Below are 58,972 nucleotides of genomic sequence, written 5' to 3' on the forward strand. Positions count from 1 at the left end.
ATCCCCTCATCTAAATCATCAATAAAGATGTTAAACAGGACTGGACCCAACACTGACCCCTGGGGGACACCACTAGTGACTGGCCGCCAGCTAGATGCAGCCCCATTCACCAGCACTCTCTGGGCCCGGCCCTCCAGCCAGTTCTTAACCCAGCAGAGAGTGCACTTGTCCAAGCCACGGGCTATCAGCTTTTGAAGGAGTATATTATGACCTAGCAGGTCCTGATTTTATCAGCTAATAGGACCTGGATGTAAAGTTCCCATAAATTTTTTCCAGACACCTTTTACAGAATCACAGAATGGTTGGGGTTGGAAGGGACCGCTGGAGATCACCTAGTCCAACCTGCCTGCTAAAGCAGGTTTACCCAGAGCAGATCACACAGGAATGTGTCCAGGCGGGTTTTAATGTCTCCAGAGAAGGAGACTCCACAACCTCTCTGGGCAGCCTGTTCCTGTGCTCTGGCACCCTCAGAGTAAAGAATTTTCTCCTCGTATTCTGATAGAACTTTCTATGTTAAAGGCTGTGATTGTTGCCCCTCATCCTATCCTTGGGCACCACTTTTACAACAAATTGGACTAGAGTTTGATCATACACTGAATGCCAAATGCTTTAAGGGTAACTAAAGACCCTCAACATCTCAAGCAGTCATACATACCTGTACAGTCCTTCTGTATTTCGCAAGTCTTGCCCATCATAATCCAGCTCTCTCATCAGTTTTCAGAGCACATGACAGCTTGGCAGGTGGCCAGCAGAACTAAGATGCCTCATCAAGAAGCCTGTTTGACAAAGGAAGATGCTGGCAAACAATTCAAAAATATCACTTACACAGATTTGCTTTATTATTCTGATTTTCATTACCACTTTGGGATTTATAATTAGATTTCGTATGTTCTGAAACAGAATGTAGTAAGACTTAACCCTTATCTCTTTAGAAGGGTTAAAAGCAAGTGCAGCTGACAACTTATTGTGGTTGTATAACATAAAATTAAACCTCAGAAAATGGACATTCGTACCTTAAAATTCTGGATTATTTTTTAATTGAGTAAAAATCTGAGTTTTTTTCCCTGCAATATTTCTGGGGAGATTCATCTGTACACATAAATAAAAAAAGATAATAAACAGTGAGGCTTTCCAGTGAGATCAAGAAGAAACCTACATCCCATAGAGATCAAAGGAACACCTTTAAAAGTTAGGTAACTGAAGACAGGAGACACGACAATGAAGTTTGAAAAGGGAAAAGAAAGAAAGGAACAGAAACCTGGGGGAAGAGAAAAAAAAAAAATCGAATGTTTTGCTGGTTGTGTTGTGATTCTGTTTCCACGAGCTTCATAAAACGAAGGTTTGTTATGAACCAGCGTTTAGTGGGAAGAATAAAACAGCCTTTTGGTTAAAGACAATACAGACACCGGAGAACTCAATACCATCAGTGCCACCTACTGTTCTGTTTCTAAAGTACAGCGTATGTGCATCACTAGTCGCTACAAACCATCGTAGCTTCCTCCTGTAAAATATAACTCGATGTGTGAGAGCATTTCTAACATCTGCATCTTATTTTTTTCCTACAGCTAATGTAGAAAAACTGCAGTCATTTTTAGAACAAGCCACACCTAGACAGTTACCTCATTGTGAACTCCCACACATCGGGAGTGTTTCTTCCCCTAACACACACTTTGTCACTTGAAGCCAGGGAGGCTGAAGTTGATTTTCCAACTAAAAACATTGTCTGAAGTGGTTCTCCTGGAAGGACTCTGGTGTGATGACAACTTCCATGACTCCCTGGGGTGATGTGCTGAGTTAGTTTTTGCAGAAAACTTTGCCCAAATAGAAGGAGTTGGATCAAAGCTTACAGAGAAGACAACATCCTGGGAAGGTGACAGTTTCAAAAAAGAGTTTTAAGTAGGGCAGAATGCACAGTATTTGCCCTGGATTGCCATCTCCAGAGGACTAAAGGAAATCTGGGAAAAACAATACACACTTTGTACAATTTCTCTTCCAAGACCTCGCAGACTCAGCCTTCTTATTGTCCAGCAACCTTGCAAGCAAGATTATTTCAGTTCTGTGGGCTGAAAAAGAATCTAGTGGGATAACAAATGATTCTGGCAGAACTGAGATACACTGAATAATGCATTACCAGAGGGCATTTGTATACTTTAGGGTTAGAAGCAATATGGGAACCTAGATAGGCCAGACTCAAAACTGGTTTCACAAGTTTCCAGATCTCCAGAAAATATTTTAAATAATGTTATATTTTAAAAACTACTTTTTTTGGTAGATTTCTGTCTTGCCACTTCAGCAGTTGTCCTCTGTTTTGCTAAAAAAGGAACAAACTGCACTGTCAGAACCTTTCCCTATCTCTATGACAAAAACAACACATTGTTTTAGTATGAGCAGAGTATCCTTTTCACTGCCTGCACCTCACTGCACATCACATAGGGGATAGGTAGTGACCACCCTTCTGCCCATCCACTGTGTGTGCTAAGTCTGCCCATTCTTAATGTCAGAATACAGCTTTCTCCTGGAGAGCTCATTTTGCTGTAGGTGCACAGCTGCAGGTATTATCTCCTTTCTGACAGTAAACAGAGATAACTCCATGTGCATCACAGAGATCCCACGCTTAATCCTGGCAGGCCACAAATATAATGAATAAGGCCCTTTGCTGTCTAGCAATTGAGAGTATTTGCAGGGATGAGTTCTTAAACTGCCTGTTGGATCTAACCTTTCTTAGACACTTCATATGCTTTTCCCTCACTAATAACAAAAAAGCAGGAATCTGGGATGGTGCTGTGGGAAAAGAAAAGCTTCTTTAAGGCATACAGGTTGGCTAAAGTCAAGTGTACTCAGAATATGAATGAATACTAACATTCATAGTGCTATTCAGTGCCTTTTGTCAGAAGATCAAAAACACTTAAAAAAATGTAGTTTCTTTCTAACCTGTGAATGATAAAAATTATATACCGAATAGTTACATGAGTTGCCCAGGTTTACATAATGGTGGTGTTGCCAGTGCTTGTGAAATTATCTTGGCTTATGGGCAGCTTGTTCTTACCTTCTTGGCTCCTCATCTGAGATGTGAGGCTGTGAGACTGAGACTGGCAGCTTTCACACTCACTCTGGGGGTTTCTAGGGAAAAATGTGTAAATGTGACGCAGGCAGATTTGATGGTTCAGAAATGAAGTGAGCTTTAAAATATTAGTTTATTTTCTTTTAAGTAACACAATTTTTAACCTATAGAAAGTTAAATGTAGCTACTCCTGCATTTATACAGTCCTAAAATTACACTTGGCCCTTTAAAGGCAACTGTGAGGCTGATGTGGACCCCGGCGAACATAGGTTTGATACCCCTGACCTATAAGACAGTGTAGTTTCCTACCTACTCCAAGTAGTAAAAGCCACAGCTGCTCCAAAAATAATGATTCTCAGCCAGGCCTTTTTTTTCATAAACTGGTAAACAAGGTAACTGAAATCATTGAGACAAAAAGACAGCCAGCTGATAAAACTCTGAATCCTTCCCTGGGCAGGCTGTACTGCCTTCCTTTGGAGGGGAACCTCTTTCCCCTGATGCTCAGCCCAGCCTGTGGATGAAGTGGCAAAGCTGAGGCAACATTTGCTCTCACCTTCCCCATCTCTCCCTGTTTCTGGCTGTGCTGCTCCATCCCCTCTCGCCAGGCTCTTTGCTAGAGGTGGCTCTATTTCCTAACTTGGCAAGAAAGTTTTCTGCATCCATAGGTTAATTTGGTGAGCTGCATCTATCCTCTCAGGGACGGATCTGACTGCTGCAAGTGCAGAGAGGGCATGGGAAGTGTAAGAGCAAGTCTTTTGGGAGATAATTAGCCATTAGGGTAGGCTTAGCTCTCTTATATTGTATCCAAGAGACTTGTATGCAGACGGGTTGCCTTTCTTTAAATGAATTGCCTTTGATCTTAAGTGAGCTCAGAGCCGTTCCCTCTATGCTACTACGGTCCATGCCTGCCGGTGCAATATTATTCGTCACAGCACCAGAGATGCCCTGGATCTCACCTGGAGATTTGCTCACTGCTGAACTGTGGATTTTGGGCAGCTTGTGCTCTAAGCTCAGAATCGGATTCAATTGACACAGCTGTCCCAGAAGCACTGGCTTGTCAACCGGACGGATAAGTGCATAGGCATCTTCCAAGCAGACAGTTGCTCTGTGAAGCTTTAAGGATCTCAGGTTGTGACTTAGGGACTGACATCTCTGCAGATGTGTGTGCACTGCTTGCAGCATCCCAACCCAGTGCTGGAGCAAGACAGGATTATAATGTTCCGTGACTTGTTACTCACTAGTTTACCTGGGCAGAACACATCGGCCCAGAGGCCAGAAAAGAACTGTGGCATAGAAAAAGAGAAACCAGGTGGAAAATCAGGGACCAGGACTACAAGGAGGGACAAAGTAGCGGTAGAGCCTTTGCAGCTGTGTTTGTAAAAGCTCTCAGGGTTATGGGGCTGCTTGAGAGCAGAATGAAGCCAACAGGTCATGCAGAGCTCTGGGAACACAGCTGGAGTTAACTGTGGAGGACAGGCATGAAGTAAACATGTGCTTACAGACTGATGAACTGAACAAGAATAGGTAACAGTGTTTGACCTGGCAAGTAATCTAAGAGATATCATGTAGAACGAATCTACTAACCTGGTTGGTAAGTGGCCATCAGATAGAGAAGGTCCATGGGTGTTAATGGGAGGGTGTATCTAGAGGGGAGGACTCAGGGGCTGGACTCAGGTCAGGTGGTGAACTCTAAGTGTCCACCCTGCTGGAGTTTGCTCAGAGCAGTGCTGAATTTACAGCCATTGAGTTTCAGTTGTTCCTGAGGTGGTAGGTACTGAATGCTGTGGCTGAGGAGCTCAAAACCATTTTTTTACTTCTCCCTAAGAGAAGAAAGAGACATTACCCCAAAACGGTCAAGACTTTTCTCGGGTCAGTCTTAAATTCTTACCTCTTCCAGCAGCTGCTTCTCAAGCCCTGAGGATTTCACTGAGCCAATTTAATGCTGGTGGTCAGACAGTTTAAACCCATTAGCTCCCAGCTATCTGAATAATTTTCCCCTTGGAGCCCAGCACACTGGTGGACTGCTCTAACCAGAGCTGCAGAGAACTGCTACATTAACTGGACATTAACGACAGCTAACTGTTGCGGCCTGCGGGGTGAGCATTTGAGACCCGAAGAAGATGCCACTGGCTAGATCACTGTCCATGACTTCTCTTAACGGGCTTCCTCAGTGGGAGGATGAAGACCTACCAGTGGAGGATTTGTTGCTCTTTGAAGTTTCTTGGGAAGTTACCAACAAAGGTTTGTACAGCAGTCTTAGGAGTTATTGCTGTTTTCACGGGAGCGGAGGGAGGCATGAAAGGCTCGGACAAGGATGACATTAAGGGGTGATTGGGGAAAAGTGGGCTGTGGAGCTGTTGTATTGGAAGGAGAGCATGTGGCATCCATCTGGAACCGTGCATGCTGTGTGTGGGCTACATCTGCTTGTGCTTGTGTGGGATGAGCATGGAGTCAGGACGTCTGTGTGTTTTTACATATTTCACCACCAGGAACAGGTTGTTTAAACAAACATCTACATGTTATGCCTGGGTGTGCGGATGTACAGATACATAGATGTGGCTTTGTACATATTTATATTTTACCTTCCATGTGAATTCACTTGGGAATGCAATGCATGAAAATGAGTTGTAAAACAGGCATCAAATTCAGAGTGGTTTATCAGTCTCCCTCAGCCTTCCCGGGCAGTGCAGAGAAGAGGCCAAATTTGAAACAGGTACAAATAGACAGAGCTGCACTGAAACCACTGAACAAAAAACAGATGTCAATGACCAGCAGTCTTTATGCCAGCTGAACCCCTTTTGGACTGGTCTTTGCAAACACAGGCAGTGCCAGACAGGGACTTCATGCTTTGTGCATGTGTACAGATTGAAAACCTGTTTACTGCACACAGCTTGTCATGCAAAGCGCAAACTGCTTGTTGTGCAAAGATCTTTCTGCCTCCATTTCTAATTCACTCATCAAATCACCCCCTTTCAGCTAGGTGTAGTTCATCAGGGGGCAACGGGCTCCATTTTTGCCACAAAAGTGACTTAATACAAGTAAATGATTGACCTCATCTGTCTTACTGTCCTAGTAGATAAATAGATTAGTCAGGAGATGGGATCTGTAATCTGTTAAGATTTTAACTCTAAAGGGGAAATGTGTGTGAGAGGAATAGACAGTGCTAGGGTTTGTCTTTACGGTGAAACTAGAATTACGATTCTGTGATAGCTTCTGGTATTTAATGTGCACTGCAGTGCAATTTTACATTGCTCTTTTTAGAGTGATGAGGAGAATCAATACCCAGAGGTAGTACAGAGTAGCTTTTGCACTTCAAATCTCTGTGGGCTTATTTTTCAGTAGCTTCAGTCAAGCGTGAATTTGCTGTTATCAGAACTTGGAGCACACAGCACTTAGTTTTGCAGTGTGCAGGATAAGGAAGGCACTAGCAAGCAGATGGCAGCAGAAAACTAGCAAATACAGATGTTCTTGCTAACATCTCTGAAGTCCATACTATGGAGTCATCTGGTTATAGATATCACACAATATGTTTAAGAAAAAGTAGAACACAATAAGATTTATCTGTCTTTCCTCACAAAATGCAGTGAATCATTTAATCACCTGTATAGCTCTTTTTGACTTCACTGAAGCCAAATCGACTGACACAGCTAAAATTTATTATTCTCACATTTTATGAGACAATTAGTATTTATGAGAGTGAATATTTATTCAGTTAGTATAAAAAATAAGGTGTTGTTAATTATACCACATACCAAACCCATATATTCAAACAGAGCTGACTGAACTAGTCATGGAAAACAATTTCTTCATTAGAACCACATCTTTCTGCAAAGTTGCCATTAAACAATCTTGACTGGAAACATTTGTGCAAAAACACTTTAATAAGCCTATTTCAGCTTATTATTTTCTGGTAAATTCTTGATACTTTTTTTTTTTGAATGTCTAAGTCACGTGTTGATTTGCTGTTCCCTGGTGGCCTAACTCTTATGAAGGGCTCTTGGAAAATGTTAAGGCACTGTGTTTCTTATGAGAGGGAGCAGCCACAAAATACAGGGAGAGTCATCACAGAAGATGCATAGTCTTAGGAAATAATAGCTTACACTGTACTTCTCCTGCCTTCTTTTGCAGAAGGGAGAACTGTTTATTTGCCTAAGTAGGCTGACCTCACATAGATTTAGCACCACTACGTGTCTTAGTGCTTTAGTTTTAATGTTGCTGTATACGTTCCCAGTATAGAGGGAAAGATAAGCATTAGCTAGATTTATTGCCTCACAAGCTAATTTTGAACATTTAACATGAAAGTTTATTTCTTCCTTTCTGATAATGCAAAACTGTGTCCTAGTAATTCAGTGTGAAGCTGGTTTGCACTGCTAAAGTGGTGCAGAGCTGCTGCTGCCTACAGGAGAGAGTTCAAGTCTTCGTGTTAACTTTGTGAGCACCACTAGGTGCCTGGCTATGAGTACATTTGCTCATTGACCAGTACTGTTTCTTAGTGGTTCCTCCATTTCTCTGTGACAGTAAGGCTGAAAGTTGTCTTCCCTGTGAGGAACGTACCACCAGAGCTCACAGATGCCTGTCCCACACCTGTAAACAGCACACTTTACAGGTGCTGAGCTGTTTTATGAACCTCTCAAATATATTCTTCTTCAGAGCTTGAGGGTGATGAAGGGGTCCTGCAGATTGGAGCACATCTGATAATGTATTTTGAGAGGATCTTCATGTGCCAGGCTGCCCATGGGGAGCGAGCGTCTACAGGAATTTCCCTGAGCAGGAGATGGTGCTGGTTGGTACTGAGGCATGAGATGCACCTGGAAGAAAGGACAAGTCAGTTGTATGAATTCAATGCCCAGACATCCACAAGTATCCATTATTTCCAGAGTCTCATCACTTCTTTCTCAGCAGCTGGTACAGTGGAGGTGTCTCTATGTTTTTTTCTTTTTTGTTTTACCTCTAGATCATTTAAACACATGCTCTACCTAGGCAGAGCTTTCTACTTCTCTACATCTTTTTATGTTCTCTGTCCTAGCTACTCCCTGTGATAAGCGATGATCACTGACATATATGTTGAAAAGCACTGGCAACTTTCTCTTTTTTGCTGTCTGGAGTAAGCAAACACAAGGTAGCTGAAAGCAAGAATGAGAAATAAAAAAGGTTAATTTGCCAGTATCACTGTCCCTGTGAAAAGGAACTTGCCAGCTAAACAGAGCACAACATTGAAATCAGCTTGCATTGAAAGACCGCGGCCAAAGAAATGAGAAAAAAGTAGTTTGTTTTGCACGATTTTCCTCACTTTATTTGACTCCTCACTTACAGGCAAGACCTTTGCTGTGAAGCAGACCTACCATGTTTCTGTGGCAGAAGGGGGAAACAGCAGGCAGGCAAGGGCCCAGCGCATTGCAGTGCCACATGATCTGGTGGTAATCTCGGGGAAGCTCAGCATTTTTCACCTTCCCCCTTCTCTCCTAGTCACCACGCTCCAGTAAAACCAGGTCTGGTCATGCGTCTGTGCATGTTGGAAAGTAAGACAGGTTTTCTTTCCCTCATAACATGAAGACCAATAAAAACTTTTAAGGGCAGGAGCACAAACCAAGTGGCTACAAGCTGTCCAGATCTTGTGTCTGAAGCCCCACAGATGGAAATTGTCAACAGGGAGCAGCCAAAGGCCATTGCAGGAATAGTGGCAGCAGTCCTAGACATACTTCCCACAGAAACTTTAAGTATTTAATCTGGATACAGGGGAGAAGCTGAATTCTGTAAGTTGTAACAGCTGTAGTTTAGTGGTTTTTCTAACACATTAATGAGAAGGGCTGACAATTCTCAGGATCTGGTCTGTGCTCTGTGAAGATGTCTTTGAAATCATTCCAGTAATATTTAGATTAGTATCTCCTGCTGTAATACTAACAGCTTTTAGATAGAAAATAGAAGAATGCCTACAAATGCCGGGCAAACAGCCAGTTTATATCATCACTCAGCGCTGAGCTGATTAGCTTGAGTGCCACTGGTAGATGAATCCGAAATTTTTTGTTTTCATCGCTATTGGAGTGAAGACTGCTAAAAACAAATCTTGTTTGAGTGCTCCCTGAAGCAGAGCTCTATGTGCTGTTTCTCTGGTCAAAGTCTGGACTCTTGGAAATCAAATACTGAATCCACTGAAATCAGTAGGACCAGCATTTTACCTCCTCTGTGTTGAACAACTTTCCACGATGGAAGTCCCTTGGGATAAGGTGAATGATGTAATCTGTGACACACCTGAACTAACACACTTTGGGGAGTGGGGGTGTTCTGGCATAAACTTGGCATTAGCACAGCATCAAAGCTCTGTGCATTTCTAGAGTGGGGTGGTATATCAACGTCAATCTCAAATTAAATCTTGTGCATTGGGGGTGATGCACACAGAAATAGCTTCTGTATTGTGGACATCTGTCATAAATTTCAGCATTATTTCAGAATATGTTTGGAATGTCAGAATTTCACAGAATTCAGAAAACTTCTATCTTATGATGAGTCCTGGCCACAAACATAGTAAAAAAATACATTAAAAACATCTGCTATGTGAAGATGCTTTTTTTTCCACCTGACACATTTTACAACCTTATTCTATAAACTGTTCCCAGATATCTTAACAGGCAATCAATTAATAAATAAATAAATTTCCAACAAAACATTAGAAAAAAATAAGCTCAAGCCCAGTTTTATCCCTTCTCTGTAGATCAGAGACACATTCTGAGGGGAAGGGGTGAAAGGATAGTTGATGTAATTACGAATTGTGGGAGTGAAGTCAATTTGAATCCTGAATCTGGGGTCCCACTGCTCTCTTGGATTCCATGGTCCTTGGGAAAGCTTTAGTGCCTAAGGAGTGACCAGGTCAGACCATAGTAAAGAAGCTGAAGAGCCCCAGGAACACTTTGATCCTCAGTGTAGGAAAGGTGTGTGGGGAAGGACTCAACCATCAGTGACAATCTCCACTTATCTCTGTCTCACTTGCATAGCTTCCTCTCTCCTTCTCTCTCTCTCTCTCCCCTTCTTTCTTGGTTTCTGCTGCTCCTTCGTTCTGTCCTTCTGTAATGTGGGGCAGGTAGGAGAGCAAGTAAAATGAATGGTGGGTCTCTCTGACAGTTTTCAGAAGTTTTGGCAATCCTGTGCTCAAAGGATCGCAGCTCCGGAAGACCTTTTTTCTCAGTGCAGTTCCTGCGTAGTCCTGGAAGTTGTGGACCCCTCCTCATCAGGTGACAAAAAGCATTGGCGATGTATCTTTCCATATCACAGCTTGCAGCAGAAAGAGCACATCTACATATTAGATCTCCCACAAAGATCTCCAGTTGCATAGTTAGGTCTCCACTTCTGCCTAATGTTGTCTTCAGTAGTGACATGAAATCAGGGGACTGTTCTTGACTTGCAGACTATTTATTTAGATGGTTCTGATGTCTACCCTGGAGGGCTCTAATCGCTGCTTGGATTTTCAATATACAAAAGAAATAATGCATCAGGACTTGAAGTGAGGGAAGAAGAAAATGACTGGAGCAATGCAGAGAACTTCTTTAGACAAATTCGTAGTAGTGGTAGTGGATATGAAAATATTCAAACTTTCAAAAAAGAATACTATGAAATATTTGCTGAGAAAATATTTTGTTTTCATCTTCTAGTTTTTAAAGAGATCACTAAAAGAGGTCAAACTTCTCTTAACTGAACAAAATCCTTCTTTCCCAAACTTTTTAGTTCCCCTTTTCGTGCCAGTTCATTTTTTCCCTGGAAAAAGAGGAAGAATGGAAGGGAAATAAAAGGGTAAAAAGATCTGGTTTTGATTTACTTTTCAACCTGATTTACCTTATTCTGTTGGAAAAGTTAAAAACATATTTTAAAAAGAAATAATAGAAATACTTTTATCTCAAGGACATTTTAAAATGATTAAAACTTAACATATTTAAAGAAAGAATTTTGGTAGAGATAAGAACATTAAACTAGCCATGTGTCTGTGTTTTACTGCTAATGGCCCATGCTTGTGTCACACTGAACCAATTCTCTGGGTCTGATCTCTCCCAATTCTGCATCTACTTCTCTTTTTGTCTTTGTCTGTTTTAAAACCTATTTAAAAGTACAATACTTTGAAGGCTGCATACAGAAACTTGCAACATCATGGGATTTCAGTACATCCCTTTTATTTGGAAAGATTTTCTGTTTGTAATATGACTTTAAAACATCATATTAGAAAGTAATAAGGAGGCTTACCATCTTGTTGGAAGTAATTTGAGAGTTCTGTTAGATTCCAAGTGACTATGTAGACCCTTACTCTATTACTCAGTAGGATCTGTAACGCATTGTTTACTACTTGCACAGTTATTTCCAGGCAATTCAAAGTAACTGAGCAGATATAAGCTACCCCTTAATTCCTTGAATTTGCTGTGGAAAAGTGTAATTTCAGAAGTCCATACATTATTGTAGACATCGCTCTGTTCTTCTCAAAGTGTCTTTTTTTAAGGTATGCCCAGCAGTTTCCACATACATAGTTTCACTTGCACACTTTCCCTCTCGGTCACTTAAAGCTTATGCAAAAGACGTGCCTCGTGAGTCATGTTTCCACAGTAACAGAGAAGACAAAAGCAAGTTTTGGGACTCGGTAACCCCGAGTTTTTGTCACAGCTGTCTTCTGAAGACTTTTCAAGTCGTAAAACAGACTCTTCTGTTTTTAAGTACTCTTCATGGCATTTCAGGCAAATCAGTGCTGTTTCCCTCAGAACAGGCATTCCATACGTCTTCGGCAGGTCATGCTTTAGGACACACAGTGATCCTGAGCAAAACCTTGTGAAAAGAAACACTCAGCCATTGGCTGCACAAAACAAAGTTCCAGGACCTACTCAGGTCCTGAACTACAGCTTTCTTATTAATTTTAGAATTAGTAACCACAAAATCTCAGCTACCTTGCTGATTGCAATGTCGAATGCCTCACAGTGTGAAAGAGGCTGCTCTCCTCTCTCGTGATAGAAGGGAAAGAGCTTTGCACCACTCTACTCATATACAGCTTTATCATGTTACTTGGTATCTTTCATCCTGCGAGTAGATATTTGCTTTTTTTTTTTCCCAGGGTCACCAGGCTGCTTTGCACAACTATCTTCCCTTATTGCAACCTCAGTATTTCTGCCAATTCAAACCAACTAGTTTAATGACTAAGATTTCTATCAAGCCCCTTATTTATCCATGTTGGATTGCAGTGCCTTTACACTCATATGACGTATTTGCCACACAGAAGAACAGACATGTAATCATGACTGCATGACTTTATGGGTTTAAAGTTGTCTCCTATGATTGAATTTATATTTTTATCTGAATCCCAGCTATTCAAGTAGTCTCAGCTTGTGGGCAGAGGACCATGGAGAGAATATATAGTATACACAGAGAGAATAGTGTATATATAGAATATATAGTATCAGTGTACCTAAGATTTCTTAAAATCCATGTCCAGAGCAACCACATAGTGTGATGACTAGAAGTTAGTTCCTTAGCTTTCTGGTCCTGATGAAGTGGAGAAGAATAGACTTGTGCATAGATGCCCTTCTGTATTTCCATGTCTATATTACCTGAAACTCTTGAACTGTGAGCTTGATTTATGAACATATACCTGTAAGATTCTTGTCTGCTTAGGTCTTGAATTACTATGTATGGTAATAATTTATTGTAAAAAATTATTGTAATAATTCTACTTATCAAGCTGGTAGATTTGAACTGTGTGTGTTTTTCTTTGTAAAATATCTATAATCCTGAGACAACATAAAAATAGGAGGGCTAGGCATCCTTCCACAGTTCAAAACAAATCGGATATTTGTAAAGAAAAAGGATTTTAAGTGCACACTTTCTTTTCTAGGAGCACAATTAAAAACATAGTTCTCTCATTCAGTTCCTAAGAGCTGCAAGATACCAGGCTTGGCAGAAGGCTCTCTATAGTTGTCAGGTGATACAGTTTAACTAGTCTGGGAACTAATTTCCCAAAGTGCTGAGCAACTTCAGCTGCTTTATTGTAAATAGAGGTAATTTGTGGCAGATTTTTAAGGAGAATCGGGTAGCTGGATGTAGTGCATTGGCACCTCTGGATACCCTGGTGGCTTTCAAACAAAAAATTTAATCCGGAGTACTTGCTGTCAATCACTGGCAACTTGCAGTGCTGACTCCTTATGTAATCTTGATGTCACGGATAAAGGCACAGTCTTCTTGCCTGGTGTATTACCAAGCATTTCCAAATTCAGATGCAAATTTTAAGTAGGAACACTAATTTAAGTAGGAACACTAATTCCCTTCCTGTGTTTTCCTTTGTTGTTTGCTTGTACCTGGTGAGCTTCCTTTATCTTACCATGCTTTGAATCGCTGGATCTGTGCTAAACTTATCTCCTATGTACAGCAGTGACTCGGCCCCTGATTCTCTCTTCTCTTACCTTCCACTTGCTGGATTTGAGCATGTGCTGGAATTCTTCTGAGCTTGTGGTGGTGGAATGCCTGCTGCTGGGCGCTGTGGGTCCTGTGGCAAAGGGGGCTTTAAAAGACTGTCCCGCCAATGCAGGAGTTACAGTGCTGGCTATGGGAAAAGTATGAGGCAGAGCAGCTAAGTGAATCTTGCATCTGATGTGGAAGACTGGATAGATTTGTACTGACTTGTCAGGGGGTGTTGCTGTCACATTCTCTTATACATTTTAATATTGTGTTTCTTTTTAAAATGGAAAATATTTTTGTGGAATGTTCTGTAGACATTTATATTGGTATTGTAGGCTACCTTCATTCTGACTTCAACAGCTCTTTTGAATGGCGATGGAACATGACACCTTTTGCTGTGAGGATATTGGTTTGAATTGTCTTTTGTAGTCTGTTGCCAATAAAATCTGTCAGTCCCTCAACCTCTCTCTGTGGTTTGTGTAAAACAAGCTGGAGGTGCCAGATCACTTCTCATCACATGTATTTCCACGTAATGAAAAATATATTTGAAAATGATAAAGGCTGCAATAAAAAAGCAGAAGTCTGCACTTGGGATGCAGTAGAATCAAAATCAGGCGTGAGAGACTGGATGCATAAGCCACAGGATTTGAATCCCATAATCTGAATGTGAAGATTTCAAAATCCAAAAAGAGGGGAATAATGTAAGAATAAAATAATATATTAGTGAAACATTTGTGGTGTGACTTTGAACACCTAAAGGACATCTAAGAAGAAATCACAGGCTAGATAAAAATAGCAGCTAAGGATAGGAAGCATCCATTTGAAATTAGAGGAGAAATTCAGGGAAGCCGTATGCAGTCACCCAGGAGTAAGCAAAGCATTAAATTGTCATTTAAGAATTATGCGCAGTCTGCTATCAGTGCACGCTCCTAATTTAAACCTTGAAGCTCAGATTCCATTTCAGATTCCATTTGAGAGACTGAACTTCTATTTATTTGATAGAGTCTGGGTTTCAGTTAAAATCTGAATATATGAAGCCATTTAACTAGAGGTGTATTTGGTGAGTTTGATCTTATGCCAGAGCTTTGTGTCCTGTGCCCCTTCCTACTTTTTGTTCTTTGTGATCTTTTGCAGTGGGCGGCATTTACACTGTGATTCAGACAAAAGCCAAAATTACGGCAGATGAATGGGGTGAAAACTATGTTCTGGTTGGTCCCTATTTTGAGCACAATGTGAAGACTCAGGTAGAAGCATGTGAGCCTCCAAACCCCGCAGTTAAGAAGGCAATGGACACCATGAAAAGCCAAGGGTGTCAGGTAAATCACATCTTCTACTGCTTCCCAGGGCAACAAAGCTGACTCTGAGGAGATTACAGTTCTGGTTAATGCTCTTGCTATTCCACTTGACACAGCAGTCCTGGTCAATGTCACAATGCAAAAGGCTCAGAATCCTCTGTTAGAACAGCAGGGACAATTCATTAAAGGTTATTTTTGAGGAAGAACCAGTTTATCCAATTACAGGTTTTAACAGTCATTTATCTGCAAGTCTGCTTAACTGGATTAATGACTTATTTATCCAGTCTCTAAATACAGTGAGATTTTAGTAGATATAATATGACCTTACTTTGGCTGAACTCTTAGGTTACATTTGGCTTTCTTTTGCTGAAGAGAGAAGAGTATTCCACTAGATCACAATTTTTCTTATGTAGCATTGTATTAACTTGAAAGCCAAAAAGGGACAAACCACAGGTAAACTTTAGGAAAACACACAACTGACAGAGAATCTGCCTCCTCAGATCAACTCAACTAGCTGTCTGTTCCCTTGGAAGAGAGGTTAAACCACAGCACAAAGAGTGAATTAGTCTGTGTTTCCTACACAGTTTTTAACCGTTGTTTTCTGTGTCACCTCAGTCAAACCCCATAACCTCCCTGTGACTCAGTTTCTCCAGCAGTAAACTAGGAATAAACTTCTTCCTGTAAAGGTGATCTGCAGAAAGGAACAGAATCTACTGCGTTAATGGGCAAGCTACTAAGCTGCAAGCAGCTGCAGCCTTGAGGACAATTGGTTACCTGAAAATAGGTAGAAGATAACACATTCTAAATCTGACCTCCTTTCTTGAAAGCCCTCATCAGAGATCTAGAACTCACCTTCAATCTGTTTCAACATTGAGTCCCTCAGAGAGATGCTAGCTGGCAGGAGGAAAAACTGTCTACTTATGTGTGCCAAACAGATGTGAAAAGCATTGAGAGGCAGCAGCAAGGAAGCATTCTTACAAAGTTCTGTTGCTGAGGTGCATTGCACACTTTATTGTAGAAATTCATAAATTTCTTGGACTGCCACCAGCTGTGGCTCTGGCGATGTATTATCTCCCTTTGTAACGACAGTTTTGCTGTTCTTAGGATCTAATGCCCTATTGCATGTTACGTAGAAGCGTATTGTTGGACATACATGTGGCATTGCTTTGGAAAGTGTCTGGGGACACTAACATTGTGTGATGCATTGTTCAAGCTGAGGTTCAAACTAAAAGGCCTAATTCAACTGCCATTTCTTGTTTCTAATCAAATTTTCCTAAGTGACTGATCAAATTTTCCATATTGCTGCTTACCAAGAGATACCTTTGCAAGCTGTGTGACACTGCTTTGTTTGGAAAACAGCTGAAGGCTTGTGGGGCAGATAAATTGCAATGCTATATATACAATTCATGCTGTTCCAGCAATACATTCAATTTAATCAGCCAACTCTGCCAGACTAGCATGTGCATTGTGCCGCTGGAGTATTCACATATAGCAGCAAATCTGTCCCAGGTACGTCAAGTATAGCTTTGATCTCTAATAATGACGCTCTATTTTCCAGGAGCTGTGCTTATCCTATTAACATGTATGTCTGGATTTTGTTTATGCATCACAGTGGATCCCTTTAAACCAGGGGACCTAGGAACACTTCCAAACTTCTCAGGTCAGGTGTGTTCCTTGCCACAACCTGACTCTATATTTAGGTGAAGTCTGGTTGCACACAGACTCCCTTCTCTCTAACTTCATTTTCCTGAATAAGAAACCTGGTAGCCTGAAATAAGTACATAAGGAGCTGACCCTCCACACACCCTCCTGTCTTTGTTGCAACCTGTATTTTTTATGTAAGCATATCTAAGAGCTTTCAACTCATTGTTTTGAAACTCGACCTCTATTCAGCCTATTTTGGTGTCAGGGCTGGGTTCAACTGCTGAGGTCCCAGGGGTTGGTGAATGAAAAGAAGTTGAACAGTGGCTTAAAAGATTCTTCTGCTCTGCATGAGCTATAGCTATAGCTCTGCATGAACTATAAACTGCACTAGCCTCCCTATAGTACCTCATTCTTCCTGGTTAATATGTCTCTGCTGCTACAGCTATTTTGATGGTTCAATTACAGTGAAATAATTTGACTGTGCAGACTTGTACAATCCATATTGTGGGCCCAGTTGTGTTGCATTGCCTTATGATACTGAAGCCTACTCTCCTGGTTAGGCTGGTAGGTTATATCAGTGGAATTCTAAATACTCTTGGAGATATTTAGCTATACTGATGCAGATAAAGCAGGAAAGCTGTATTTTAGGCCGATGTTATTTAAGGTTTTAATTATACCTTCTGACTGATCCTTCCACTCTGCCAAAGAGCACCAACTGTGCCTCTTGGGCAGAATGAGGAAATGTTGTGGTAGATACCAGTCCCAAGCACCTGTTCTACAAAATCTGTCACCATTAATCTAGCATAAATGGGAAAAGACTGGTGACAAATCTGACTAAAATAAAATAATAATTTTGAAATAAGAATAAAAATGGCATAGACATTTCAATAAGAACAGTGACCTCATTATTCAAGCAAGTATAATATTCCTAAGTTTTTGTTTGTTTGTTTGTTTGTTTTTATGAAAGAAAGTTACCATTGCAATGAACATCTTATAAACAAAATGTTCCTAAAGACTGTAGTTTCCTTTTACTCCTACCTTTGGTCCAGTATTACTCCATGTATTTTGCAAGGAAAACCACAAATTCTGGGTATGTAGGACTATGATCACATATTCCTTATGTAAAGCATTCAAGGTTTGATGAATGAAAGTAGTTCTGCTAACTGACCTTTTAATTCACTTTAGCATTTTCTGCTTATAATGTTGGTTCTTTCCCATAGGCCTTTTTTGGAAGATGGCTGATAGAAGGCAGCCCGTATGTCTTGCTGTTTGATATAGGATCAGCAGCCTGGAATCTGGACAGGTGGAAAGGAGAATTTTGGGATGCCAGCAACATAGGGATCCCTTTTCATGATCGAGAAGCCAATGATGCTGTGATTTTTGGATCATTAACAGCCTGGTTTTTAAAAGAGGTACAGTTTTTAAATCTAGAGATTTTCAAACCTCAGCCTTGTCATCAGGGCAAAAAGCTTTGGGATGCAGTTCCTATTGTCCACTTTTAAAATTTTAAGGAAGTTGATACCTGATGTACAGCAAATTTTTATTTAGAACTTAAGCAGTCATTTCAATATTTTCCCGGAGTGGGGTGGAAGGCAACAGGAGCCCTGAGTGAAATCTGCTGTGTCTTTACTGCCACATCCTCTTCTGTTTCTTCTCACCTCCCTTATTTGTCACTGGATGCTCTTACAGATAGGATCTCAAGCTTCTTTTTCCTCTGGTGTGGTAGCCAAGTAGTCACACAAAATGTCTGTAAAGCCAGTCAAGCCATATGTCAGCTATCAGTTACTGCCTTGCACAGGGAATAAAGGCAAATGGCAAGAATCAATGACAGCACTGTGGCTTCACGTGTCACTCTACCACAGCCTACCTGAAGAGAGGAAACTTTGTTAGTTTGCAGAATTTTCTGTCTGTCATAGGTGCTCATGATTTTCTTACCCAAACAAGAATTTCAAAAGCAGAAAAGCAAGTTAAAAGAAAGAAGAGTGACTGTGCTTGCCATAGCTCCCCAACACTCTAGGAAGGATGCTGTTCTGCAGCACTAGTGAAACACATGCACTTCTTGGGTGAAGGATTAGGGCTGATGGGAATTGAGACATATGACCACTTAGAATGTTGTATTGCTGTGTCATATGAGAGAAAGCAAACACATAGAAGGCAGCATGAAAAAAAGAGGTTTCTGAGGCTGGGATGATGAGCAGGGTATGTGTTTCATGCATGTTCTTTCTAATTATTTTCAGCTTTCCTCTCAGTTTGATGACAAGCCTAATATAATTGCCCATTTCCATGAGTGGCAGGCAGGAGTGGGTTTAATACTGTCTCGATCTCAGAAACTTCCTGTTGCCACAATTTTTACCACCCATGCGACTCTGCTTGGGAGATACCTGTGTGCAGCCAGTATAGATTTTTACAACAATCTCGACCAGGTAAGAGAGATTTTTCTATTTTCTTTTCTTTTTTTTATTTTTTCCTCCGACTAATTAACTACCAGCTCCTTTTTTGTTTATTATGCTACAGCATGTATTTTATATTCTGTCTTGTATGATCACTTATGATTGACCCACACCTGAGTGATAGGTTATCAGTTCCAGAGCGCAACAAATGGTATTTGTAAGACCACGAGGTGTGTGGGCATGAGTGCCTTTGTCTTTGTGTCATCTCAGAGATCCTACAGCTCAGTTAGAATCTAAAATACTTGCAGTACCTTCAGTGAACTTCGATTTACCAGAATTGCACTGCAGAGTACTTAAACTCATTCAGCCTCCAGTCAAGTCAGTGCCCTCGTCCAGTCCGCTGTTACATGGAGCAATATTGCAGCAGTACAGTCCTGTTAACAGAGATTCTTAACCTTCTTTTCAATGGCCTGGGACGTTTTCTAAAGCTAAGAGAGAGTTAGAGAGTTACAGCTCCAGACATCACTGCAAGTCAAGTGTCCTTGAGGATCTTCCTCTTTGTGTTCAGGAAAGGGAATCAACTCAAGTACTGGATGCTACAGTTTTGGAGTTACTGTTAACAACAAAACCAGCGAATGTAAAACCTATTCATCATCTGACACTTCAGGTGTAGCTTCACAGCACTGTTTCTTAACGAAAGGCAGTAGGAAAAATAGACAATGGCCCTCTTCTTGCTGAAATTACTCTGAAATTGTGTATATATATATATATATTTTATTTTTTTCTCCAGCCAACTTCTTAATTCTTGCAAGTCATAATAAGTCCTTCTACTTTCCAATTTTTCAGCCTAGGCTTAATGTGTAACTGGGAAATATAGGAAATATTTTCTGAGTTAAAAAACCCCACATCTGTTTCTTGGAATTTTTGTAAACTGGCTGGTGATTTTGATTTTCACTATTCTCTCTCCAGTCAAAATGTAACACAAACCACATTTCAAGGACCCAAATGTCTTCAGCACTACCTTCAGAAGAAGTACATTACGTGGTCTGGGATTTCTGTTACGGTTACAGACAAACTGAGTTTAAGAGATTTTTGCATCCCAGCTTTTATTGAGGATAGAGGTAGTTAAAAGGCTAAAACAACTTGCCTTATTCACTGCCTGTGCACTTCCTTGGCTAAAATCAGTGAAGAAAATTACTCAGTTGGCAATTTTCAGTTGGATGTTTATTCCACAGTTTGTCAAGCTTCAGTGTCTTCCGAAGACAAGACCCAAGCATTAGTGTTCTACTGACATTATTCAGAAGCACAGAATAGATTGTCCTTCCATTATACTGCAAGGAAACAGTCACTCACCTTACTCGTCTTCTTTGTTTTTTCTTTTCCACCAAAGGCAAATACTGAACCTACTGAACATGCTAAAAAACCATCTCCTTTCATTTACTCATATGCATGTAGGCTCTCTATAGTGTCAGTGGAGTTACACTGGCCTCCTCACAGTCAGTGTAAGACAAACATCCCCAAATTACCATCTGAAAGACCTATCTCCACCTATCACCTAGGAAAACCAGTCTCCTAAATTAGATACATTTGTTAGGTGCACTAATGAGGCAGCATGAATAATCCAGTCATGCTGTCAGACCCAAGTTTCAGGACTCCAGACAGTACTACTCCTTTATATTCTCCTTATGTGTACATATGCAAAATATATATGTTATGTAAAATCTAGTTTTAAAGTCACATTATTTTTCTCTGGAGAGAGCTAGATTGAAAGAACTAAAACCGTGCAGTTTCAGGTTTAACACTTGAGAAAGTGCGGACTTCTCAGCGGTAACTTTATTCATTCAGTCTTGCATTCTTACACATAATTTCTTAGTAAAGAAGCTATAGAAAAAAAAAAGAAAAGGAGGGGTGCATTTAAAATGGGAAATAAGAGGTTAGAAAAAGAGTATGCTGATTGTTTTACAAACTGATGCTAAAAACAGTATGTCAGAGCCTTGCCTTGCTTTTTTAAAGGAAATTCTAAAAAAAAAAAAAATTATTTGTTTTGTATTCTGGTTAATTTGGTGAGCTATAAGTAGTCTGGCAAAATAGTCTGCTTTTCTCAAAAGCAACTTTTCTTTTCCCTTCATGGTAGCTTTGGGGCCCTCACCCTTGTCTGTGTACTCAAAAGAAAAAGTAATGATCTTACGTTTGAGAAGACTTAGAGATTTTAGTGGATTTATAATCTAATCACAGTATTAATATAATTTTTACAGTTCACACATGACACGTCCACCTTTATGTGTTAAAGTACTGTTCACCCTCCTGCAAAGCTTCACAAGTTCTGTTGGTAACTATCAGCTATGTGATAAATACAGAAATTTCTATTCAGCTTTTATTTGAGGAATATATGGAATGAAACATATATCCATTTAAAGTATTATTATAAACTCCTGTAAATAATATTTAAGGGAGGAAACTTTCTAGAGCTTAATGCTTTATGCCCTCTTTGGAGAGACCAACATTTAAAGCTGCTTATAGAGAAAGTGATGCCAAGCTGTTACACTACTGTTTAACGTGCTTATAGTGTGCTAAAGCTGGCTTAGAACACCTGCTAGAGAGACCACTACTCAGCCCCCTGAGACCAAGGGCTTTTCTGCAATGTGGAAGGATGGAACAGTGAGATCCACAGGCAAAACCATGATGTGATTGTTTGCTGGCTGATAGAAGATATTTACCTGGCATCTTCATGGTCTTTTCTCTCTCTCCTGTCACAGTGCCCTGGGTGTGTGACAGTGTGTTGTTTTTCACCATAATATTTCCTGTTAGCCCAGTCACTGTAACACATTTTCGGTTTGTCCTTCACTGTGCATCAGCCCTTCCTGCTCTGCTCACACACACATGTGCACATGCCCACACTGTGCAGCACTCTTCCACTTCAATGTTAAACCACCACTGTAGATAAGCAGGACTAGAAGATTTGAGTTGAAAGATATCTTTTTAAAATATAAAGGGCTACTGAGATTTTCTTTCTCTGAATTCCAGAGTGGAAAGAGCACCACCACTTTAATTCAGCTTCCTAGCAAAGCTCAGTTATGTGCCAGCTGGCACAAGTATAGAAGGTACAAATGTATTCTCTGAAGTAAGCCAGTGAGGTCAGTAGCTCTAGACGAGGGAAGACTGGCCCAAGTCCCAACCTGTTTGGAGTTAATATCAGTATCAGAGATTGACCAAAGGTCTGCACAGTGCCACGTGGCTGACATTTTCTTTAACACTTCTATGAACAAAAAGCTCAAGTCACCAGCCCCTGTCAGGCGAAAAAACTGGAAGGGAAGGCTCCATGCGATCTTCTGCTATCCCTCACAAACACTGGACCCATGGAAATTTGACCTTCAGCCTTGCTAGTCTTTTGGGAAAAAATTAAGAATGACTCAGTGAAGGGTTGGCACACTGTGATGTGTAATACTTTATAACTCCCTGAATCACCTAGAGGCCTGAACTGTAGGCTGCCAAAACTCCTTATTTCATGAGCTGGGGGCACATGTCATCCTGTGATCTGAAAACAGACATTTTCTGGGGGACTGAAAACCTTGTCAACCAAGTAGATTAGAGCTGTAGGTTGCTGGAAGAGAGGAGCATGCCCTGTGGACTGTAGTGTTGACTGACTCCTGACCTCTTCCCGAGCCATCTGCTCTTTGCCTCAATCAGAGATGGGATCCTGGTACATACACAGCATTACTGGATGAGTTCATATAATTCTGATATTCTTACAGCCTTAATGCAGTTCATCTGGACTAGCAGTTCGTCTGTCCCCGTGAAAACTTGGGTGTTAAACCATTAACAGTGTGCACAGGAGCACAATGAACACAATAAGTAATGCTGTTGTGTCCTCAGCAACCTGTAACAAACAGATGGGCTATGTCTGAGCTAAGGAACCTTTAGAAAATAACCGCATAACAGCTATTCAGTGTATCATTTAGTTCCCAGATTCACACTTAAATCACTCTGATTTTGGAGGAAGTGAGGGAGGGAAAACTAAAAGAACAAAACAGGTGAGGACTTACCTAGTAACTTGTAGCGTGTGACAGTTTTATTTCCTTGTAAGCATCTGAAGAATGGGTGAGGGACTGCTAACCCTACATACAGGCTTGAACTCTTTCAAAGTCAACACTTTCTAATTTCAGTAACAAGCAGGTTTTGTTCTAAGCTTAATTCCCAACAGGGATGTTATCATAGATTGAACTACACTTAATAAGTTTTGCAGATCTGAATAGTTCAACCAGCAATGCTTTTTTTCCCCGACTGTCCTCATGTTCAGTGTAGATTTTACATTAGTAAAGGTGAGGTTATGTTTGTTGCTAAGATAAACTGAACTGAAATAGCTAATTCAAAAGGTAGGAACTTCTGTGAAAAAGGTTCTGAGCCTGTGGAGCCTTTTTCTCTTTCAGAGGAACTGAATTCTCAGCTGAAGATCCAGAATGTTAACCCTTCATTGCTTTGCCATTGCTTAAAGCAACTGTTTTATTTAGGGGTGTTTTGGTTGTTTAGTTCATGGTTCTTTTGGTCTCTTTTGGTCTCTCTGGGATTTTAAATAGACTAACATCTTTCATAAATTGACTGAGGGACACTGATGATCCAGGCTAGTTCATAGGTGAGTAGACAGCTGTGTTTGGGAGTCTTGTTGGCACGTGGTCTAAGCTTCATCTAAGAGGTGAACATTGGATGGTTCTGTGTACCACTGGCCTGGCATAGTGAAGAAGTTTGTAGTCTTCAGCCTCTGATGCTTCTTATTAAAAGATCATCTTGAGTTAGAATGGAAAAAGTTCTCTAAGAAGAAAGAAAAAAAATAGTTTCATTTTTCATTGTCTTTCTCCTTATATAATGTTGCTCTGCCAGTGTGTAACACTTTTATTTAGGTCTAGCAACATTTTGCCTTTAGATCATACAAGTGCGGCTGAATCTAGTTTGCAAAGTGGTGGAGAACTCTGTCCTAAGAAGTCTAAAAGGAAAAAACCAGGGTGTTACAAAAAGATGGACCCAATTTGAAATCACTACTGCTTTGAAATCGGGTCCATCATTTTGAAATTCTACATTTATCACATTGATCCATGGAAAGGACAGAAATGAGCTGCAATTTTTCGTCAATTAAATTGCAGCACACACAAGTTTTACTCCAAAGCATTATGCCTGTGGAAGATCTTCCTGTTTTACTTTGAAATTAGAGTGGCCTTATAAGGGAGGAATTTTCCTTTCTAATCCTTACCATCATGTAAATTTCAATAATCTACTTGGTTTCTAACAGAGTAGAAGATCCTCACTGGGAGCAGTGCGATGTTTACAGGGAAGTGGATTTTGAAGTTTTTAGTCTTAAAAGTCACTGAGGGAAGAAATGGTTGAAGTCAATCATCTTAAGGGTATTTTCCAACTTAAATGACTCTACAAACAGTTAATATGCCTTACGCCTGTTTTTCTCTTGATGCAGCCTTTATTTGTGGCTGTGCTAGTTTTCCCATTTGCTGATAACAGCAAACACAAGTAAGCGTGATGCACTTCATAGATATATTGCTTTATTTTTGCTGAACCTGAGTGCTATGGAACATAGCTCACAGGTGCCTGGACTTCGGCAGGCAAGCATTCAGACAGAAGAGCCTATTGCTGAACAGAAACATTGGTTTGGAGTGAAGAGCAAACTATCTACACTGATGTTCTGCTTCATTTCTGTGTACTGGCTCATTACAGTGCCATGCCCCGTGTTGCCTCTAATTCTGGAGCTAATACTGTCACAGCAAGCTCAGCTGTCTTTGCACAGTGCTGTGTGAACTAAATCTGTCTTCTGCACTCTCTCATCAACTAAGTTCCATTTAACCTGCCCTTCAACTTGTCTAAGGCTTATTTGCTGGAGTCACTTGTCTAGCCTGCCCAGAGGTACACAAAGAGGCTTCTTACTCCACGCTGTAAGCGAAGTCAAAGGTAAAGATCTTGCTTGACCAGTCTGTCAGCAGTTTCGAACCACTGAGAAATTAGAGTGCTCAGTGGATATTAGCACTTAAGTTTCCTAGCAAAACAATTGTAAGATATCTGTGTCTACATCTATACCTATAGCTACCTAAGTAAAAATTAAAAATTATTTGGTTATATCTTGTTCCCTGAAATGGTTCACATTTGCTGAAATTTCATAAAATATGTTCTATACCAACCTTAAGTATGCACTCAGCATGAAGAGTCACAGTCTAAATAGCTTTACTTCTAGCCAAGTTCTAAAGCAATAAAAGCAACCAGCTGTGGCAAAGGTCAGATAGTCCTAACTATAGAAAGTGCTGTCTGCCCAGCCTATGATAATGGTTAAATCTATTACGGTCAGCGAAGTTACAGAGTCAAATGCAATCAAAATCAGACTGTGCACCTGGCATTAGGCAGTGATAATGACAGATCTTGTTGAGAGTCATTGTCACTCTCCATGTAACTCACATGGTCTATTTGGTGCCTGCGCTGTTGACCTTAGGAGGACAACCCTTCTGTTCCCAGAAGTGAAACATCATGTAGGACTAAGAGGATTGTAATTTAATTGTGGTCATTGACACCCAATTAACGTTATTCTTTTTTAGACTATGCTCTAGCGGTTTTGCAGTGGGCATCACTAGTCAACGTTCAAACCGTTAAGCATGGGCTCAATAGGTATTGTGTGTTTTCTTCCCATCAGGAAAATATAAGCTCAGTAAAAAATGGAGTAGTTGCAAGGTTTAAAGTTGATTTAGAAATACTTTGGTATTTGGGATGGTCTTATCTAGCAGTTTGACTTACAGCTGCCTCTAGAAATTAATAAAGTTCAAATTGAAGTAAAAGAAGCAGCAAATAATAGCAGTGGAGTTGGAGGAAGAACATGAGAAAATATCTCATTTCCTATTTTCTTTTTTTTTTCCTTGGGATTTGCGACTGAGCTCTTGCCTACACATGATTTCCAGCATTCTACCCAGTCCCCAGGTTCTCTCCTCATCTCCATTCCTTTTTTCTTCTCTCCCCTGTACCTTCAGTTACCAACAACTTCCCTGCTCTCCCAAGTTCTCCAACAAGGACAGGCAAGATACAACATGACCTGCCAGCAGGTAGCACAGATCCTTACCTTTCATAGATCATCAATCTAGGTCTCCCTCAATTGCAGAGCTGCCATTTTTCTTCACGAACATGTAGGAACTGAGACCTCTCTTGCTCCTTCGAACTCCTTGAAGTTGATAAAATGGTTCAAAAAACAAAAAGACAAATGAACAGCATAATCACATGATTCTTATTCCCTGGGGAAATCAAGCTTAAGATCAGAGACCTTCTTTGTGGTAATAAGTCTGATGAGCATATCACATAGGTGTCTTTTTCTTTATTTTTATTATTTAACAGTTTGACATTGACAAGGAAGCAGGAGAGAGACAGATTTACCATCGGTACTGTATGGAACGGGCATCTGTACATTGTGCCCATGTGTTCACTACAGTCTCACAGATAACAGCTATAGAAGCAGAACATATGCTTAAAAGAAATCCTGGTAAGACCTGAATTGTGTTCTTATTATATTTCCTCTGAGTACCTACATTTCCTCAATATAATAGAGACAGGTATGCAATCATGAAAATCATAGAGACAGGTATACAATCATGAAGAGCAAGTACACATGCATAGATATGTCTGGCTACACTGCAGAGAATAACCGATTTTCAGAAGAAAAGTGCAGATAATATCATTTGAGGCACATTCCAATAGCATATGTAAATCCAAAAGAAAACAAGCAGCATTTGTTAACTCCTTTCAGTACCATCTCAGGAGAGCAATAGTTTAACTCCATAGATGTTAGGCTTTCTTTGCAGGGACATTTCAGCATCAGGAGTTTTGTTTATAGCAGGGTTTCCAGTGATGGTAATATATTCAAGTCAACTGATGAAAGCAGGAACTGGAACCTCTGTAATACATTTCACCAGCTGTTATGGTGTGAAGTTTGTTGCTAAAGATGAGTGATATATTCATTTAGAAAATTTATTTTAACAAAAAGTGTCATATGCAAAACAGAACGTTAGATGAGTTGTTTTCCAGTGCTAATGCTCTTTTTTTATTTATTTTTTTTTTTTACTTAATGTTGAAAGAATTGAGAAGACTAAAAATGAACCATAAATAATAAAGTCCATTTCCCTGTATCTGTTACACCTAGGAGTAGCAGTGTGGTTGTGATCATCATGATCTTAGGACCTAACCATTATAAGTTTCATAGATAGATATAATATTTTCTAGTAGACCAACCAGTACAGTTTGAAAAAATAGTCGTGTGCCCAACAGTGTCTGATTTTCCCATTTGTGTTAGTCTAATAAAATATAGAACTTATCAACAAACCTTGTCATGTTCCATGCATGAAGTTTGAATGAACTCATGATCCCAGTTTGATGTGTCATTAAAGCTGTCTTTACATCAGCACAGTGCTATATAAGGACATGCCAAAATACTCCATCTGCAGGTAAGCATCATGGGGGAAATACTGCAAAACAATTTTTAGACCATTTAGTGGGTATGTTCACTTCTTAGTTGGATATTTTAAGTATAACAATGCTCCAATGACTTGGATGTTTTTTGGTTTGCTTATTCTTTTTAGATTTGTTTTTAAGTGAATTGCAGAACTAATTATAGTTTGGGGCTGTTACCCCTGTTGACTTCAATGCTTCAAACCACATCATGGTTCATGCATCAGGACAAAAGAGAAGTTGTCGATTGGATCCTTTGCCTCACTCCTAACTAACTGTCAATAGGATGATGAATTTAGAAGATCTTTCCTTTTCATTTTAGACATAATAGCCATGTCTTAAAAGTAATTTAAGTGTTTGGTCATCTAATTTGGGATATCTCTGAAAGATCTTGGTTTTTTTTAGCAAGTGCGGAGTACTTGACCTCTGAAAATTAGACTTTTGAAGCTGTTTTACATTGGCATGAGGCCTCTCCCCACAACAGCTATTCTTGAAAATCAGAGTTTATGTTTTGAGATTTCAGGAGACTGAAATGAGTCTGAATCAGTTTTAATTTGGGAGAGAAAATCTGCAGACTGCTCACAGATAGAACATCAGTTGAAACTGAAGAGAATTACATGCACAGAGATTCACAGACCTGAAGTTTTTTTTGATTATTCTTGCGACTTTGAAGAAACCAAGTAAATATACTTAATGTTTGCGTAAAAAAATGTTCACACATATCATGCTTCATGTTGACAGAGCTAGATAGAATAGGAATTGCTACCCCAAATCCTAGGAGACTATTACAAGTGGAAAATATGTTCTGATGGGAATAAGTACTTTAATAGTTTATTTGAATCTTAGACCACAAATAAACTGTGTAGGAGTCTATTCTTGTAGTATTTATTCTCTCTGAAGTTGTGAAATCAGCATAGACATTGGATGTTCAGAAAAACCAACAGTCCTTCAGTAGATCATTTAGCTTGAATTCTGCAAAGGAACATGAATACTGAAATAATTTGTACACTTCTCGATCCACTTTAAAAATTAACTTTTCGAAGGGGTTGCAGAATCGACACAAATAACTTTCATTTGCATTTGAATTTGTTGAGAGGTAAGCTTTGTAACAAAGTTGTTAACTAAAAATAACTGAGGAAATGTGGTAAGTAGAGCAGTCTCTGCTACTGTTCATTAATGTTGGAGTATAACTCAAATTACAAATCTCATCACTTGGAAAAACCCCTTTAAAATTCAGTAGACCTGATTGCATAGAGAGCTTTTGCACCAGGACAAAGGCCAATTAGTCAGTCTAAACCTGGCAGAACTACTGCTTGCATTACCCTAAGTTCACTTGCTGCTGATTTTACTTGATCAATAGTTTATCAAACCATATTTGTCAAAAGCTTAAGTATCTAATGTTGAACTTTTTCTCTTTGACATATCATACAAGATTCTGTCAGTGATCATGAGTTATATTCCTGTGATTTGAAAGCTGATATGGGATTTCTAATGTTTTCATTCAGATACGAAACATATGAAACATATTTCTCATTAGCAGTAGAGAAGACTTTTAATCAACATTCTAAGAGACTTAGGTATTAGTTAAATTCTAGATCTAGACTTCCTATCTGTATATTTTTGATCAAAATCTTAGAAGTAAACCCCAAAAAAGTACAAGAGAACCCTGAATCTTAGTGATTTACCAATCAAAACCAGAGTACTATGCTACTATTATGTAAATCAATGTCAGTTTCTTTCCTATAAAAATAGAAATAAAATCATTCTGATTTGACCTACTTGGGACAGTTTTAAAACAACGATGGCATTAGTTCATTAAACAACAAAACACCCCAAAACACTTAAAATAGGGACAAAGCTCTCTTTCCTCACTTCTTCCCTAGGGCAAGGGCAAATTGCCTTACATGTATTCAAAATATTTTTGTATGTTAAGCAGGAATGGTGAACTGGATACCTTAGGCCACCACGCCTGTTCTGTATCTCAAAGGCTTCTATAAGAGACAGGTTGAGCCCGTGTCCTGATGAAAGAGCAAATTGAAAGTGCAGTTGGAACAAAGAGCATAGGAGTAGGTTGTGTAAAGGCTGCTGCTGATGGGTGAGAGATTTCAGATCTCCCTGATAAATAAATGTGAGAGAGTGGATAGAAAATGGCCAGGCACATTCAAGCTGAGGACTCTTACTTTATTGGGAAGAGCTTGAAGTGGTTGCAGTCTCAAAGCTGTGTGCTGCATGAGCCTGTTCTTCCATGCTGAACGAGAAGCAGGTCAGAGGAAGGAGACCATATGTTTTCGGTAAAGACAAAGAGAAATAGAGAGTGTTTCTGATCTGTTGACTCCCCACTCATACGAGGCCACATAGGGCTTTGTTCAGAGCAGCTCCCAGTGCTGGGCAGCGGAAGAACAGAACACAAGTTTTCTTGTTGGGTTCACCAAGCCTCTCCTTCCCTGTCACTGAGAACCAAATCTCAAGTACATAACAAGTAAAGATTTCTCGATAAAGGCTGGTGTTCAGTTTGAAATATGGTATTTCAAGACAGATCCATCAGAATTTTTGGTATTGCATAGTTACTAATAAAAGTTATATTTTAATCTTCTGTTTAACCCAAGGACTCCCAAAACACTTTACAAGATAAAGACTAATCAGAGATCACTTACCTGGCAGCGAATTACATATACTGCTAAAGCAGACTGTAAATTTCAAGGAAGTAATTAAAAATGACAATTGCATTTACATGAAAAATGTCAAGCAAGTTTACTGGACAGCATATGGAGAACTGATTGTACTTATTTTAAGATCATCTCATCTGTAATCAAACCGAAAGAGGGATAGGAGTTTTAAAGAAGTCTCCCTAAGTCTCTTTGGAAATAAGAGACAGTTTTATATTAGATTAGATGCTTAATGCTAGACATGAAACTTTTAGTGGAAGGGATGGAAAACCCTGGATGCCAAGAATCCTTGACTGAAAAACCACAATAGAAGGAATATTCAAATCCTGTATCGGTGGCAAGCAAGAGACTGTCCTCCCAACAGTAACCCTGATGCCTGGGGTTGAAGTTAACCACATGCACTGAGATCAAAGGAGATGCCATTTTGTTTGCATGAACTGTGTGTGGTAGGCAATGATTTCTTACTGAAGGTCCTTTGGATGATATATATAATTTTAAAAAGTACTATAGTTAATGGTTGTGGTTGCTAGACACCTGATGACGCTTGCCAGGAGAACAAGTATGAAATCAGCAGTAGTGCATCCTCTAATAATTAGTGCTTCTTGCTTATTTGAAGATTCTTTGTATTCAAAGAATATCTGGTGTCATGAATTAGTAGAATAAGTCTACTGAAGTCAGTTGTGTTACTTTGAAATACATCTGCAGAGGAACTGGCCTCCCCTTTCTTTTCCATACATGGAATTCATAAGCCAACTCAAGGAAAAGAAAATGGCATTCTTTCTATTTACTTCAACTAGATTTAGGGCAAGCCTTTAAATAGCTGCTATGCTCTACCAGAAAGGTGAAGAGTGACTGAATTTCGGTAATGGTTGTATCTGCTTATAACTCTATGTATGTCCTATAACTCTGTCTTAGAAGATACTGGAAATGAATGAATTTTAATTGTAAAGTGCTTTGGAATCTTTGAGGAGAGTAGCCATAAAAGAGTAAAGCATAGTATTTTGTGGGTATTTTTAGGAGAAATCCAATGGATTACTGAAAGGTGGTCTTCTTGACAAGGTTTTTTTATTTTCTCTCTTCTCTGGTAAATCCTTAGAAGTCTTGAACAAACAGAGCTCTCTTGTGCCATGGAGTAAACAAGTGCGTAGTACAGCACAGTTTCTGCTTTCAAGAGCTTTCAATCTATGCTGATAAGCAGTCAACAGTGATACTAAGCATAAAGAGGTAAAGGGTTTATTGCACAAAAAACATATGGCTAAATGGAAACATTAGTTAAGTCCTGACAGGACAAAAGGGCATGGGGAGATCTCACTGTTCAGAGGGTCTATGCTAATGTTGACTACAGATCAAAATGGTACAAAACCACCTCAATGCTATAGACAGTTGAGTGTCACATGCAGTAGCTTTGTGGAGTAAGTTGGTGGAGACCATCGTGTTAGACAGTGCTGTTCCCTGTCCAGGAGTAACGAGTACATAACCTGTTCACATACTGATAACCGAAGGACACATTGGTTCTTTCCTTAAAGGTTTCTCTGAATCTGAAGATGTCTACCTCTGCATTTTCTCTGCTTTTCCAGATGTTGTCACCCCAAATGGCTTGAACGTTAAGAAATTTTCAGCAATGCATGAGTTTCAGAATTTGCATTCCATGTACAAGGCTAGGATCCAAGAGTTCGTTCGAGGTCATTTCTATGGGTATGCTTTTACTTTTCAAAAACTAGTAATTGTCGTCCAACACTATTTAAAGCAAGAACCAAACCAGGAAGACTAGCAGGTACTTCATAGAGGAGATGAAATGTTCAAATATCTGCCTGGGATTTCTCAGTCAGAGGCTAAAGAAATCTTAGACACCAGTTCTAAGTCAGCTTAACAGACTGTGGGATCAGGCAGAAGGTCATGATTTTTTTCACTATTTATCCAAGATGCAGTTCATCAGATTGAGATAGTAATCTTAATTTAAAGAATAACAGAGAAGCCTCGCTTTCATTATTTTCTTGGGATAATATATTCCTCTAGAACAGAAAGCTGGTTTGTGTTCTGTTTGATTATATCTTGAGAAATACTTTGTACTTGTCTGTTTGTTTGTTTGGTTTCAGCCACCTTGACTTCAGTCTTGAAAAGACCTTATTTTTCTTCATTGCTGGGAGATATGAGTTTTCCAACAAAGGAGCTGATATGTTTCTAGAAGCCTTATCAAGATTAAACTTTTTGCTGAGGGTAAGAAAGCTTCTGCAAATGTAGATAACATAAAGTTTATGCTGAAACTTACAGTACTATGGAAGTCACCCACAAGAATTTCCATGCCATACTCTGGTTTATAGGAAAATAACTATGGGATATTCAGAGTTTTCATAAAGCTCTGTCCCTGAATTGTCAGAGTATATAACAATCATAGGCTGCTTAAAAGTTTGTGCCAGATGAGAAAACAGGTGCATGATTTTTATTTTTTGCAGTTTATGTTCACATCCTAAGCCATGGCCTCTAAACCAAACTATTGCCCAAATCAGAATTGGGTGATATCTATTTACCTGTATTTATTATCCTCAGCTATGTCTCTGACTTGACAAAAAACTTCACAGCTAAAGGGGGAGATAAAAGATCAGAGTCTTTCTGGACAGCCAAAGCGCATTGGTTTTGCCTATGAATAATTCTTACTGTTATATTTGGCTTTGATACCTTGTGGTGAGATTTTATTTTCTCTTCATCTTGTGTTCATGTAGGTTCATAAGACTGATGTTACAGTTGTTGTGTTCTTCATCATGCCAGCAAAGACAAACAATTTCAATGTGGAAACCCTGAAAGGACAAGCAGTTCGGAAGCAGCTCTGGTAATTGCTATTCTCACTGAGGGCTTTGTACAGTGTATTGAGGAGACATGCAGAAATTTCTAATGAAGAATAATGCTCTTTCTTTTTACTTTGCTAAAATCAAGGGTTGTGGGTAACTAGAATGTATTTGTGCGAATGAAAGAGATGGGAATGATAAATAAGAGCAAATACATATATATATATTGTTTTGTCCAGTCCTATTTTTAGTAAAATTGTTTTGCCATTCTTTGTAACAACTTAGCAAATAGCGCTTGTTTTGCACTAACAAAGTCAAAGGTTCTAGAAAGTCTGGTGTTCTGACTGCTTCTAATACTCCATTTAGACATGCAATTGGATTTCCACAAAATAAGGACCAGCTGCTAATTTGTCAGAGTGAGCTTCTGTGCCACTGGTGGGGAAAATAAATTAAATACACATCCTCTTCTATTTAGAAATATGGAAATTATATTGTCTAATCCAGCAGGATAATAGTTGATAACAATTGTGTGCAATTTTCTATATAGCCTACAATAAACAATGGCCATACTGAAGCAGTGAAACTTGAAGTTATAAAGAGAAAATTTTCTCAGCCCCCCCCAATTTAACTGTTTTCAATTTATAACTTCCCAAACAAAAAAGAAAAGCAGGAGCAGTCTTAACCTTCACCTCACTTTAACTGCTATGTGATTCTACATAGGAAAAGACGTTGTGAGGAGCTTTTACACTGAGAGACATTGCAAAACTGAGGGTTCAAACTCAGAAAGAAAATCAGTGATGAGTTATCAGGGATGAATTTTCTTTAAAGGAGTGAAAAATGCCATTTCATGCAGTGTATTTACAGATTAATTATCTAAGCAGGGAAATGGAAATGTGCACTCTATCAGGTAGCTAAAATGGTTAAACTCTACTGCAGATGTAAGGGAGCTGGTCTTAAAGCTAAGGGACTAAAACCCACAAGACCTAGCTTCTGCTTCTAAGCCTGTGCCTCAGTATGTTTAACCTCCTTCTGGTGCCAGTTCTATATTTATAAAACACTAGAAATCTAAACGACTTGGAGATCTGTAGATGAAAGGCTCTGTGTTAAGAGAAGGATACTGTTTTTCTTGTTATCTCATTAACTGCCTCCAGCAGATGATCTCTGGCTCAGTTTCTGGATAACAGTAATCTAGTTGAAGTCTTTGATTGACAGATACTAAACCTGCATAAAACCAGTGACAGAAATAATTTAACAATGGTCATTGAAATAATTTAGCTTTTGCCATGATGTTTCATCCTATGTAACTTCAGGATGTGTCTAAGATGAGGGAAGTGAATCATCCTCAGAAATGGACTGTGACCTTCTGCAGATGTGTGGAGGATCTGCACAATTAGCTTAAAATGTAGATGGTAAAGCAGGGTAACATAGCCAGAGTTTTTAGTGAGAACTCTGTATGCAAGAACTGTAGGAAAATAATGTGTGAGCAGAGAGAAACAGCCATGCCTGCAGCAGGTGCTTTTGGTTTCTGCTTTGTCCTTGATGTAAAGTATGTAATGTTTGAAAATAATCCAACAGCTACATATTAAATAAATAATAAATGAATATTAGGAAAGTTTAAATTAAATTAAATACTCGAAGGTTTTTCCCTGTTGTGTCTCTATTACGTGGTTACTTCTCTGATATTCGGTATCACAGGCATGATAGTAACTGTAAAAGTAAACTTGAAAGATGTGAAATCATGCAAAAAATACTGTTTCTAGCTGTTCTTCCCACTGTGCTCTGTGAAAATCAAAAGACCCTCTGCATCATCATGTGTAGCATTATCATGGTCATGATCTGAAGCTCCTGGATAAAACCACTTGATAGCAGCATTACGTAACAGTGTTAGATTATTTTAAGGATGTCACAGATATTACATACAAGAAGAGGTCAGCACTTGTAAAGGAATAGATAATAGCTGACCTGGGATATAAAATTCCTCATTTCCTCTGTTTCTGAAAAAGCAGTCTATCCTATCTGGGTTAAGTTTTGGCTATTGTACATGTCATGAGTCTATGCAAATATACAGTCAGGAGGGGATTATCTTGCTGGAATTCGGATCAATTTGGTTTGACATTTAGCTTCTTCATAACTTTAGCAAAATTAGCTGATGTGCTATTGTGTCGTGTGAGTTGGGAGACAGCAACTAACAGGTTTGTGGATTCTCAGCTTCGTAAAGTTTAGTATTTCACTTAACAAGTTTTGTCTTTGCCGAAAGTATAATTTTTAGAGATCAAAAAGGCAGGAAGAATTTTACAAAGTGGGTGTTTTACTCAATTTGAGAGTGAGTTTGCTATTTTGACGACGGCACTTCTAGCTATACCTTCAAATTATTTCAGCTAGGGGCAGGATAATATTGTGGCCCTTTTCATTTAGAAGAGTTGTTCTCTGGAGTTTTATCTTAGCTAAAATAAAATATTTGTCTTGCACAGGCTTTATTATTATATTAAAAAATGGCTTGAACTTTTCAGGATGTTTTTTGGTTTGCGAACTAATTTATGACAAACTATCTTTTATTCTGTAACAGTTGCTTTCAAAAGTCTTTGAGTTAGGAAACATGGAGGAAAGTGAAAGGAGAAGGTAGTTTTAAAATCCCTATTTGTTTAACTCTTTTATCTTACAACTTTCTACTAGGTCAAGTTAAATTGGAGACCTCTCAGTCTTGATTCGTGTCCAACGATCATGTTTCTTTACATAAAGTCATATATATACTTTCTTTTTCATAGCTGAGATGAAGGTGTGGTCTACTGCTCAGAGCAAAATATTACAAGTAGTCACAAGTGACATCTGCTTTTGGCTCTCACAGTGCGTTCGTCTTTGGACACAGGTCAAATCCTCAGCTGTGTTGAAATCCATCCAAATGGCTGCTGGCTGGATCAAAGAGCTTTGAGAACCAGACTTCTGTCTGCTGCATTCTTGATTCCATCAGCATACATGAAGGCACAGTTTAATTTCCAACAGCAAGAATGTCTTTTATTCTGTGTCCTGGATTCTGCTGTTTTATACATATATATATTTATTTTCCTAGGGACACTGCACAATCTGTGAAAGAAAAGTTCGGAAAGAAACTCTACAATGCCCTGCTAAAGTGAGTGTATCGGTTACTTTGCTCTGCCTTGCAGAGCCACATATTCAGCTGGTTTACCCGTGGTGTTCCTGTGCTTCTGCTCTTTGTGTAAGAAATTTTGACATCCATAGGAAGGACAGAGGGGAAGCACAGGAGATCCTCTGTTCTGTATATAGGTTACTTGTTCAATAGGCGGAATCACAGAGAAAAAAATTTAAAAGTATTAGCACCGCATCGTGTAAAGAGTCTTACTCGCTATCAAGAATGAGCTACGTCAGCTTAAAAGAGCTCCAGAGACAAAGTGTTATGTATTAGTGGCTTACTCACACCCTTTCAAATGACAATTGGAAGTGAATGACCCAAAGTACAGATGAGATGACTGGAACTTCAGCAAAAACAAGGTCTGTCTGAAAAACAGAAAAAAAATAATTCTTAAGCTTCTTTGGAAACTAATGGAAAGGTCAGTAAGTGTATGGGAAAACAAAATGTAGGTAATATAGAAGGGCCATGAAAACAAAGTAGAGATTCACATTTACATCAACAAACTTCAGACCTTGTTTGCTGTTTCTTCATCTTCTTTATACAACTGATAATAAGTCATTTGGTAAAATAGGCTCTGTGTTGTCTCCGCAGAGGAGAAATTCCAGACTTGAACAAGATTCTTGACCGAGATGATATAACCATTATGAAAAGAGCCATCTTTTCAACTCAGGTCAGAAAATTTATTATTTACACAAACATGTTGTATAAGTGATAAATATTGCTATGTACAAGGATTGTGGATGACATATAGTGATATGCATGCATTGAAATAGAAGTTTTAATCAAATATACTTCTCGTTGGTAACATTTAAAAATCAGCTGTGATTGTTTTTAATGATGTGACGGATGTACTCAACCCCCATTCCTGACAAATGAGAGGATTACCCAAACTAATTCTTTTGAGAAATCTATGGATATTTCCCCAGTCACATGCAGAACACCAAAACTCCTAATTCCTTTCATCTGCACCAAGTGTGAGATTTCCATTGGTCCTGAAGCCTAGATTAATCAATTTTTGTTAAATATATAAAATCAATCTTTTAAGGAGATACATTGTACTGACTAAGAACCTTTAAATGGTAGGCCTTTCTAAAAGTTAGTACAAATATGTGTATTTTGAGGTAAATGAAACAAGTGCTATGAGAGATTTTATGGTCTCTTTTGTGGCTTTAGTTATATAGAAGACAATATTATATGATCATAACTTCCCTTGAAATGAATGGGTAAAAACCCATCCATATTGTTAACAAAACCTCCCACTATCTTCCACTACCCTTATAAAATGGTAACAGGACTATGCCAGCACTTTTGTCTGGCTTATGGATTGCCTTTTCTCTCTTTAGCGACACTGTCTGCCTCCAGTGACCACCCACAACATGATTGATGATAGCAATGATCCAATCCTCAACACCATCCGACGCATTGGCCTTTTCAACAACCGGACAGACAGAGTAAAGGTACATATTTTCATTTTAGATATAGAATGGAATTTCTTTTAACAGTCTCAGTCTGGATCATTAGAATGGGGAGTGCAGTCAAATTCTTGATAGTCAATATTATACTAACAGAGTAAGCACTCCTTCCTCTTCCTCCCTTTCCAGGAACAACAACTAGTCACTTCATAGATATCCTCAGTTACTGTTTAACCAAGTTAATTTCGAGTTAGAAATCTGATGTTAGGGAACTGTTTTCATTGCTGCCTCTTGTACTGAATGAGGAGCTACTACTCCTGAAATCCAGAAAGTGCCACAGGTCATTTGTACCCAGGTGTAAAACTCTGTAAAAGATTTGTTTAGTTAAAATTGAAGATCAAGAGCTTGAGAACAGCCCTTTCTGCAGTATTGGTTCACCTCTTGAGAACAGCACCCTGACACTCAGCATTTGAATTTAGAAGGTAACCAGGGCTTTGATCCTGAGCTGAAATGCTTCCTGTTTGTGCTGTGCTCATGTTTACATCAGCTGTTGAAGCTAAGTGTATATGAATACATGCTTTCCTTACTTACTGAGACACGGCAACCCTGGCTGTACATACAGACTGGGGGACGAGAGGCTGGAGAGCAGCTCTGCAGGGAGAGATCTGGGAATTCTGATTGATGGTAAGTCAAACATGAGCCAACAGTGTCCCTGGCAGCCAAGAGGGCCACCCATATCCTGGGTGCATCCAGCACAGCATTGCCAGCTGGGTGAGGGAGGTGATTGTCCCGCTCTGCTCTGCACTGGTGCGGCCTCACCTGGAGCACTGGGTGCAGGTCTGGGCAACACAGGATACAAAGGACATAAAGCTACTGAAGAGTGTCCAGAAGAGCCCACAAAGTTGGTGAAGAGTTTGGAGGGGAAGGCATATGAGGAGTGGGTAAAGTCACTTGGTTTGTTCAGCCGGGAGGAGACTGAAGGGAGAACTCATGGCGGCTACAGCTTCCTCACAAGAGGAGGAGGAGGAGCAGGTGCTGATCTCTTCTCTCTGGTGACCAGTGACAGAACTGATGGAATGGCAGGAAGGTGTACCAGGGGAGGTTTAGGTTGGACATTAGGAAAAGGTTTTTCCCCAGAGGGTGTTGGAGCACTGGAACAGGCTCCCCGGGGAGGTGTCACAGCCTCAAGCCTGTCAGTGTTCAAGAGACTGGACAATACCCTCAGACACATGGTGTGAACTGTGGGGTTGTCCTGTACAGGGACAGGAGTTGGACTTGATGATCCTTGTGGGTCCCTTCCAACTCAGGACATTCTATGATTACACGTCTGTCTTGCCAGATTGCAGAAACAATCAGCTCTCATCACAAGTTTGCCAAAGCTTTTTTTAAGTCTACCAATCTCTATCATTCTCTCCATTAACTATGACTATTTATTCAAAGTAAAACCTAAAATTGTAAATTCTTCATCTTCCAAAGCTTCTTTTTAAAGTCAGGTCCATAGTATCTCTGACAAGGACATATCACTTATTCTCAGTGTTTTGGCTTTAAAAGCCATGACAATAACCAGGTAAACATTTTCCTCAACTTCCTGTTTGCTTCTTCCTGGATTCACATATTTTCTGCTTAGCCTATGTCTACACAGAACACAATATGGTGATAACATAGTAGATGTAACAAAAGTAGGGTGGAAGGATGCACTGTATATAAATGTAATTAAAAAATCCTCAGAATTAACTGCTTGAAGGCATTAGAAAGCAGGATAGCATATAACACTGCAGACACCTCTTCCTGCTTCTCAGCAGACTTGATTGGCTAGGTTTAATATATGTCAAGTTTGTATAAAACTTTCATGACCACTGGAAAACTACCTACTTCTTGAACAGGCTTAGTACTTAATGAGCTGAATGTCACAAACAAAAATTCTGTAAACTTCAAATGGAAATTAATTTTGATATGTATGACATATCCACACATATAGTTGGATGTGAAAAATAACCTCAGCAATGTCAATGGAAAATCTTATTTGATTCACTGGGGTCAAATAAGCTTGTGTAATGAGTTTACAGCCCATTTATTGGTTGAATACATTCATGTGCTGATTTACTCAGATGAGTGTCATGACTTCATTATTAAGAAAGGATAAAAGCATGTTATTGACATGGAATAATGGCTGCAGTATGTTTCTGTGGGGAAAAAAAGCCTAGAGAACGTTAAACTCTTCCCTCACACTTCTTCCTCCGAAAGCAGAGTGGACAACACATACAAGGCACTTCTTGACATAGCAATGGAATAGGGAGCAGTGACCTCAAGCCCTGCAGAGTCATGCAGATAAATTATTAATAGCTCGAGTCCTGAAAGCAGGACATTAGCCTAAGTTAATAAGCTTTGTCTTTCAGAAAGATTAGTTACCCTAGGCACAGGATTGTGATGATGAGGCTGTAATATGTCTGGTTTCAAAATCTTCTCAGTTCTTGAGAAATCTATTGAGTACCATAAGCATTCCTATATTTCAGTTGGATGCTGTGAATCTCAGAAGTGCCGTATTCTCCTGAGGCCTCCTCTGCAACAAGACACCCCAATGCTCTATCTTGGTACAACAGGCCAAGAGAACCAATTGAGTATTGCTAAATGCCACGACCATCAGCATAATTCTAAATGTGCATGGTCTTCCTTGATGAACAAGGATAAAGCTGAAGATCTGTCCAAAATGGTTAATTATCAGTACTGTTTCCAGGACAAGACTGCACACAGGCAAGATACAAGATTGCACACAGACAGGATGCATTTTAGTGTAGGAATTGAAATAGATAGCAGGTGGGCAAAGGACATGTTGTCCATATACGTAGGAAATACCAGAGTGAAAAAAAATGCTTAAGCCTGTTGATAATTAAAATGTATTGATGATGGTTTTCTTTCACCTCTAATGTAAGTTTTGAATATCCAGGTAATCCTGCATCCAGAGTTTCTTTCTTCGACAAGCCCGTTGTTGCCCTTGGACTATGAGGAGTTTGTCAGAGGCTGCCACCTTGGTGTATTTCCATCATACTATGAACCCTGGGGTTACACTCCAGGTAAGCAATCTGTGTGCTTAACTAATATTGAAAAATGAATACCCATTCTGTCCATGCAGAATAGCTTTGCAGCCAGTTTCTTCTGGAATGCTGAAAAAACTCTTTTGGCTGTTTCCTCTACAGTGCAAAGGTCTGTACTGCTGGCAAAATCTGGGGGCAAGGTGGTATAAAATGACATCTACTGACTGACAATTACTCACATTTGTCCCTGCGCTGGACCCTCTCTGATACTAACATGGAATCTTTTGATTTTCTGTGGCTTTAGAATAAAAAATATTTTTTATACTTAAGTCTTAACTTGATTCAAGGGTTTTAAAAGATTTAGAGAAATGTACATATTGAAAAAGTAGGCAAGAAATCTGATACTACTGGTCGATGTAACTTCAGTGGATTTAATTCAAGATAACAATTATGTTTGATAGAATTATGTAGCACCATATCTAAAATATTTGTCACAAATACATGCAATGGTAGAAAATCTCACAGAATTAAATGGAAATTCCTGAAGATATAGAAAGCCCCGATTTACAAAAACCAGTTAACACCTGATGAAATCTGTGCAAACTATGAACTTGAATACATATGAAGATCATGGCTTAGGTGCCTGGGTTTTTTATGTCCCCAAAATACTTTCTGTAGTCTTGATACACATCTGGAAGGTGGAGTGCCCCTCTGAAGGCCACTTGTTGTAAACCAATTAATCAGAATAGAAATTTTGCTAATTTAGTTGTTCTCCAGAGATATTTCTCTCCAAGTAGGAAAGCTATTCAATTCCAAGTAAGACAACTGTCTTGCATTCCAGCAACTTCTCTTGCTGTTCTAATCTCAGCTAAGATATAAAGAAAGTGTGACAACCAGGGATGATTTTGAAGTGAACATTAAAGTAAACCAGGACAGAAAAATTAGACATGTATGTAGCAGTTTCAAGGAAATCTGTGATTTACTCTAGTTAGAACCATAGTTTCTCTCTCCGTTACTAATGCAAAAGTGATTCTCTTTGTTGATACTTGTTTATTCTCCCAGAAACAAAAAGTGACTTTTTAAAGGTAGGTTTGTAGCTCTATTTCATAGACACTAGGTTTATTCTCATATTAATGAAGGCTATGTAGGAGACTTTCAACATTTTAAAGACTAGAGTATTTATTTTACCTGCATGCTATCTTAGGTTAGACTTAAGTTCATGGGCAAAGACACTTTAAGTCTGAGCAAAGTTATCCTTACTCACAGCTATGATAGAAATAACTACAAAAGATGCATACATTTTCTAATTTTATAAAACTAGTTCCACATCTACTTTGTCCTAAGTTAATGATGGGGTTTGTTTTGGTTTGTTTTGTTTTTCATGCTATAGGGACCAGTTCACAAACAATGAATATCAAAATACGAACTTTAACACACTCTTACGTTCAAGAGATTCAATTTTGTAGATAGTTGTGAACTAATTAATATATGTGTGCAACAGGCTTCAATTTAAAATCCAAACAAACAGTCCAGACCAGACATTTAGGTTCTCTGTTTCAACTCTGGTCTCCCAGAAATTTTTCAGTTTAGCTGTTGAGAAACACAAAGAGACGTTTGCAAAAACAGTGTGAAATTTTCTCTTTAAAATTTCGTTTTCTTTCTTACTTTTTCTCCAAATCCACAACAAAGCATAATAGTTTTCACTTGACATTTTCAGAGCAGCTCTAGTGTTATGTTCTCTCAAGATGAAACCATTTAAAGCATGTTGCCCTGAAATGTTTTTTGTCCATTTCTTTTGGCAGCTGAATGTACTGTGATGGGCATTCCCAGCGTAACCACAAACCTTTCTGGATTCGGCTGTTTCATGCGGGAACATGTTGCTGACCCAGCGGCTTATGGTAAAGTTTTTAACACCATATCAAAATACCACCTCTGATTTCAGAAAGCAAAAAGCACAGCAACGATGCAGTTACTCCTCAATTTCATGCTTTCACTAGTGCAATGGAGTTCATTGAGGGAATATATTTGGAGCTCTGTAAATCTTGTTCTGTTGAATAGGCTATTCAAGCTTTCATATTTATCCAAACCTTTTCCAGATTCTCTCTCTTTTGTCTTCCTTTAACTTTTTGTCTGCTTTATGCTTCCAAACTCAGCACTCCTCATACCTACCCTGGGGTCTCCCAGCATTTCCCTTTAATGCTTCTGATTGCAGTGTAACCCTTTAAGCCCTCCAGAAGAAGCAGTCAAAATCTGCTTCTCTTTGAATGGTCCAAGAAGGGTGTCCTTGGACTTCAAGGCCACTAAACAAAGACTAAATGTAGACAATAATAAAATAAACCTGTAAAAATAAAAGGAACCTACTTACAAATAAGAATCTGCTCCTAAAGGTTTAGAAATGGTTCATGATTGCGGTGTGGGAAGGAGGAGGGCAGCCAAGACAATACTGAAAATGTGCCCAAACTAAGGCCTCTTTCTAAGTACCTTGGCTTGTCTGTACAACCAGGTAATGACAGCTCCACACTAGTACCAACTGTGCCCTGACCTAGAGGCCAGGGCAGAGCCAGTTGCAAAATACAGTTACGCCTCCGTGGGTAGGCATGTCTGTGAGAGCCTTCAGAAAGGTCACAGACCGAAAGCACAGGTCACTTGCTCTTCTATGCCAAAACAAAGATGTGAGCGTTGAGATAACTTACCGTACATTCCAAGGGGACACCGAGCACTTCAGTTAAAGTAGTTGTGTGTCTGTCTTGTCCATCAAGATAGCTGAAGTCTGGTACTCTCTTCTTCCCCAAACCCCAGCGTAATCAAGGTGGCAAGAATAAAGTATTGATCTCAACAAACTATGTAGATGCAAAATTTACCTTGGCCCTCTCTCTGCCAGAATTGTATATCAACTAATGTATGCGAGTTAGCTATCTCTATGGAAACACTTGGGTTTCTACAGAAAACATAGCGTCTCTCCTACAGGCTGATCCTGACCAGCCACACTTGTAAATTCTACTGCAAGCTAGGAAAGCACTGCATTATTTTTTTAAGCAGTGAGTATTTTTTAAATTATGGGAGGTAAAAATGAACTCTTGAATCCTTTCGGACATACTTACACAACAACAACAAAGCCTTTGAATTTTTAATAACTTGCTGAATTTCACCCTGAAAGGTAAAGAGAATTAAAAAAGAAACCGAACAAAAAACTCACTTATTGCTCTGCAGCTCTCCATTCCATCAGAATAGTAGCAACTGTTTCAGTTATAGCTGCCTTCTAACATTAAAAAGAACATAAAATACATGTAAAGTTTGTAAGACTATGTGACAGAAAATAGAATGGAAATGTGGGAGGTCATATCCCATTTTCAGTTCTACTCATCTTCACCTTTTTTGTGTCCTTCAGGCATCTACATAGTTGACAGGAGATTCCGCTCACCTGATGAATCATGCAACCAGCTGACTCAGTTCCTGTACGGATTTTGTCAGCAGTCCCGTCGCCAGAGGATCATCCAAAGAAACCGAACGGAGAGGCTCTCAGATCTGTTGGACTGGAGATACCTAGGCAGGGTGTGTGAAAATATGTAATAGAGGTATTAAAAATTCCAAACGCATAGGTCTAGCTAACAGTCTTCAGCATCATTCTACAACATAGGAAGACATCTCTGTTCTGAAAAGCACCACTCAAAGGCACAAAAGGCAAAGCCTGCCTTTATACTTCAGTGTAATGCTTCCATTCTCCAGTGGCAAGGAGAGACATGACTTAACTGAACAGATTGGAGCAGAAGCCAGTCACACTGAGGTCTCTGTACTCCTTGCACTAAAGACAATGTAAAAATCTTGTGCCACTGACAACATTGGCAACCCTACACTAAGTAGGATTTGTGCTTCAAAGTCATCTGGACTCTTCCAAAAATCCTACCTGTTCTGCCTAAAATGGTTCTGGGCCTTGTATCTCCTCAACACTCCCAATCTACATCTGTCCCTTCAAAGGCAAAATAGTGGATTTAATTTGACATAGAAAACACTGCACTGCCACCTTCTAAGAAGACAAGTAGCAAAGCAGTATTCTCAAGTCCACAGAAGCAAAGAAGTTGATGCGCCTGTATCAGTTTTGTAACTATTTTGGATGTTGTCCTGCTCTGATATCTGTGTGAGAACCCTTTTCTTGGTTCCCAACACAGCATAAGACTCTGACACAACCACCTATTTTTTTCTGTGCATGTGATGGAGAATCATGAATATAGTGAATCCATACATATTTTTTCCAAATTTTTAAATACCAGGCCTCAGTAAACTCATAAGTGTTATTTCTCTGCAACTGTTACACATGCTTCCTGTGCAATGATGAGTCCAAAGTTTATGTGTATACACATGCACACTTAAAGATGAGAATTTGCCTGGTTAAAAAAGAACCAGTTCTATCTTGAGGTTTAAATAACACCTGTCACTCAATAAGAACTACACTGACTGAGACAAGTGCTGGTTTCCATCTTGATAAATCTTACTCTTACGGAAATCTTATTCAGCTTCTGTTCCAGACTCTACTTCAGTGTGAGTCTAACATGGATGTCTCACTATTTCACAGCGATGTGCTCTTTGCAAGCAGGGATATCAGTTGGATTCTCCTTAGCTGAAAACATGTTTAGCCTTTGTTCATCACCATCTTTTAGAAGATGCTCATTTTATGTTCCTTTTTTTCCCTGCTTAAGTCTACACAAGACTTCCTTGAGTTGTAAATGCTTCTTCTCTTTTATGTTGCAGTATTACATGCATGCCAGGCACTTAGCCCTCAGCAGAACATTTCCAGATAAATTTGAGATGGAACCAAGTGCTCCACCAAAGGTAAAGTCTGCTTTTGGAGAGGAGTTTGTCTTCATTTTAGCTACTTTACAAAGAGAGGGAGAAAGTGTATGTGGGTGTGTGTGCATGTGTGTGTGAAAGAAAGAGAGAAAAGAGAGTTAGCAAGCTTTAACTGAAGGTAAGTAGGAATTCATAGTTAAAAGTTCAACAAGTCATAGACCCAGGCTCCAGTCAGGAGTTGTGCAAACGCTTGGGGTTCCAGATACGATACAGGAACAGTTCTTCAGGTGATTTATTGATAGAGTGACCTGGATGGGATTTTGCCACTTTAGACCAGCTAAGAAACTGGCCCTTGAAATCCCTATTAGAAGAGTGGCAGCTACTAATTTTGCTTCTGATAAATGCTGTGGTTCTGCACAAGCCAAACAGAAGGGGAGCTGTGAAAGGATGTTCTAGGGAAAATGAGGCAAAACATTGCTTTCATCTAAACATGGTATGTGAGGAGGAGACTGTGGCTGGAGCTGCAAAGGATCAGTTTAAAGGCACATCTTCAAACACTTCTTTCATAGTGCATATTAACGCTGATTAAAGAAGGGAAGCTGTTCAGATTGAATATAAGAACCACGTTATTTGAAACCAAACCTCCAGACACCAGCTCATTTTTCTTTTTTAAATAAGGAGGAGAAAGAAGGCTCAGACCAAAACCCCTTACTTCGTTCTGCTTTTGCAGATATTGGCATTATAACTAGAAAAGTGTTTTAAAACTTCAGACTGAATTGTGCATTTCAATAAGCAGATTCTCACTACAGAGTACAGAAGGATTTAATGTTTTGTTGATGGTCTTAAGGCTCAATAAAGATACCCATATGTTGCAAAAAGCAGTGCTGGAAGGGCAACATATTGTTTATGGCATGGGCTAAAGATCACTGTCATACAAGCGTGTACTTAGTGGTAGAGAAGGACTGAGGGGTTCTGGGTTCAAAGGAGTTGAATTTTGGAATGCAGAGTAGGTCTAGCTTACATCCCACAATTGGTTTCCTTTGAAGAGTTGATAGCCTTAAATTGCTGTATACAACTGGTTGAGGAACACTGCGATAATATACATACCTTGCTTCTCTCTCTGCCAGACGGAAGGTTTCAGATACCCCAGGCCTTCATCAGTGCCACCATCTCCTTCTGTCTCTCAGCATTCCAGCCCTCACCATAGTGAAGATGAAGATGAGGATGAAAGATATGATGAGGATGAGGAAGCCGAAAGGGACAGGCAAAACATCAAGTCTCCCTTCTCCCTCGGAGTATTGCCACAAGGAAAAAAGAAGCAGCATGGAGAATACAGGAACTGAATTTGTTGCCCTCACCCTGGCAGGGTCTCTCCATCCGTTCAACAGTTTCTCCTGTAGGCTTGGCAAACTTTGTATCAAGGACAGGGTGATATAATTAGGGGAATCTTAAATGTTACTTGAGCCACACTGTTGGAAACCCTAATATTTCACCTTGAAAGTAGTTTAAATGACAATTCTTCTGTGCCCCTTTGAGGTAGAAGGGATTTCTCAAGCTTAAACCTAGAGAATGTGACAATGCCCTCAGAAGCTTATACAATCTGCAGATCATACCTTTGTCTACATAATCATCTATATTAATCATAGTCTATGCCAGTAGCTTCAATATGGGTGTCCCAAATGTATTCCCACTTCATTTATGTTTCCCCTTTTCCCCTCCTAAACTAACAGGAACTTTAAGACAGAGCTCAAAAAATTTAGAGAAAAAAGTGTTACACTGGGGCAACCTTGGCAGGGATAAAAAAAGAAACACTGAAAAGAAAATGGTCTTTCTTTTTCCTGATGCTGTTTATTGTAAGCTTACATCATTTAAAACATTTTTTTACAACACACAAGTGTCTTGATCCAGTGGTAAAACATACTTCCTGTGGAATAATATAAAGTCTTATGCAGCGGGCACTGGAATTTTAGAGGCAAATGAAGTCATCTTTCTGAAGTCGTTTAGACCCACAATAAACAGCAGACCGTTTATTTTCTGATTCCTCTGGTATGTCTCTTTTATTGTTTTCATCTTTTCTCTGATTCTATGTTTGTTAATAAACTAGTTTGGGAGGAAATTAATGTGATTTGGTTACAGATAATGAAAAAATTTCCTTACGTAACACCTTCCCCTGCAGACAAACCTACATACCGTAGAGCAATGTGAGATTAAAAGATGAGTAAATCTAGTTCTTCCCATTGCCCCACTGGCCCGTCATGTATTTCACTTCTTCTGGAAGAGATCTAATTGTAACAAATAATGCTAAAAGAATTCCAAGAACACATCTGCTCCACAGACATAATTTCAAAAAGCACCTGGAAATTTGAAGTGCTTAGGGAATAATTGAACCTCACAATGAGAACTAGACATTTGCCTTACAGAAAGCTTTCAAAAGTATTTCAATTCCTAGAGGTGCAGAGAGGGTCTGAACATGCTCTTCAGAAGTAGATTGTGACATGAAGAAGGAGATTCATCTTTTATTTTAGAAATTTGTGCATCAAGAATTTCTCATGCTGCTGAAGAAAAGATATTTCCAGGAATTGATTCAGCCTGTTCTTCAGCAGGTAGGACGATACAGCCTTTGGAGGTATTTATCTTCACTGTCAACCCCCCAGGGAGCCTTGATGTCCAGCTTTGATTAGACATTTACCTTTCAAACACTTAACCAACATTTGATGACATGGTTCTTACTATAGAACATATAGAATAAAAGTGATTAGGTGCCTATTTGTATTTTCAGCTACCTAAAATTAGTTTCAAAACTGGGCTTTCATTCTTAAGCTGATTTGGATACCTGAAAGTATAACTATTCTCAGAAAACAGGTTCAGGTTTTTGTGGCAAAAAATGAATTGGATTTAAAAGCAGTCAGTATTTTTTAGCCATTTTAATAGTAATTAAAACAATGAGTAGTTATTTTTCATATGAAAGTCGTGAAAGCGAAGATAGTGCAAATAGTTTTCCTTCGTACAGTTTCCTAGTAGAGAACAACTGCATTTTGTGAGTTCAGAAATGTATATTCTTCCCCAAAGTGCTTTTAATCAAAGTTGCCCTGCAGAGTCAAATAATGTAATGGCTGAGAGTCCCAAGAAAATAACATTTAAAGGGCATATTGCTTGTATTTCGATGCACTGTTGTACTGAAGAAAAGCATTTCACCCCAAATTCCAGCACTTCCTTCCTTTGCCTAAGAATGTCCTAGTGACCACAAACTGGTGAACATCTGTTTATCATCATTCCAGACCCAGCTTTGTTGCAGTGCTCAAAAATGTGATCACTACACCCATTTTGTAAATATTACTAAACGGTGGAGGCATGGCACAGGCAATATGTAAAGTGGAAAGGTTTTACTAGGGTTGCATTAAGACAGCTACACTTGTTCTTTCTGGACAAGTTCCAGAGGGCAAAAATAAGCAACATGTATGATCCAGGCCGCCGGTTCTCTTAGATGGGCTTATCGTGTTTGAATTCCCTGGGAAGAGTAGAGAGCTCCTGTGACATCTGGCACAAACCCAGCTGTGTTTGTTTCAGCACGCTCACAGGCTTTGAGCATCTGCCTGGTGACAGAAAGTGACAAGCTTCTGAGATCTGACTAACGTGAATACTGTGCTCATTCTTCTCAGGAATGGCCCTGCAGTGACCAGTGACCTCTGCCTCGTGCCTCTGGGCTTATTTTAGCTGTGCCTTGAATGCCAGGACCAGCCGTCAGTAGCAGGGCGATTTAACCGCAGCAAAACACTTCTGCCTGTTGAATTTGGAGTGAGAGGGTCTGGCTTTTCATCAGTCAAGGTGACAGATTGCCTGACTCAAATGCCACACATTTCTGTCAGTGACTGACATCTGGCAAGCTCGGTAGCAGCTATCTGCTACACCAGCAATTATCTGTTAGATTGAAAACTTTAGGGTTTCACGAACAGCTCATCAACAAGGCAGAATGTTTGTTCTATTTTGTGATATTTGTAAAGAATTGCTTAAGACAGTGATCTCAGATTAGGAATACATACAAAAATCAGTTGACTGAGCATGTGATTAGTACCCTTTTTGTATCTCTGGGACATTTAGAGTATTATGAATTTCTTGAAACTGATAAAGCAAAGGATGTGTATGTCTTCTACTTTTTGCCTGAGCACTGACTGATCTTACTGTAAAATATGCTGAAAAAAACAACTTAGGTGCACCTGAGCTTTTCAGAGTATGCTTGAAACAAAGAACAATTAAATGAATGAAAATATTCTGGTGAATACCATTGGTTTTTAGATGACATTCATAATGAATACACTCTGTCATACAACATATACTGCTATTGAAAGATGTATCAGTGGTTAAAAAAGAACAAGCAAGGGCAATTTTGATTTCTGCAGTTATGTTCCTCCATGAAATGATACAGATTATAAACAATTACTGGGAGTGCCTACAGTCCCATGACAGAAATTAATTCTTCTATTCCTTGAGCTGCATTTGTTTGTGTCGAGGAGAAGCAACATCATAGTTAGTGCGAGTTAACAAAATTAGTTAGCAATGTCATGAGAAAGATCAGAGGAAAGCAGCATTAAAAGATGAAGAGCACAACTAGGGTTAAGGGTTAAAAAAAAAAAAACATAGTTGCTTGCACACAAGAACCACGTGGCTACTTTTTAATTACATGAGAACTACAGAGGGCTTTCGAGTAAGACCACGAAACTACATAAATAATGTTAAATATATCCTTATCATCATGGAATGATAATCAACCAATTTATAGTTCATTCCAGTTTTGCAACTCAAAAACCAGGCCGACAAAACAGTACAATAGCAATAAAATTAATATTCTGTGTGCCTGCAGTCATGTATGACACCAGATTTGTACCTAGAACACCACCACCAGCTCTGGCAGTGCTGCAGCTCCTCACAGCAGGGTCTGTGTGCTGCTGTCATTAATGAGGGCCTGACCCAGTAAGACCTGTCCCCATACTGTCTTTACGTGGTGGGACTTGCTCACTGGGATTGTTCAGAGTATATATTTCTGCATGTGTGTAACTGGGGCAGCACAGAGGTCTAGGTAAGTGCTGTTACCTATTCTCTGTGGTCACAGATACCTGCACACACACAAAAGAATCATCTGCTTTGCAGTCAGAGAGATCTGGATTGTTTTAATATCTCACTGTCTTTATTGACCATCAGTATCTTGCAGGGCTAGCAGTGAAGTGGTGAAGGAATCTAATTTTATTGGAGATGAAAAGGCTTCCATATACAGTTGGATGGAAGGTGGTAAAGGGTTTCCCAAAGACTACTGAAAAATTGTTTTTAATGAAGTAGTTGTCCAGAAAGACAGCTTTATTCATCTTTTCAGATAAGATGGTACAGTGTATTTTAAATTTTGTGTGGCACACACAAAGCGGTCTAAACAAGACAGAAAATTCACAAATAATTTCCTTATTTGAACTAGTAACGTTTATTCAGTTTGCATTCAAAATGTCACAGTAAGTATATATGTCGCCCTTTGGGAACTTAAGTGAGAATGGATGAAATACTGTTTTACACAAATCATGATTTCAGGGTATAAGCAATACAAATGTTAAAGAAATCTGAAATATTTCACCAATTTGATAGAGTATCTGTCAAGTGGACAGGGTGATCTCTGTTTTCTTCTTCAGCTGTAAGGCAAGACACAATGGGGAAAAATAAGCTGTAGATAAAGGAAAGTTCAGGAATGTCTTAGTGCAAGACACAATTTTTTTCATGCAGAAGAAAATAATGTATTTGTTCTTTATTTGCACGTTTCTCTCAGTCAAGTGGATTCTAAAATCACATAAAAGTGATCTTCTGAAAGTGCAGGGCTTACCCAGGTTCGACTGTGTTGTTCTTCACTACTGCAATGATGGCAATGCTTTTACACAGATTGTTTTTCAAATGAGCTGCCAGTTCTGCTTAGCTCTCTCAGATATGTCACCTGTTTTCTTAGAGGGCTGTTGCTGTCCACAGTCTCCTGTGCAATAGCAACAGCAGGCAGGAAAATGCCACTAAAATCCATTAATTGTGAACTTCAGAGGATTTCCTCTTACTGTTAGCACACAAATGACACTCACTGTTTTATCTTTAGAACTTCGCATGGGTTTTGTCCAAAGCACTATGTTTATTTTTAATTCTGCATTTCTCAGTCAAAATGCCACTGAATTTTTGAGATTAGCAGAGTTCTGCCAGGGCAGGGAAGAGAAAGCTGAGCATGCTATGTGGTATACAGTGGGAGATTTTAGGAAGTGAAGAAGACTCCTGTGATTCCAGTATATCTATACATACACCAGGTAAGTTCTGTCAGGTGTTTCTCACACCTTCTTTTCATTTCAGGAAAGCTACAAACTTTAGATCGCTAAGGAGAGGTGATATCACAGCAATGGCAAGGCAGTTATTTACTACACACTGTTGATGATGTCAAAAGCGACTAGGCAGTAATAGGGCTATCTTAGCAGTAAACTATGTCAAAGGTACAAAACTTCCTCGTATTTTACTAGGGTTTTACTTTACATTTCCTAATTCAAGTAAAGCACTTTTTCTTCCTGTCATGATGGCAGAAATTAAGAGTCTGAATGAGGAACTCACAACCAGGACAAGAAGAGACAAAGGTAGCTTCTGGCCACCTTCTGCTCCTCCCTGCCCTGAACCAAAGAGGGGAAGAGCATAACTTAGATGACTTAGGGCTCTTATGTGCTACAACAGCCTCCCTGGCACCCAGGGTCCTGAGCACAGCACAGAGTCTCCACAGCACTGCAGGGTGTATCCTCCTTTTACAAGCTCCGTGTCCCCAGCTCCATTTCCAAAAAAGTATTCTATGTACCTGAAGAGGGGAAAGGTAGAAAGACAGAGGACATGGACAGCATAGATGGGGGTCTCAGCCTGGTGAGCTGTATGTTTGTGTCAGATGATGGGGGCTTCAGGGTAATGGCTTTGCAGAAGAGCTGGTCTAGGGAGGAAAGGTGAACTATACCAGGGTGAGGGAGCTGGGGAACACAGGGCAGGGGTCCTTTACATAAGGAGGTGCAATATGCATGATGGAGATGAGGAAACATCAGTTATTTAGCTGGGTTTTACTGTGGGGTGTTGTGAAAGAGAGATGTGGGTTCTGAGGTTCTGAAGTGAGAAATGGAAGCACGTAGCAGGTGGTGAGGGGACAGAGACGGGAGGGTTAGACAGTATCTTTGGGGGACTGGGAACACATTAATGAGTTTTGGGATTTTTCAGGATATTCCAGGGATCTGGCTCTAAATGTCATTGGGACCCCTTGTCAGCTGTGTCAGCAACAGAGCTCTCAGGAGCCTGATGTCAATCTCACAGCTCCCCTGCTGGGGCTTTTCAGTATTCTTTTAAGCCTTTCCACCAGGATGTAAGAGCCAGTGGAGGAATGAACATTTCATAAGCAAACAATATTGTGCAGAAAAAGGAGGCCCAATAGAGTTTTGTTTTGGTAAATTCAATTCAAAATAATCATTCACTTGAATCTAAACTAATAAAAATCTGAAAAGCAAATTAGAAGCCAAATATACAATACTTTACCTACTATAATTTATCTGAATCATGTTCTAATCTGTGTAAATGCACCTCCTAATACAATACACTCTGTGTAAATATACACTCCAACACAATGCACACTGTGGAATCACACCTCATTTCAAACCAGGATTTTTAGATCAATTTACTAAATTGTTAGTAGATTAAATATGGAGAAACCCTGTTAAAAAAAGTCAGGGTAAGACAAAACATGCATTTACCTTCTTCTCGTGCTTTTCTGAAGGAACTAAGGAACAGTGCTGCAGATTCAGAAAGAGATAAAGGATTTGTGTTTTGGCTGCGTGTTTCTAGAATAATAAAATCAGAGAAGCATGGTTTGTTAGTGTTCACTAGCATCTATTTATTTTGTTCTTTGCTTTTTATCTCTACTACTAGAGACTCAAAGGGAAAACAAATAGTTGTCTCTTTCTCTATATAGTATTCATTCTGCTCAAATTCAGCCTGATAAATATCTAGTACAGAAGAGCCTAACAATCTTTTTAAAAGGAGACTGTTTTAAAGTCTCTTTGAAAGGAAAAGAACATTTTCTTTTTCCATATGTTCCTTACTTTGCTACAACACCCTGTTTTCTCCAGAAACATTGTCTAGCATGGATTAATGTTGTCTACTTTTGTCATTTGTCAGTTCAGCACAATTGATAAATTGATTTGAATTTTTTCCAGAGGAAAAAGAAAGTTAAAGACACTGATAATAATCTCATTTAACAGCCAGGTCAGTCTGGAACACCACTTATGTAAATGAAGTCACACAGGTGCACAAGAAAGTCAGACAGTGTTTATCATGTGCTTCTCAGAACAAAGGAACCAACAAAAGGGAATTCAACAAATACCCTCCTGTTTCCACATATTTCTCCCATAAAGACTGATACATTACACATACCTGCGCACATGTACTTACCAAGCTGCATTCTGTCATACAGATCCTTTCGCTGGCTCTCATCTGAGATGAATCGACGTCCCTCTACAAAAGCCATAGGAAAAAGGTGAAAACAACCTCTCATATCTGTTGTAATTTCGACTTTGCAATCCCTAAAGCGGTCTTTTCAAAATACAAAATTACAGCGATGCTTCCACAAATGCAAAATGGGAGGCATAAGTCCATCCTGGGGTCTTTCCAAATCAGCAACAGCCCATCCTGAACTGGAACACTCAAGACATACTTCATTCCATAGAACTGGTGTTGCAGCACTTTTCATTCTTGTATTAACCTATTGTAGTAACTGTATGTAGGAAGGAATTTACTGTGTTTTCCTCACACTTCCCTCAACTCTTGTGCAGTCAAGAGCCTTCAGTCTCTTTGCTGGACTATAAAGTATTTCCTTTTTAAGGGATATTTCTATGAAGAAAACCTTGAATAATATATCTCATTACTCCCTATGCATTTTTTTTTAATTTATTATTCTGTTAAATTTTGTGGGTTTGCATCAAAGGACAAAATCTCTCTTTGGCTCTAAATTTTGTCTTTATATTTAATGCTGCTTTAACTCTAGTCTAACAATAGAAACTCAAAAGGTCATTTTCAGAACCTTAGCATCACAATATTGATAACACTGACATCCAAGTTCTCCTCAGAAGAGTTTGCCTGTGGTCTTAATACCAATTCTAACGCAAGATGTTGTAATAGGAATGCGTGTTCTCCTATGGCTTGAGGAGATGTTTTAATAAAGCCTGAGTGAGAAAAAGGAATGATAACTATACCCCGTGTGTCTTCAACTCCCTTCAAGGTTATTTCAGATGAGGATACTCCTTTCCCTATAGGGTCTACAATCAAGCTTCAAACTCTATACATTTTCAGTACTTTGTTTTCCTTTTTTTCTTCCAACACTTGTTTTCTTCAATTTGATTTCCTTAAAAGAGCCAATAACAATACTGACAATGCCACTGTTTCAGAGACGACAAATAACAATTAGCACATTCCTGTAGGCCTCAGAATTTCTGCCTCCATGGGTGTGGAGCCAAGCAAGTTAGGAATAATACAGTGGCAGAGAAAGTTATCTCCCCAAAATGGAAAGAACTTATGACTTACGTGCACCCTTCAAATAGAGCATAGCCTGAGGAGTCCAGTTTCTCCTTTGGAAATGAGCCTTTTTTCCAAAAAAAAAAAGGAGAAAAGACATACATCAATGTTGCATGCCATTACTAACTGGTACAAATACTTAAACAACACCAACCTGTGAGGTTCATGCGTGCTGCACATTCAGCCTGAGCGAGCTGTTTACCTGAGGTGTGCTCCAGGAGAAGGACAGGAAGGACGCTGCCAAGAACAGTGCCATTGTGGGGGCTGTTAGTTTGCGCAGTCCCTGTGCACAACAAAGAACCGTGACATGCAGGAAAAGCCTTCCAGATCTGTAGATCCTCTCAACTTAAAATCTAAATGTGAGCGTATTTCCAGTCCCTCCTTTTTCCCTGTCTTGCTGGCAAGCCTCCTCTTGCTCAGTGGATATTTCAGCTTCAATACAGTCATCTGATGGGAGGATGAGTGTCAAATCAAACATACTTCATTCTCTTTGCTCATATTCATTATAGGGTTCCATACTGGTGAGAACTGCCATTGAGGCAAGCACATTTAGTGCTTCTATTTACAAGGGCATTAGATCCTCCAGAAATGAGAGTAATTTACAAACTGAGGGGGAAAGACATTATAAAGTATATATTGATTTAACCAAATCTTGAATGCTAGAGTTCGGCCAACACACAAATGTAGCGGACTTGCCATCCCAACCAACGAACCAACCAACCAAGCAACCAGGAGAACGGATCACTACTTCCTCAGGAAAATAAAGTTTTTAAACTTAACATCCTATTTGCATCAACTGTGATCACACACATGTCACGAGAGGGGTTTGATTCTTGGAGTTTGTTCGCTGATGCAGCACATGCAAATGAAATCATTGAGCATGAATCCTCTGTGAACAAGTTGTATCTCTCTTTATTCGCACAGACCAAATTGTTATTCATGCACTGATAACAGTGATGGGCAACAGACAGCATTTAATGTTATGATTTGCAGTGGTTTGTTTCATCCTCTTTTTGAGAGCACATTGTGCTATATATATATATTTTTTTTTCAATGCAGTTGTTTCAAGCCCACTGAATAGAAGTACGTGTATATTCCTCTCAGATTATTTTAAAGTTAGAATTATTAATCCCCCCTCCAGTTCCTGAATATTATACTCACATGAAAAAGTATAAATTGCAAGCTAAATGTTTCCCACATACCAAAAGAATGTCACTCACCTTCATACTTAGTTCAGTGGCAAATCTTCAGTCTTCTTTTCTTGGGATAATGTCTCCCACAGGTTTGAGGGTCCCTTTTTAAATCTTCGGAGTGAAGGTACCCTCCCCTTCTGTGGTAGGATGGAGGAGTCTAAAGGGATCTCTTGTCAACCCTGTAGATGGAGAAGTAGAAGGTCTGATGACTCCTGAGGGAAACCTGTAGACTTGCAGGAAGTCAGAGAAATGATTGAAAGATGGATACACTTGGAGATGCACCCCATTAGCCAGGTGAATATCTTCTGAATGCATGAGCATCAGCCCTGTGCATTTGCAGTACGTCATTTGTCTTGCTAGATGATCGATAACCACAGCCAGAAGCAGGTATTAATATGGATGATGAGTGTTTACCTAGAATAATCTAACATATATCAGATTGCTATCCACTGTGGGAGCTGGAAAAGTTAGCAAACTACTCTCCAGTCATAATATACTGTCATCAAGAAAAAAGTGACTTATCCAGTGTTGGTATCTTGAGGTTATTCCTAGTACACCTTTAGAAGATGCAGCTTCTTGTTTGATTCTCTAATGATCTCTTGTATCTAGGTTTCTTATACAAAAATAAAAATACAAAGCTGAGTAACAAACCACTAAAAAAATCCCCAACCCCTCGTAGTCAGAAACACTCTTCTGTCTCATGGATTGGCTGGAGTAAAAGTCCAGATCATGGGCTTGAATAGGTCAAATGGTGGAGCAGTAAACAGAAGAAAGGCAGAAAGCGGGAATCAGAGAAGCCATTTCCATAACCTACTTCTAAGTGATTGTTGGACTCATCGCTGTCATGGATAGTGAGTTTGCTCCTGAGGCAAAGAGCTAATCATACTTGATGCCTAGGCTTGCTGGTTCTGTAGCAAGGGTACAGAACTTCCCTCTCCTTCATTTTTTCCTTTGTGAGATGGGAGAGGGAAGTAGAAAGGGAAGCAAAGAAAACAGGGAGCTAGATATTCTCTGATTACAAGGCTGGTCAACAGAAAGTTTACTGCAGCAGCCTCACTAACAGGACCAGCCTGTGGTGTGACAAAAATACAGGTATGTGTGACAAATACATGCTCCTGTATGTGGCGTCTGAGTGAGGATTGTACAGATAGGCACGAGTAAGGCTTATCAAGAGCTTTTCCCTGACATAATGTGTCTGTGGAGGCTACTCTGAAGCACATTGTTAATGAAGGTGCAATTGCTCTCCTGTTTCTGCCAGGATATTGCTCTGTTTTCTGCCCATGCCAGGCAGAATTATTCATTGAACATACAGGACTGGCATTAGCTGCAGCTCATTCTGATACAGATGCAAGAAATGAGAGCAAAGTTCACATTTTGGCCTCATGCAGCTTTTGTTATGTCTGGGAGCTGCTATTATACCTCTATCCTTTTAAAAAGGCCATGCCACAGTGCACCCTAGCCAACAGTAGGGATTCTGCCTGCATCTACTTCAATGTGAAGTTTACAATTTCCCTGTTCTTTTCTTCTTGCTCTGACAGATCAGAGACATTTCTTGATGATGTTTCACCCTTAGCCTTAGAAGGGGTCTATGCATTGCATCCAGGAGACATTTAGCAAGCAGTGGCTTGGAAAAGATAAAGCTACTCACCTCTTCTTTCCTGGAGTTACTTTAGAGCCTCTCTTTATGCACAGGTCACAGGCCAGAATCAAAACATGCAATGAGCCTGTGAAAGTTAACCCCGTACTTTTGCTATCAGTTCACAAGGCTTGTCCTCGTGGTTGAAAAAACAGAATGTGTTTGGCACTGAAAATGATCCCTGGTTCTCCTGACACTGGAATGAGACAAGTTAACGCAAAATAAACTGAAGAAAGCCATCTCAGCACCTTCCATTGGAACTGGGGAGAAGGGGAAGGGAACGGGAAGCATGAAGAAAGATTTATGCTGTTACCACACCGCAGAAAGGCAACTTCAGTTTTTCTTATCTTTCGGCTACTTTGCAAAGCTGCTCTGAATTGGTGCTGCTGGAGTCTCGCTCCCTCTTCCAAACCTGGCTGTATTGCCAGAGTTCCAGTCACCTCCTTGTAGAGACTGGCGTTTGTTTGAGGCTGCCTGGAGGGCAGCAGGGAGCTGAATCAGACAGGTCAAAACCTAAACTTGATTATCGCAGCGTCAGGCCACCATCAGCTCAAGAGCAAATGAAGGACCTTGACAGCATCCTCTTAAAATAGACGGGTTTCATGTTGTAACATCAGATGTCTCAATGGCACTAAGGTGTCTAAAAGTGAAGTGTTTAGTTTCAACCTGTAGAAGGAGAAGGCTACGCTGCCCAAAGACCATCCAGGGCACCTGAGACATACACATGGGACTTCAGTCTGTGACACAGGATCTGCAGTGGACCCAAGACTTGTGGAAAAGCAGATAATCCCTAGGGCACCTAAAATGTCCCTAATTGCTTTTGACTAGGAATGCTTACAGAGTCGGGGGAAACAGGACTTAAAAGAGAACTCTCTGGTCACACAGTGTAGAGCATTAAGACGCAAGGACTGTATTCCCCTCTGGAGATGTCTGTGTCTCTTCATTGGCTTCAGACAGCATTTTATACAGGCTACGTCAGGTGGAATGAACCCAGTGCCAAATTGAATTTCCATATTTTTTTTTTCTTTTCCCATTTTTTCCCCCCTTAAATTCTCTGTGCCTTTCTGACTTAGAGCCTTAAATCCATTTATTTTTAGCATTATCAGTAAGTCTCAGTTGCTTTGGTGTTTCAAAAAATATATATTTCAAAAACACCTCCCTGGAAACCTGTAAGAAGTCTGTACTCGGAACAAAGAACTCCAGGTTTGTCAATTCCACTTTACTAATTTAAATTTAAAGTCTTTTCTTCTCCCCTCATAGCTCTTTTTTGTAATGACCCTATGAGAAGGTGGTCATCTCATGCTTCCCAGAAAGATAATCGCTTCCAAGATGGCATATGGGACATAATTTATTTGCGAACAGCAACAGGAGGCAATACTTTGGGAAGGAAATGCATGTACTGAAAGTGTTTGCATTCACAACCTGCTCCCCCCATGTAAATA

At 39.6% G+C, this 58,972-nt stretch overlaps 2 protein-coding genes across 2 annotated transcripts; one reads left to right on the forward strand and one right to left on the reverse strand.

Moving 5' to 3' along the window:
- The first annotated feature begins 4,770 nt into the window (after positions 1–4,770).
- On the forward strand, positions 4,771–47,145 carry GYS2 (glycogen synthase 2). Its single transcript, XM_065845869.2, has 16 exons — positions 4,771–5,302; positions 14,612–14,793; positions 17,637–17,828; positions 18,654–18,839; positions 26,175–26,319; positions 31,525–31,642; positions 32,044–32,164; positions 32,668–32,774; positions 35,798–35,857; positions 36,470–36,548; positions 37,222–37,335; positions 40,235–40,361; positions 42,125–42,220; positions 43,711–43,874; positions 45,069–45,149; positions 46,235–47,145. Exons 1-16 carry the CDS (start codon positions 5,182–5,184, stop codon positions 46,448–46,450), a joined length of 2,109 nt encoding a protein of 702 aa, XP_065701941.1. The 5' UTR covers positions 4,771–5,181; the 3' UTR covers positions 46,451–47,145.
- A 3,479-nt stretch (positions 47,146–50,624) lies between these two features.
- On the reverse strand, positions 50,625–55,400 carry SPX (spexin hormone). Its single transcript, XM_065834983.2, has 6 exons — positions 55,355–55,400; positions 54,904–54,986; positions 54,711–54,768; positions 53,583–53,645; positions 52,886–52,972; positions 50,625–50,776 (listed from the first exon to the last, which is right to left on the reverse strand). The coding sequence occupies exons 1-6, from the start codon at positions 55,398–55,400 to the stop codon at positions 50,718–50,720; spliced, it is 396 nt and encodes a 131-aa protein (XP_065691055.2). The 3' UTR covers positions 50,625–50,717.
- Between the last annotated feature and the right edge of the window lie 3,572 nt (positions 55,401–58,972).

The sequence above is a fragment of the Patagioenas fasciata genome, chromosome 1 (assembly GCF_037038585.1).
Source record: "Patagioenas fasciata isolate bPatFas1 chromosome 1, bPatFas1.hap1, whole genome shotgun sequence".
Classification (NCBI taxonomy): domain Eukaryota; kingdom Metazoa; phylum Chordata; class Aves; order Columbiformes; family Columbidae; genus Patagioenas; species Patagioenas fasciata.

What these genes read in the sequence shown, in the direction of transcription:
- GYS2 (XM_065845869.2), top strand. Translation starts at nt 5,182, where the DNA reads ATGCCACTGGCTAGATCACTGTCCATGACTTCTCTTAACGGGCTTCCT. An exon ending in GCAGTTCGGAAGCAGCTCTG is followed by an intron (nt 32,775 to 35,797) that starts GTAATTGCTATT and finishes TTATTTTCCTAG; the next exon opens with GGACACTGCACAATCTGTGA. An exon ending in ACTGGAGATACCTAGGCAGG is followed by an intron (nt 43,875 to 45,068) that starts GTGTGTGAAAAT and finishes TTTATGTTGCAG; the next exon opens with TATTACATGCATGCCAGGCA.
- SPX (XM_065834983.2), bottom strand. Translation starts at nt 55,400, where the DNA reads ATGGCAAGTCCGCTACATTTGTGTGTTGGCCGAACTCTAGCATTCA. An exon ending in GTATGACAGAATGCAGCTTG is followed by an intron (nt 52,973 to 53,582) that starts GTAAGTACATGT and finishes TTATTATTCTAG; the next exon opens with AAACACGCAGCCAAAACACA. An exon ending in CAGAAAAGCACGAGAAGAAG is followed by an intron (nt 50,777 to 52,885) that starts GTAAATGCATGT and finishes CTTGCCTTACAG; the next exon opens with CTGAAGAAGAAAACAGAGAT.